The 72089-nt window shown below is 40.6% G+C and overlaps 5 protein-coding genes and 1 long non-coding RNA gene across 6 annotated transcripts in view; 2 read left to right on the top strand and 4 right to left on the bottom strand.

Moving 5' to 3' along the window:
* Window positions 1-9918, top strand: part of LOC145444800 (gap junction beta-6 protein-like) — a 14928-nt gene extending 5010 nt beyond the window's left edge. Inside the window, exons 3-6 of the mRNA XM_080322815.1 lie at window positions 5923-6060; window positions 7284-7439; window positions 7764-7900; window positions 9541-9918. Coding sequence (XP_080178941.1) covers window positions 5923-6060; window positions 7284-7439; window positions 7764-7900; window positions 9541-9871 — 762 coding nt within the window. The 3' untranslated portion in view covers window positions 9872-9918. The remainder of the gene's footprint in view (window positions 1-5922; window positions 6061-7283; window positions 7440-7763; window positions 7901-9540) is intronic.
* A 7631-nt stretch (window positions 9919-17549) lies between these two features.
* Window positions 17550-37715, bottom strand: LOC145444797 (dyslexia-associated protein KIAA0319-like protein). Its single transcript, XM_080322812.1, has 21 exons — window positions 37559-37715; window positions 37130-37284; window positions 36968-37067; window positions 36548-36721; window positions 36074-36232; window positions 35834-35958; window positions 34299-34452; window positions 33500-33606; window positions 30354-30462; window positions 29079-29242; window positions 27547-27669; window positions 26465-26610; window positions 26079-26230; window positions 24497-24642; window positions 23785-23943; window positions 22699-22844; window positions 21649-21785; window positions 21467-21589; window positions 21122-21212; window positions 20896-21008; window positions 17550-19113 (listed from the first exon to the last, which is right to left on the bottom strand). The coding sequence occupies exons 1-21, from the start codon at window positions 37713-37715 to the stop codon at window positions 18797-18799; spliced, it is 3057 nt and encodes a 1018-aa protein (XP_080178938.1). The 3' UTR covers window positions 17550-18796.
* A 75-nt stretch (window positions 37716-37790) lies between these two features.
* Window positions 37791-40594, bottom strand: LOC145444798 (succinyl-CoA:3-ketoacid coenzyme A transferase 1, mitochondrial-like). Its single transcript, XM_080322813.1, has one exon. The coding sequence runs from the start codon at window positions 40431-40433 to the stop codon at window positions 38898-38900; it is 1536 nt and encodes a 511-aa protein (XP_080178939.1). The 5' UTR covers window positions 40434-40594; the 3' UTR covers window positions 37791-38897.
* Window positions 40595-44573: 3979 nt separating this feature from the next.
* Window positions 44574-47031, top strand: LOC145444802 (ATP synthase peripheral stalk subunit d, mitochondrial-like). Its single transcript, XM_080322818.1, has 2 exons — window positions 44574-44909; window positions 46671-47031. The coding sequence occupies exons 1-2, from the start codon at window positions 44580-44582 to the stop codon at window positions 46941-46943; spliced, it is 603 nt and encodes a 200-aa protein (XP_080178944.1). The 5' UTR covers window positions 44574-44579; the 3' UTR covers window positions 46944-47031.
* Window positions 47032-49061: 2030 nt separating this feature from the next.
* Window positions 49062-52108, bottom strand: LOC145444803 (uncharacterized). The gene is made up of 2 exons (XR_013916794.1): window positions 50789-52108; window positions 49062-49945 (listed from the first exon to the last, which is right to left on the bottom strand). It is a non-coding gene; the product is annotated as an uncharacterized LOC145444803 (long non-coding RNA).
* Window positions 52109-52529: 421 nt separating this feature from the next.
* Window positions 52530-59115, bottom strand: LOC145444796 (uncharacterized). The gene has a single exon (XM_080322811.1). The coding sequence runs from the start codon at window positions 58362-58364 to the stop codon at window positions 54135-54137; it is 4230 nt and encodes a 1409-aa protein (XP_080178937.1). The 5' UTR covers window positions 58365-59115; the 3' UTR covers window positions 52530-54134.
* Between the last annotated feature and the right edge of the window lie 12974 nt (window positions 59116-72089).

Raw genomic sequence — 72089 nt, 5'->3', positions numbered from 1 at the left:
ACCATACTTGTGAAATTTCCATTCCATATCCAGGGATATATAGAACTCCGGGATGGCTGACTTCTTTTTGGCCTATACATAAGTAGGGCTATATATCAAGCTGCAATCTACCTCGAAATCTTCAATTTTTCGCAAGTTAGTGATGTAGGTGATTACATAATCAGGTTCCTTCACCTTTTGCCGCCTTCCTGGTGAGCAAGCAAGACATTCTAGAAAACATGGGTCTTCCCATACCTCAATCTTTATGCTATATAGACAAATAAGCAAACTCTGACAACGTTCAATATCAGCAATTTCATTCAGTAAATCATGAATACAGTTGTACACTTCAAATTAGCCTAACTTTACAGAGGGTAATACATAGAAAGGTGGATAATAAAGAAAATCAGGATTTTCTAAACGTTCAAGACATTGTTTTACAAACTTTTTCGGTGGAGGTGATATTTTTGAAAAGTATTTGGGGAAAAGTAATAAGTCAAGCAGGAAAGAGTAAATATATGATGATTGAGACTATGAATTGTAAACGCTATTTTGAATACTACACCATGCCCCATTTTTTGTCGATAGACATTGCTGAGCTCTATCGTCATTTTGCTGTGCAGTAGCAATACATCCCGGATCAAGCTTCTGAAGGGTTCGATACTAATTCGCAAGTATTGGAAATTATGTGTAATGGTGATGCGGTCCGGCTTCTGATCGGTAGGTCGTGGGTTCGATTCCTGGCCGGGTCAGAACAAAGACTCGAAAACTGGTATGCGCGGCTATCCTGCTAGGTGCTTAGCATCCACGGCTATCCTGCTAGGCGCTCAGCATCCACGGATATAGCATGGAGAGAAAAAACGTGGGTGCAGACTAGGTGACCTTACGGTCGTATCGCATCTCCACCGTCAAAGCATCTCGATGGTGCAGGCGAAAAAGAATATCATCTCTCTCTCTCGAAGATTTCTGGACATGCTGATAACTGATTCAATGGGCTGAGTACATATTAAAATTGTCGCTGCTGAGATACAAGACCCAAATTTCCAGTTCGAAGCCAATATATGAAGATGATAACGCAAGTATAGTATAGCAGCATATCCACTGATGATGTGCTGTAGAGGATGAAACGTCGCTTTTCGCTTCAGGAATCTGCAACAAAAATTATTAATTTAGAGATACAAATCAACCATGAACACAATATTTAAGAATAGCTTGATCTGGGGATTCAACCCAGTGGTTCTCAACCGCCAAATATGTTAGATTTTTATATCTCAATTCCAAATTCATGAAGCTGGACGCATGTCCATTAGAGAATGCAACATCGCAATGCTGCAAGTGTACGGAATGAATTATCCTACACCTCTTTTAGAAGCAATTATATGTGAAAGCTATAAGACTATTAAGAAATTTGGACAGTACAATTTAGGGATCTTCAGCAGTAGAATAGAGGAGGGTTAGAAAACTGATAAGCAAGCTGCTGGTATTTTTTTCAAAGGCAATCAAACAGTCAAACTGAAGTTGGTGGAGAAATGACAACCACTGATTTAACTAATGCCATAATATTCCAACTATTGAGTATAATGTCGACAAAATGCACAGTTAATAAAATGGCAGGATGACCTTTTCTATAGCATAGTGTCTCAAGCCATAAGCAGTTGATTCGCTCGACACACACACACACACACACACACACACACACACGACAATATATTCAATTTATTTAGATGGATTTCAATCCTTCATTTGATACAGCTCACCAGAATCAGACAAACTTACCCATGCATGCTGAGGAGAGGTCCTGGATGAGTTGCAAGTATTTGACAAAACCTTTTAAACTTGATGCAGTTTCAAGAGTTTAATCTTCCTTCGCCACATAGGCCTACAAGCTTTTCCCCATTGCCACATCCTGATGATAGAGTTATGATCATGAGGGAGTGGCCAACATCAAGTCGATTGATGTGATGAATAGTCCTGTCTTGTATCTTGAAAAATTTAAGTGGCCAGCAAATGCCATGGCTATATTTTGTGTCCGCCATTCCTTACAGTTCACTGCAACGGAGGTATCTTTCCAGGATAGTGGCATTTGATTGCCAGTCATTACCAAACATATTTATGTATCACTATCCCTATCGGTACCTGTAAAGACAGATTGAATTTATATGGTGCTTGGACTGTTATACAATTATGAAACCTTATAAATACCATGTATTGTATTGTACCACTATCATGCACCAAGGGTTTGTATTTTACATCCTGGCTGTCTGACTGCAATGCAACTTGCATACTGGTACTTAGAGGCTGCAGTTCTTGGTCATTTCACCCTATACAACTATATAATTCTGTCTTCTGGGAAACCATGGGTAGGTATAGAATCGTTAGGCTCGTTCGATACTCCTTCCTTTCCCTTGTTCTGCATCATGTTCTACAATTAGGAACTTAGCATGGATAAACTGTAATCATTAATTAACCTATTGCATAAAATCCTGACAGACGAAGTCACTGTAAACTGGCGGCAGTCACTGTACTGGACACCGTACAGCCTAGGACTTGAGCTTATTATGCAATTCTATAGCATCAGATCAGTCTTAAAAGCATAACGTAATCAATACTAAAATCATCCTGAAATGATAATTCTCAACAATCTGCTACATCCTGATATGCACTTACGCTTATCAATGTAGCAAAACATACTTGATAAGCGGAGATATTCCGAATACCAGCGATATATCGTGCCGGCATTCGGCATACCGGTAGTGCCGATGATAACCTGCAGCTGAAGTTACGCAACCAATACTGCTAAAATGATCAACTACCTGAACATCACATAAGTCCTCTAGCTTTATAAACGTTTATATATTGACATCATAATCATCCACCACCAATCATCAGACTAGAAAGGCAATTCCAAGTCTCCAAGTTATGCACAGACAAAGCGCTGTCAGCAATCCAATCTGAAGCGAAAGCGCGAAAATGACCCTACTTGTGTATGACCGCGATGACGCAATCGACAGAGTCAGCCATCCCGGAGTTCTATATATCCCTGTCCATATCATATACTTGCACTCTTCCATATTCCATACCGAAATTTCGTTACATACCCTACGCCAGAGGTCTCAAACTCAAATGTCCTCGCGGGCCAGTTTTCCAGTTTTGACGGCGCCGCGGGCCGCAGCATATATAGGGGTATTATATGTCTTGCTAAGTAGGCTTTATATGACGGGATGGAATTGTCCAATAGGGTCCATCAAACCACTAGGTGTCGCCAGACTTTAGGTGGTAACCGCCTTTGTTACGTATGCGGTTGCCGTATTCAGAAACCTGTAGATTACTTTCTCGATTGTGTAAGGGTATTTTATATGGAAATAATGGCTACAACATATTCTACGTGGACCGTGAGCTCGCTATAAAATGAACTAAAACTTCAGAAAGCTTCTACGGAAGGAAATAAGGCCGATTTGATAACTAGGTGAGAATGTGAAATTGTCAACTAAATGTCGGCTACCAGCTCAGCACCAGAAGTTTTCAAAGTTTTAGTTCATTTTATAGCGACCTCACGGTCCACGTAGAATATGTTGTAGCCATTATTTCCGTATAAAATACCCTTACACAACCGAGAAAGTAACCTACAGGTTTCTGATAACGGCAACCGCGTACGTAACAACGGCGGTTACCACCTAAAGTCTGGCGACACCTGATGGTTTGATGGACCCTATTGAAAGTGAGCCGATTCAGCAGGCTGACAATAAACACACATCGTCAAAATGTGATTTACTCTTGTATCAATCTAGACCTGGCAGGAAAAAAATCATCACATTTATAACTATTTGAATAGAATTTTTGTTGTCCTTGATATATATTAATTATAAAATATAGACACGATATGAGCGGACAAATGTATAATGTCATCATTAACGTTATCGCCTGTTGATATTTCGAATCAAATATGACAACATTTTTGGGTTGAGCAGTGTAATTCCAATCCAGGATTCGGGTATACTCCAGATAAGTAGGCTATTAATCTCATGGTCAAATATCTTCGAAAATAGGAACGGAAAAATATATGAATATAACATCAATATATTACTGAATGAGTCCTAGTAATAAGAATGTCGGAACGCAGAACGACCCATCGTTTGAGCCTACCACTACGGTACTCGGTACCTTGAAGTGGCCTTAATAACATGGTTCAGCGACTAAGCGACCTAAGATGTAACTAATAGATTGCCACTGTTTGCCATAACTACTTGCTTAGTTAGCGATATACCGAACTGCGACCTTCTGATTTATTTATTCCCATGACACGCGATTAGTTTGTTGCGTCCACGATTCTAACAAATTCACGGCATTCCGAGTCACTCCAAGTCCACTCGAGTCATTTTCATTTTTTCATCGATTCAGCCCGAGTTCGAGTAATTTTAAGAAAGGTCGCGTCCAAATCCAACTCACAAATTCTAGTCACGAGTCGTCGAAGGGTCAGGTTTTATCATCATGAAGTGAAAATGTGGCGAAATAGTGAATCTTCCACTGCATGGTATGCGTCTGCAATTGATGTGATGGTGAAGTTTGATGAATAGTTTCAGGCTTTCAGGGCAAATTTAGAGGGAATTTACACTTTATAATCTGAAAAGATATACGTGACACTTATATATTGTCAAATTATTAAAAATCAAAAATGTCGTCGCGGGCCGCACAAAATGCTCTGGCGGGCCGCATGCGGCCCGCGGGCCGCGTGTTTGAGACCTCTGCCCTACGCCTTACCATACCTCCATACCATATCATGCCCTGGTTACAGTGGGGTAGCGAACGGGGCGAGGTATGAAGTCGTATAAAATAGATATAACCGCCAATAAAACTCAATTGTATCAACTTATCGCTTCCAGTCTTGCGATGGTATGGTAAACATATTTCGAAATGGTTCATAAATAGGTAGATTCCAGCCCATTATAGTTATAGGGGAGATGTGGTACCGATGGATCACTGGGACCGAAAATACTTTGAAAATTCTCTATGATAATTCCATGATTACACTCCGTGAACTTGTCTACAATTGCTTGCTGGCAAAATCTTTCCTCACATACAAAAAAATTCGACGTGCGCGAACTATGGGGTCTCTCACAGATGTTTTTTGTTTTGGGGGGTGTAAAGTAAATTTATATCGACATATACATTTTCTTTGTAACCTTCAACACGAACGAAGCGGCAATCATTTTTATTGTGAAGTGCAGGGCTTGTATCAGGCTATATAATGGCACCTATTATTTTTTCAGTACTTTCCTTGAGTGGAATTTTTTTCGATTCATGTATAAAATTCGTAGGGTGGGGACCGATGATACAATAGCCAAATCAAGCAAAATAATCAAGCATACTAATCATAAAACAAATGAAACATGCCGACGTACAGAAAATCTTTATGTACTAATTGCATATGATGTTTTATCGCTATAACGAGGCATTTGGAAGTCACACTGTCGATTTTCGGGCAATATGTATGTACCCTCAAATTTATAAGTCCGAGCCTAAATCGGAACGTGATTTTATGACAACATTTGAGTTAATATTTATTCTATTTTTTGACGGTCGCGATCAAACATTCTTCTTTGGCTTACTGTAGCTTAGATTATAATACTGAGCAAGAAAAGTTGCCACATCTGAGGTATTTAGGGTATATGTGTCATAGGTCCCCGGGTCGTGTGCCATTGGACCCACCGGGTGGGGACCGATGACACGTTCGAGCAACAAATTTTGAACGTCCATAAATATTTTTTGAAAAGACGGATATTCATGTATATGTGCGCGATCGGTAGAGCTTGTATCAAAGTGCTGAGCCAGCAAAAGACCCGCTGTTTTCGGCTGAACATTTTGGGGCCAGCGATCATTTTCCAATTTTTGAACCATCGGTACCACATCTCCCCTATCCATTGTTACCAAACAAACGCGTTTCAGACTCGATATTGGATGCTTCAAATCCTGTTCACGGCACTTCCATCGATGATATTCATTGTATATACGGCTCACAAGCTACACAAACTCGAGATTGTGTTGGAAAACCGGAAAAATGTCGAAAAATCCGTCAAAGAACTGGTATGTTGGAATATTTTAAATTTACACACTTCGCATATATTCGTATTTGCTGATCTTAAGAATCTCGATCGGTGCTTCGTTTGGATGTCTATACACCAGTAGCTCCCAACGTGGGCGATTTTGAGAAACAAGGGGGCGAAAATGTTACTTAATACGGTAAAAAATGCACTTGAAGCCGGCTCATTCTGCAAATGACGCGAAAAAAGGTAAACTCAACGGGAAGTGACGCGGAAACCGGTTCTCCTAGTACCTAATACTCGGAAAAATGACCTTCATTCACCAGCGTTCAGACTTAGGTGAATAAATTTCCCGTTTAAATGTCCTCTTTATCGTATCAGTAAATATGGGGGAGAAAATTTGTGTCGAGCTTGCTAAGGGGGCGATGAGTCGAAAAAGGTTGGAAACCATTACTATCTTAGACCTTTGTTGTAAGGTCCATTGGTTATCTTCAGGGGTGGTCAAAATACACGGTTTGGTACTCAGGTACAAGTATAAGTAATGGCATGAATTCATACCCGATTACAAATACAACGTAAGGTCTCAGACGTAATCAAAAGACTAGTTTAGAGAAGTGGATTGTGCGTAGAGACTTTTGTTGCGAAATTACCGGTGACAGTTATCAAAATTGCAATATGTATATTCACGATCATCGCAGAAGGACCAATGGCGAATAAAATAGGTTCAACCTGTTACCGTCGGGCAGGGTCCGTATCGCCCTGCTGTCATCATCAGCAATTTGTCTGTCGTGGCAATTCTGCTCACGAAAGGGATGTAATTCCCAACCTATGCTATATCTGAAATCTTAACTGTACAATGCATAGAGTATAGACTATTATATGTGGTCTGGCTTGAGAAGCTATGGAATTGAAAGTTGTAGAAGTCTAAGTGGAAATAAGTCTACAAAGGTAGCCACTTCATGAAATATAGACGATGTTGGCAAAACAATCGACTACTTTTGTAGAAGTAGATTGGAACGCGGCGTCGCTAACATTTGCGTGTCAATCGCTGGTGATAACTTTGGAAATTGAACGACGGCTCACGCAGAATGAATGCGGTGCCACGAATATTTGCAATTCTCCAATTATATCAAGTTATACCGTATTGGAACGGATACATCGCCCTGTTCTCTATCCGTACCTCTACTTCCTATGCATGACTAATGACTATGCATCAAAACTGTGGAAAATAAGTATAGTTTCGCTTCAATTAAACAACTTATTCAGGATAAAAAGAAAAGTTCAGAAGCGGGACAAGCATCAGTGAGGACAGGCGGAAACGATGGTGACGATGACGATGATGATGATGATGATGACAAGCCAGTCGCGACCAAGCTGTCTCAAGACACGCCATCGATGCTATTTGTTGTTTACTATTTGGCTGTACGTGTAACTTTAATTTCGTCCTATTCTGCAGAGAGTCACTATATAATCACGATTATAGTATCGCCATGTTGTCATAATAACTGAGAGATTACAACCCAAGCATTTATAGATCCACCTTGCGTACATGAAGTCGCTCTCTTTGTAAATTGTAAATTTACATAGATTTTCCTTTCATTACAACTTTATCCGTCTTGCTCCCTACGAAGTATGTGGATTCAGAACGTCGCTAAATACAGATTTATATAATTATATCGTATATATATTTCCATTTTCTATATACCATAATAGGCATGCTTTCACTACAATGTTTTGTATTTACAGGTGCTGATTCGTACGATACTCGAAATAGCATTCATGGTCGGTCAATATTTTATATACACTTTCAAATTCATGATGCCTGAATTATTCGTGTGTCAGCATTGGCCTTGTCCGAATGCCGTGGACTGCTTCGTTTCCAGGTAATAATGCTCGCAGTTTATCTATCAATGTTCCAGTTCCAGTACTTTGTAAAGAGAGAGAGAGAGAGAGAGAGAGAGAGTATATATTTCTCCGACCATGAAAACGCTCTGTCATAATTATTCCGCACATTCAGTCATACTTGGAGGAAAAGAAACATAAGGATGCATTTGTCACCGAAAACCAGTTCGCCGAAGTGGATGGTATTGATAGACCGCACACCCATTCGAGAATCGGCATGTATGTCGTTTCATGTTAATCAGATAATTCAGGATGAGGGTCATTTACAGTAGGCTACTCTGCTTCATCCATGATCAAACCTTGGTAAATATTCGAGCTAATATCTGATAGCTAAAATTATGCAAACTGGCATTTGCGTAATTTACTGTAACATCGATAGGTTTCCACTTGCTACTTGGTATTGATTCGTAATTTTATTCGAGTATAATTCCGGATGGATGTGAATACCTCAGAGATCTTTTATACGCCGGTAAGTGATTCTAATGTATACGTTATTTGACCATGGTTCGTGGATGACTCATTGGTGAAAAGGACGTGCAGATTACACAACTCATGTGAACATATTGACAAAACTCGGCGAAGCTTAGAATGGTCGACCTCGGTGTTTAACTTATAGAGGTAGAGTCGCACCTTTATTATTCCTCTCATCCAGAAAAAGCTGAATACACACAATATGATCGCTATGATATAAATGCATTATTTTGAGGATCAGATTCACGAATGATTTCCGTGAACATTTTCAGGAAAATTCGTCTCAAGTTCGTGGAATTTCCTATTCTATATTGTATATTTGATAGAAGATATAGGGTCATGCAGACACTCTGAATTCATTTGTCCGCGAGAAAGTAGGCTACATAATATATAGTCTAACAACTGTAATAAAAAGTCATGTTGAATGCCAATATCAGGCGAATAGTGTTATAGTTGGGGTTGCATTTAAAACAAATGGTTGTTTAAAACACCTGTTTAAACATGTTTTAAATAGTGTTTCAAACAAAAGCCTTTTTTAATTTTGTTTTAAAGTTTTATGACTATGCAATAATTGTGTAAATACTTTCCAAAAACATGTTGTATGAGCCTATACGGACGATTACTACCCGATATAGCCGACGTAAATTATATTGAATGGTTGGAAACCTCAAAATAGCCGGTTTAGCAGCTGTAGTAGCCTACGTAGATATTTCATCAAAGAAGCTATATTTTCAATTGTCAATGTCAATCCACTATGACGTCACGTCACAATTTAATATTCTTTACGTTATGGCATAAAAAATAAAAATAAAAAAATGTTTTAAACAAGGGCCTTGTTTTAAACATGCTTGTTTTAAATTGATTTTTGTTTTAAATGCAACTCTAGTTATAGTGTTAAGATATCTCATTCAAATTTGATTCAGATTTTAGAAGATGTTAAAGCCTGTTGATTAGCTGTATGGCGGTGTTCGAATTCGGAGAGTTAAATTTTCGCTTTATTATTTTAACCACCCATCGAACGGAATTGCAAGGTTGAGGATCCTTGATCATAGAGTTTGGTAAACCTTGCTGTTAGCATACAACCAGGTCCACATCGGATATAAGCTTCAATTCAATTCACGGAGACTTATGAAAATGAACTTACTTACAGGCCAAAGGAGAAATCGGTGATGATTTGCGTGTTCTACGCCACAGGCATGATCATGGTAATGCTCAATCTAATGGAGCTGTGGCATATAACAGCCAAATTCCCGTCTGCGTGGCGCGATCGCGGTGACGACATCACGAAGCATGCCGACCAAGGTCCGATGTTTCATTTCGACGAAGACACGCAACCGTACGTGCCGTACGCGCCTGGGGTGGACTACTACGAAGAAGAGCTGGACGGTTACCCGAATGCTACGAGTCTGCCCGCTTTGCGCCCGGTTCATGACAGACGCCACCAAGGGGGAATCAGAACTCACAGACGATATCGTAGATAACGTGCTATATTCTAACATAAGTTTGATTACATTCACTGTAATTTTTACGATATTTGTCATGTTTGAATGTGGCAGATAAGTAGCTTATGCATAAGCAGTATAGGCATTGGGCAATTGGCAGTCATCCCCGACGATCACATAGATTATGTCTACAGATATTACGTGTAACTTAATTGATGACAGATAAATCAATGATACATCTGAGATGAAGGAAGATTTTTTATTGCGATATCGTGCCTATCAGTGGCATAGTTGGCTACAAATTCAAGTTTGCAATTTCAGTATGAGGAAGGAAGGCAGGTTATTTTCGACCTCTTCACAGACGTTTTATTTCAACGATGAATATGCGAGGAAACCGTTAGGTGATCAACTGATTTTTATTCTCCGCGCAATCCTAGAGTGCGCAGCGCCTAGCGCTGAAGCCGCCGAGACCAGTCTTACAATTCAATTCAAAGACCAGTCTTACAATTCTAAACGAGCGCTTCCCAATCGATGAAGCAATTTCATGTGTACCGCGAAAAATTCCTAAATGATACAGTTTCCTATTCAATTTGCCAAATATGCCAAACTCGTTATCTTATCACGATTAGAGTAAATTAGAGTAGCTAAGTAAACGTTCTCTCTTCCTCCAAGTCAGGGGTGTCAACATACGTCCCACGAAGCAATTCTGAGTAGGTTGATTGCATGTATTATCCAGCACATTTCTAACAAATGTTGAGATTTTTATAGGAAATACTTCCATTAAATAGTCCCTCAAGATAGCACATGTCGAGTAGGCCCTATGTTTATAGTTCACATTATAATCACCCGACTGCGGTGTTTTGGTTTCTAGTCACCGTTAGGAGCAGGTCTCTGACATTGACACCCAATTTCAAGAAAGAAAGAAAGTGTGAGTTCAATTCATTGACCATCAACCAGTTATTCACAGAAGCGAAAACGGCAATGCGAAGCCCTGATATGTAGGTTACATCGAAAATATAATAGAGGTCCTCAGCCTTGAGAGTAACCCGAATCGCGATTTAATAATATAAAGCAAATACCAACGTCCGCGCTTACAGTTAAATCATCTGCATTCCTCACTATGCATACCGGGTTGATGCCAATATAACCAATAAAACAAATGGATCATTAAAATATGCCAATTTATATCATCGTTAGATAGGGTTACCAATCTTACCATATTTTTGTGACACAAATTCCGGACGCTCGTCAGCGCTCACTAGTGGATTTTAAAATGATGAATGAGCACATTGTCCATCAATATGACGTCACACCTGCGAAGCTTTGTCTATCGACCAGAGGTGGTCACCATAGGCGCCGACTTTTATTTTTTATGAGGTGGTGAAGTCTTGTGACGTCATAATTGTTCCCTATCGATGACGTCATCGTCGCACTAAAACGCACTTTACTACATGTCGCGTGCACGTGTCGTACACTGTCGTACAGCGTTAAACAATTTGTGTGACGTTATGATACCGGACCTGCCCTCATTAATATCAAACCATGAAGTCGAGTTATTAAATGAAATCTTAAAACGGATGGTACGATCATCCGTCCGTCCGACGGAATGCATCGAACAAAAATCAGAATTTACGTCGCTGAGAATTTGGAGTTGCGTCAATGTTATTAACGCGCAATGCGCCGTGTGAGTAACGAAATACACTACGCATGGCAAGTAGAACACGACAACTCTCGAATAAGAGGCTTCAAGCAGACAAAAATGATGATTACAAACGCGAAATCGCGCAGCCAATCAGCAATTGTCTCTTGCGGTTTCTGGCTTCGGGTTGAGTAGCTCGCATCGCGGCAATTGTTTGCAGATTAAAACAGCGATTTTGGCGGCATTGGTGCATTTCCCGATTTACGTTCGCTAAGCATTTTTGGAGTACATTGGTGTATATGCCGCAAATAGATCTAGGAACAATATATAATGTCCTATTCGTATTTAATGTATCGACTATGGGCTAGCACAGAGATGGCCAACCTTTTTGCTAATCACGGCCGCATTTCGATTACTTGAGCAGCCTACGACCGCATTCCTGGCCATTAGGGCTTTTCAAAAGTGACTTTTTTCACAAATCTTCCTGACTACTTGATAAAATTGTTAGGTTACCTAATTTAAGCCTACACACAAATTTTGGTTCAATTCCAGCCAGTTACCGCTTTGCTACAGGAGAAGAAAGTTTCTATTTATTATATAAAAATAAGTAATAAAAAAATTGCAAATTTTCAGTTCACCCCATGAGAGTGTTAGGCTGTCTATAGAAACGATGCTCACCAAATTTGGTTCAATTCTAACCAGGGATATCTAGAACTAGTCTAGAAATAGAAATAGAACTAGTTTCTGGATACCCCTGATTCTAACCAGTGGAAACGGAGTAATTGCCATCGAAAAATTTGGATTTGAATAAAATAGTATTTACGGTGAGCACAACTATCATAAATAAACAAAGAATCGGTCACCGTAAATAATATTTTATTCAAATCCAAATTTTTCGACGGATGGTTCAGACGTTTTACGTATTTTAGAAATCAAGCCATGATACACATCTTCTGATCGTTACGTTCAAGTATTAGCGGAAATCAATTACGCACGTTACAGTCTATTTTCGGCGATTCGATGTTATTTAGTTTGACGATATGTCGCTCTTTAACCCTTTTAATGGGGGGTCAGATTTTGCAGAACTGACCATCACTTTTCAAATTCATACCGTTACCTCACCAAGACTTTAATCTGAGCTGTTCCAGTTTAGAAGTGGCCGGAGTAGCCTTCTACCGTTTCCGCCCCCGATCGACACCCCATGCCATGTCTAGGGATTTTTATAAGACTAAATAAACAAACTTTTTCTCTGAAAAATCTCTTTCTTTCTCTCACTTTTCCAGACTGGCCCCCAGCATAGCGTCAGAGCGTCAAAAATTATATCTCAGTGCGTAGCCACCGTTGGCTGGTTTCAAACAAGCCGTCAACCATGACCGTAAACCGCGCGACTCGCCAGATATCAAAAATCAAAAATACATGAAAAATTTAGATATGGGCGTGGTCAGTGAGTGGTCATAATGGTCAAGTTAAAGATCAATACCGAATCGGACCCCTACCGCCCATTTGATGGCATGAAACAACGTGGTATACTTTTTCTTGTCATATACCACCATTTGCAGACATAGTAAACAAGTTTATGACTCATATTACGTCACGAACTTGGACTTTAACTTGGCTATGTTCTTGAAAATCACCGAAGCGTGACCGCAATTAACAAACCCCCTCAGAAAACTCCCCATAACAAGGTTTGATGTTCGAAACGGTGATAAATTACACAGAATACCGTACAAGCCGATTTCATATGTTCTGGCAAAATTTCTGACTATATTTCCCACTCGGAAAATATCTGGAAATTTTAGGCATGGGTTACGGCCGTAAACCAAACTTTACGCTGATTGGTCGAGAGACAGTGGCCATGGATACGGCGCAGCAACGGAGGACGCTGCATTTACCTAAGCCTAGTTGGAACTACGATGCATTCCTATAGCCGTGTAGACTGCATAAAAACGACAAGATTACAGTTAAATGTTTATTTCTTCATCAATAATAAAATTAGGAAAGGATATTAAAGAGCTTCTTGGAGGTACAGAACTTCAATATACAATTAAATAGTATATTCATATTGAAATGAACCCGAATATTTTCGGCTGACACTCGTCAGGGGTAATCGTCAGCAACTAGTAGAGAATTGGAAAGAACATTGTATATCAACAATCGTATCACAAAATATGACGTCACCAGCATGAAATTTCGAATGAGAGAGCGTTCAATGTACTATTTTTAGGTGATACACGAACTCCTTTTGTTGACAGAGTTTTGGTTGGTGTATTTTGATAAAAGTTGATTCCAAGGCACACAAATGGAATTGTGAACGGCCTCGACCTACGATTCGAAATCGGTCGTCTCGATAATTATTCGCACAAATCGGATTATCCAACAGATGTTTGCCGATGGCAGAATTAATTGCCTTTGATCGATCAGCATCAATCTTAAGTGGATGAGTTAAGGGTGAGCTTTTCACATCGCGTGACGCACGTGTTCTGATAAATCTGGGGACATGTTGGTTTATGCGGTCCTGCAGACGTCTTGACGTTCTTCCCACGTAGCCACAATCACAGTGGCACCTATATTCGTACACTACATTACTTTGTTGAAGTGCAGGAAGCACGTCTTTGCGTGTTGAAGGGAGCAGTTGTGTTGTTGTAAAAATCACATTGGTTTTGACTGTATCGTAACATTTACCGACAGCAGAAATCAATTGTTTTTCAAAGCGGGTGGAAATGGGGCCAATCCAAGGTAGATGGATATAAACATCTTTTATTGTTCGTGCGGTGGGCTCTGTTCGTTTTTCTGCGTTGAATTGCGTTAATTTCCTCTCCATGCCGCGGCTGATGACGTGTTCAGGGTAACCGTTATCAAGTAAGATTTTTCGGATGTAGTCAAGTTCTAAACTCAGTTTGTTACCCGAACATATCATCAACGCTCTATGCACGAGTGTGCCTATGAGGTTAATTTTTCTGCGCCGCGGTTTACCTTAGTTATCTATAGGTAAATGCAGCGCCCTCCGTTGCTGCGCCATATCCATGGCCATTGTCTCTCGACCAATCAGCGTAAAGTTTGGTTTACGGCCGTATTTTCAACCGAACTCTTCATGTAAGCTCGTCAGTATTCGAAAATTGTCATGCCCTATACCTTCAAATTAGGTATCATATAAATAAGAATATAGCAGGCTTTCCTTAGAAACCAAAACCAGTCCGCTACGACATATATCTTTGTAGAAATTGAGAGATGAACTTGAACTGGGGTTACCAGTGACCCCCCCCCCCCATTAAAAGGGTTAATCAATATGACAATCAGTGTAAACTCGATCGCATTGTCTTCAAACCAGCGAGAGATAGGAGCCCGAGACGCGATAGTTAGGTCAGCAATGATATTTTTCGCACCAGGCCTATTAGAGATGCTATCGTGAAGGCCAGCGATGATATCGTGCACAACAGGCAGAAGCCACCAATGAATATGCGATTGCGCAGTCAAGCGATGATATCGTGTGAACTGGGCCGCAGATGCGATTGTTCAAGCCTGCGGAATCAAGCTTGTTCGAGTTGCGATAAATCAGGCTAGCGACGATTGCGACACGCGCACGGGAATGACTGACCTAATTTCGCGACCATCTCAGCGGCATATCATCACTAGGGCGGTTTTTTTTTGACATGTCAAAATTTGTCAAAATTGTAGCGTTAGGTCAAAATTTGTCAAAATTGTTCATAAAGTCAAACAATTTTTGACGTCTTTATTTCGTTTGTATCGTAGATTTTGCACTGTCGGTGAACGTATCATTTGATATTTTAAAGCTTGTAGCCTACTTTATAGGCCTACTGTTGTAAACGGCTAATTGTCTGCTCATACTGAATCATCAATGGTCAAATAAAACAAATAGGTGGACATGGTATTATGGTCAACGTACCGCAATATCCTAACTGGGGCATCATTCTTATACTGAGAAGCGCATGATGAAAAATTGTAATAGACAACACTGTAAGAATGAAGCAACATGGTGTGTCACCAGTAGTGTATGCACAACTTGAGTGTTGTCAGCCTACAACTGCTGCTGTTGAACGTCCTTGGCAAGTAAGGACATGCACTTTTTACCCAAGAATATAGGAAAGTATCTCTCGTTGTACTACAATTTTTTTTAAATTATTTCCACCATAATACGTATTGCAACCACTGGAATTCTTCATAGGGCCAGATTTCGTTAAAATATTGTTTTTTGTATGTACAAAGTTGCCTGTTTCTATGCCAAAAACGTTTTTTCAGGTCAAACTACTTCGTTGGGACAGCCAGTTACAACCGGAAATGTAGATAACTGGTACAATTTTGACATTATTTGGGAAAACACCTAATTTGCATACGTTAGGTCAAAATTTGGTCAAAATTTTGATTTTTTAGGTCAAAATTTTCTTTTTTTTAGGTAAAAAAAAACCGCCCTAATCATCACACGCGCGCTAATTGACAACCTGCTTTTCGCAAATCGGCCGCGCGAACACTGATAACAAAATTATTGAATTGCAACTGAATATTAGAGTTAGAATGGTCCTTTCAAAATGACGGGGTTTCGCGTTTCAAACAGGAGGATTCGAACTAGGGTTAGTTCGGATATCAATAATTTTCACTATCCGGATAACGGATATATCCGTATATTTGGAATTTAGCTAACCGGTTAACCGGATAGTGAATCCTAAGTGAGATAATCGATTTCACGAGGTCTGCATGAAAAATGGATCGCAAAATCATTACACAGTGAAATTGCAGCTCCCTCCTTATAAAGCGCACCGCATCAATAGTGGCATCCTGTAACCGGGACCGGGGTTTTGTAACAAAGAGTCCACACGTATTAAATGCTCTTTCTGCTTCCACAAAATGGGCTGAATTATAGTAAGCAAGACTGAATATAGTAAGCAGCGCCTCCTTTTTGGACGTGAATTGTTTGTGGACATTGCCTTTACTATATTTCATGGTTGACGAATAAAAGAATTCTCTCTCTCTTCTCGCCCATACTTCTGTTTAGGTGTCCAGTACTGGAAGGACGAGTAGCTGATACCGGAATTGAGGCCGACATGATAGCTCGCTCCAGCTCCTCCATGAGAAATTCACATGATCAGGCCCGTAGCCAGCCGAAAAACTAGTGGGGGGGGGTGTTTTAAATAAAACGAGGTGGTTTCGATTTTTATTCGAATCTAGTATCAGCGGAAATCAATTACGCTTGCACGCACGAGCATGTTTCCGGAATGCGAACATTCGATGTCATTCAGTTTCGCAATGTCACTCATTGATTAATCACAATCGCTGATCGTAATAATCTCAGCGGCATATTGTCTCCAAGCCACCAAGAGATAAGGAGCCAACGCATGCCAGGCCCGAGACTATGGTTACGCCAGCGATGATATCGTTCGTACCGTGCCTATTGCAGATGCGATTATGTAGGCCAGTGATGGTATAATGTCCACAGAGCCTATTGCAGATGTGACTCTGCCAGCGGAATTATAGGCTTGTTGAAGACTCGAAAAATCAGGCCAGCAACGATAGCCGAGTTCGCGGCAATCAACGACCTAATTTGGCGATCTTCTCAGCGGGAGATTGCGTCACGTTACAGTGCATTGACGTATCCCGCAAATTGGCGACACGCTTCTCGCTAATTGGCCGCGCGAAACACTGATAATACGACTTATTGAAGCTTCTTAACAGATTAAAACACATTATTAACGACACTATTTTACCCGGTTAACCGGTATATCCGGATATCGGATAATAAAAAAAACCTGCGGTTAACCGGATAATCCAACCCTAATTCGAACCCCGAAACCCCCAAGGCTACGCGACTGGCACACGCACGTATCGAAAACGTCTCTAACGAGGTCGCGTCGATTCGCCTGATTACTAATTACTGGTCACAAATCACTTGGGCATTTGAGCATGTCGTACGAGGTGGCCGCCACCTCGTAAATATGGTGACGAGGCTGCGCCACCTCGTAACCGCGTAAGTCGGCGCTTATGACTGTGACCATTCCCTGGCAACGAATCTAGTTAATACGGAGGGTTGACGCTGCACCCTGACGCAAACCCTCAAAACGCCAAACAGTGAATCGAGTAATTTACTCATATAAGTTAATAGTCACAAAATCGCAATAACAAACTAACATGTAACAAGCAAGCATTTCTAGTACACTAGATGATTAGAATGCCGGACGCGAACGGTAAGAAGAAGTAAGAATGCAAAAAAGTACCCACAATGCTACCGAGACGAAATTCAACGCTAGACTATAATTTGGCTTTCGAGCAATAACAAGATAGAAACGCTGAGAGCACAATCTCCTGTGCCCCGAGAAAATACGAGTGTCGTAGCCACAACTACGGACACGCAAGGGTAACTGTACAGTGTACAGTGATTACGCTAGTTCAGGACATACAATAATATTCATACAACTCTCTTCGTAAATAGCAATCTTCATTCAATATATTATATCATAATCATGAAATGCTATCAAAATCATACGTGGCTGACATAAGCCACAATCAGCTAGGATCAAAAGTCAGAAAAAGGACGTTACATCGTGGTGATAGCGTCATTGTCACGAAACTGACATCCATTGCGGAACAACTTCAGACGAATGATGCTTTTTGCACTGGCTGCTGTTTCGCGATATACCCTTTGAATATCAAAGTGTCGCCTAGAACAATCGAAGCATGAAATACCACAGAGACGGGCAAAATCAATCAAAATCCGTCGACTCGAAGATACGATGTGTCCAGGGCTTCAACGTAGGCGCACAGTCGCAATTGTATAGGTAACGTTTATTGTAGTTGTCAAGTTATGATGTTTAGCGCTGCAATGACGCGATAACATGAGAATTTTGGCAAGAAAAACGGTAGTGAACACGGACTAGTACACACTCAAGGGTTACGTTCCTTGCAATATACGTATTTGATTCAAGATATTCCGATTATGGTGACGATACGTTACGCGTCCCATTTCTTAACGAAGTTACGAGGTCATCAAACTGGCCATTGCAATTAAGATATGGCTTCCAACTCTATCGATTTGAAGTGACGGTGCGCTATGAGATTGCGATGTCACTATTCATACTGATTGTTCCGATTCCGTGATTGCTCCTCCAAATTAGAACTCTCTCCAAATCATGTCTTATTCGGCGTAGAGCCGAGGTAGGGCCCGGAATGTTGAACAGACACCTCCTGAATGACCGAGAATTTCCTCGGAGAAAAATCCAACGACACAGTTCAGAAAACATTCAAAAATTGCACTTTTTCGAAACTAAATCAAAACAAAAGACTCTGACAACACGGAAACACTGTTCCCCGGTAAAACATCACAACACCTCCTCGCCGGTGCTATCGCCGACAGTCAGTACCGTGCTCTGATGTCCGAAAGCCGCGTTCACCTCCTTGGCGGAGGAGTTGTTCCCGTTGCGCGCGAACGAAGAGTTTTTTCGCAGCGTGGATTTCGTCGGGTTGGCGTCGAGGTCGAAGGCGCCGTTGAACTTTCCGCCGCCGTTCACCAAAAGTCTTTTACGCTCGAAGAGCGTGTTTTCCTTGGTCGCGTCGCTGTCGGATAGCGTCGACGTGGACGATGAGACGCTGCGCATTAGGCTGCTAGACTTGAAGGCGGCTTGCGCGCGGATGCCGTCTGTGAAGAAGATGCTTATTAATGGTATGTCAACCAGACTTGAACACAGCTAGATAAATTCTCGTTGTCTAATTAGACTCATTAGAGCGAAATAGCGGTAATCTCATTCGACAAATGTTTCTATGCTGGATTTCCAGCTAATGTTAAAGGATAACTGTAAAGTGCGGATACAGCCAATCTTGCTGTACATACATTTGCCAATCTCAATGGGTAAGAAACTGTTGATTTGATATGAAGTCAACTTGAATAAATTTCCAAGTTTTCACGAATTCAGTAATTCTAATTCTAATGTGTTTGGAATAAAACTGTTTAGCTGTAATTCTAATTCTAATTCTAGTCTAATTTGAAAAAAAAAACTGTGTAACTATAATTCTAATCTAATTTTTTGGAAAAGCTGAGGTGGTAAAAGTAGTCAATGTTGCTACCCGACTGGAAGCTGAAGTAACTGCCCAAATTTGCACTCGGTTACAAGCAGAGCTGGTATAATTAGTCATCGTTGCTTGCTAGTAATGTAGAAGTAACTTCGTAAATTTCGAATCGAGCACAAGTAGTAATAACAATTTACGAGTAAGTTAATAAGCAAGTTTTGTTTTTTGAGGTATTCATGGTGTTTGTCGACCACTATGGTCATTTACACCAGGCCGATATTCTTCATTTTGATTCCGTAACTGCCGACTTATAGCACGGCCCACTTCTAGGCTTTTTGTAAGACACCCCTTACGCGGACGAGGTGACAAGGAGGAGCCAAAATAAACCTCCAACAGTTAGGTATAGGAATTCTGAAGTCGACCTCGGTCGGACCAAGTAAAAAAGTAAATATTCAACGACCAGTTTTGCCTTGAGTAGGCAAACCTACATGAGCCCTCCCGACAAAGTAGGAGTACTAGAGTAAGTAGTTTCAATAAGTAGATTTGATCAGGTGTCGCATGCTTTTAGCACTTTAGCAGGGTTGTAATGACTTGAGTCGCGACGTTTTGGTGACTCAACTTGACTCGAGTTATTTTTTAAAATGACTCGACTCGAGTCAATTTTTGTATTGACTCGATTTGTACTCGAGTCACTGTGCACGACTCGAGCCGAGTCATACGACTCGAGACTAGGACGGTCAGGACAGACATTTCATTGTAACTTCGAAGAATAGTAAAGTTACCCCGTCATCGGTATTTCGTCTATCACTCCTGATGCTCGGAAAATAGGGCCAGAAACTGTTCAAAGTGCGGAAAATTACGATATTACGAATGCGAGCCATTCTATATCACTCGAGCAGAGCTAAAAAAAAAGGTCTTGAACCGGATTGATCTGAAAATGGAACTCGAGTCAAAACACTATGACTCGGTGGTGAATTGAAAATGACTAGACGTGACTCGAGTCAAAACTACAAAAGTGAGATTGAATTGTGACTTGATTACGACCCTGCTTTTTAGCAGCTAATCGGTGTGGTAGTTTCATTTGAAATTGCAGTGTGCATCTTCGCGACGAAAGCAAACGAAGTAATGACACGAATATGGGAAATGTTCGAAATATATTTATTCCGTTACTGTGATACGGGCGACGATTTCATGTGGCTTTTGTGACAGTTTGACGCATGAAAGTGATACAAATGCCGTTCAAAACTACTTCCCGCTTTTTAGAAGTGTGAAAGTAAGTCAGATTCCCTAAAATATTGTTTAGTAAATGTGTAACTACTCCAAAAGTGGAAATACTCCACTTGCGTAAATCAACTCTGCTACTCCCAAAGAGAAAGCATTTGGTTACTGACCGACTCCGCATAATTCAACATACTTTTTCTGGCATAACCGTTCCTGTGCGGTTTCAGCGGTATCTTCTCGTAACGCGCCTTGTCGTGCGTCTTGGTTTTGCGTCTTCTCGGGACCGGCTTCTTTAATCCCTTCTTTCTATAATTAGAATTATTACCATGACAAGGCGAATATTCTTTGCCACAAAAATCAATCGTCGTGTATAAGATAGGACACAGCGGTATTAATATCGGCACGCAGGATTTACAAACCTTAAACAGTAGCAAGTGAGGAACCAGATGATGCAGCTTATCGCCGTAATCAGGATGAAAATCACAATCCCAGTGTACATGACGCTCCAATCTGAAATGGGAATGCGTCAAAAGTCGAAAGGTCGAGATCTAACACTGGTACATTGGGTATAAATACTAGGTATACCAGTAGATGTTAGATTGACAACCATACGTGGTCTTTCCGACATTTTGATATGAGTTTGTTGTACCGCATTGTGTCTCACATACCACATTGAATAGATGAAGATAGCGGAAACTCTGATTCCATATACGTACTCTCCAAACATTTCGTATCGATACGCGTCAACGCAAAATTCAACTCACCACAGTTTCTCTTTCCATCGCCCATATATACCCTGAAGAAATTCTCCATCCAAAACACGTCGCATTCACACTCATGCGACCCGGACCGGCACCGTCCGTGTCCCGAACAATCGTTCTCGCAGACTAAACAAAAATTCGGTCGTCAATGACGAGACTCAGTCAGTCAATAGGGCGCGACGTACCGTAAGTCTCCGCCCTGATGAATTTGAACTCCAAAAATTCCACGTCGTGCTTCAGCTTCGAGTTGAGCAAGTAGACTATTTCAGAGGCGAGCATGGCGTCGCCGCTTTCCAGGGTGACGTAGAACTGCACCACCAGGCTGAAAATACGTGTCCGAGTGTAAAAGGTCAGGTCAGTGACAGGGAGCTTCTACATTTTTAAAGTCCGTTTATAGACTATTTCGACAGGTTTTAAGAGCAAATTACAGCATCGATTTTGATTTGAAAGAAACAGATTTGGTGATTTTGGTCAGATTTACGATTCTTTCACGGCGGGATTGGGATATTTACTGGAAATTTCTGATCATTTTCAATTTCCATTGGACTTTTGAACAAATTTCCGCCGTTACAAGATTTATTTGAATGATTCTTGGAGGTACAGGACTATCAACATACAATTGAAGAGTATATTCGTATTGAAATGAACCCGAATATTTTCGGCTGACACTCGTCACGGGTAATTGTCAGAATCTAGTAGAGAATTGGAAAAAACATTGTGATCTAATTGTTGATATAGAAGGTTGATTTGAAATCTCTACTAGCTGCTGACGATCACAACTGATGAGTGGCAGCCAAATATATTCGGGTTCATTTCAATATGAATATACTTTTCAATTACAGGGTTAGGACTTGGATATGATACGACTTCAATTTCAGATTTGGAGTTGAATTCGTGTCTCGTATTCGAAAAGTTTTACGCAATGTCGAGTGTACAGTATTCGGATTGATTTGCAATGCGAACATCACACGGCAGTAACTGATTATAATACCTATAAATTGCGCCTATATCCATCGCCTACAGTAGTTCTCAGGGAGACTAGGAAGAAATGAAATTTTGAAAACCAGCACTGACATAGTTTTCTATTTTCCGCTTCTCGAAGTAGTTTTAGCACATGCCTCGAAAATCACCATTTCTACTTGTATTCAAGCCAAAATGTAAGGAATTATTTCTAATCGTACTCCTGCACCGCAATGCCTACTTTCGACGGCCTCCAAGTAATACGTGACACTCACTGGCCGGTTCCGTGCTCTGCAAAAACGTTTCGAACCACGACTTTGTCTTCGTCTTGCAGTGACAGTAAAACCCCGAGTTGCCTCACGACGGTCTGCTTGCGTTCCTCGTTAAATTTCGCGATGTCCGCTTGCAAGTGTAGTTCAGCCTGGCAAGAAGACAAATGTGTTGGGAGGCTTTAAATCACTTACCAGCAGAACATGTAAATAACTAGGATGTTCCATTATAACAGAAATCTAAACAGTTTTGTTTTTGAAGCCGGATGGTCTTTGTTAGCTTGCTCTGAAGGTGTGTCAAACTGACTAGGCCTCATGTTATTTACACGACGCATCACTCTAAGACTAATTTGGATACTGTACACTGTCCAAGGTGCCAGAGATGAGCGTGGATTTTGATTCGAAAACGCTGGATTTTATAATTTCAGGTGTAATTGTATTTCTAATAATTTGGATTTCAAATAAATGTCAATTTTCATGAGATTTTGAAACAAATTACAGCGATTTGGACTTGGATTCGAGGGTGACACAAAATCTTTCCCGATTCATATTAGGACTCGAATTTGAAGATATTAAATATGTTCATCTCTCCCAGGCGTACATTCAGGGACGTATTTTTCAGGGAAACGCGAGAATGATATTTTCTTAGCCAGAATTTCGGGAAGAACACTATCATGATTCGCATTCCGTCGTTCCAGGTTGAGGCAAGAGATCGCCAACCACAAGACAGAATAGTGCCATTGCCATAATTATCAAACAAATTCGTGCAGCAGTCCAGTAATCTACGTTAATTGTGACCAATTCCAGTGCCAATCTGCACTTAAAAACCACAATTGGTCCAGAGACCAACCTACAACCATGGCAAAATATAGAGTGGTCTCATTACAATTTACAGACAGGAATCATGCCTCGTGTGATGGAAATTGTGTTGAAACAAAGCCCGATAGCACAATCTTCAGAAAGTAAACTAAACTTCCTTCCTGTGACAGTCACAAAGTGAATTTGGGAACACTGTAAACATAGCATTTTCCCTCTATATCTTCGAAGCAGTGAATATGATGAAGCGATGAACAAAATTATACAATAACCCACCAAGTTTGAAGTGAGTGGATCTGGTAGCACCGTCACAAGGACTTTGTCATCAGAAGTCTTGCCTCGAACGTTCGTCACTTTCAGTACAAAAGTATACGTGCCTTGCGCCAATTCGGCGACGTGAAGAATGGCTTTGTGTTCGGAACCGTCTAGTGCAAACTGAAAAACAATGCAAAATGTTCAAACACTGAAGGTCAGCCCTTAAACCTGTACCATTCGTTGCCACAAAAACACGAATAATGCAGTTCCGATGCAGGCTATGCAGTGTAGCAGATGGTAAGCGCACCCACACCTGACCCATACAGAACACCCAAAGTTCCAGTAGCTTTAAAAAGCCCGAGATGGCCAGTGTACAGTGAGATTGTTTTGGCAATAGCGTGCAACTTTCGAAAATACAGCATAGACCGCGACTCAAGATGCAGTACTATTGTACGGAGTTGTGACGTAGGCTACGACACAAATTCAATCCATTTCTGAACCGCTTTCAATATGGAATCTTTGTTACGTGAGTACCTCGGAGTAGAAGTAGTTAGCGAAAACACTCGCGTATTTAGATCCTTCGAGTACATTATTATCGGGATGGAGTAAAATCATACCAAAATAATATCACATTTCTAGATTACCTCACAAGCTTCACCTCTAAATCGAGAGAACTGGAGATTGGAGAAGTATCATCGTTATTAGCCAAACACCAAATCACCGCAAATCATACCCCGGCAGCTGGACTTTTGTCTGTCCTGCTCCAAAAATATTCTTTAATGCCGTAATCGTCATGCGACCCGCTGCCGTTCAGCATCGCCACGTTGTCCGGCAGAGACATTTTGATGTCGGCTCCAGCGTTGGCAACGGGCGGTTGTTCTGCAACGAAAGAGATTTGCGATTTCAAAATTTAGATATTTGCGGATGAAGTTGACAGAACCGTGGCAGGTGTCACATGCCGCATCATCATACAGCAAACGTGAATTAAATTAGAATTCGAGTTAACCATAACACTGCAGGGTAAAGCAGGGATCTGTTGAATCAGAAGTTACACAGCAAATCCAGTATTTAGCCTTGATAACTCTGCACTCCGTGGGCATCGTGCATTTTTGGGCTTTATTAATATCACCGACTTGTTTGTAACTGTGACCTGAGTGAAGATGTGACATTGTCAGATGGCTACCACTTAACATGAAGTCGTCAAGATCATATCACCAGTGAAGGTCAATATTGATTACGCATTGCGTTGTTCCATTCTGGAAATGCGCGTGACTCTATTCCTTCATCGGCTCTCTTTCTCATCTGCTGTCTCGAGGGATATTTACCCTAATGAAAATCTTAACTTTTGACGGAAATGCGCAGGATAATACTAACATATTACCGTGTTTACTACGCATGGCGTCGAGTATCGGATGAAATTGTACGTCTGGATGTTCGCATCACTGCTGCAGACTTGGACAATTATATAATTTTAGTTGCGTATGCTGATTAGACTAATTAGAACGAAATGCCGTTGATCTATTTCTAACCTAATTTGTGAAATCTTCCCTTTCTCTAATTCTAGTTATAATCTAATTTGTGAAATGTTTCTGAGCTCACATTTTAATTTCATGTAAATGCTATCGAACTGTATCGTTCGAAACGAGCCAAGCTTGCTGTACAGACATTTGCTATTCTCCACCCCAATAAGAATGTGCCATGATTTGATAAGTATTCGCTAATTCGGTAATTCCAATTCTAATCTAATTTGAGAAAATTAACTGTGCAGCTACAATTCCAATTTAGAAATAACTGTGTAGCTATCGTTCTAATTCTACTGTAATTAGGAAAAAAAGCTTTTTAGTTGTAATTCTAATTCTAATTTTAGTCTAATTTGGAAATAACTGTGCATCCATAATTTTAATTCTTCTCTAATTCGGAAAGAATATTTGTAGCTGTAATTCTAATTCTAACCTAATTTGGAAAACTAAACTGTGCAGCTATAATTCTAATTTTAGTCTAATTTGGAAATAACTGTGTATCTATAATTTTGATTCTTCTCTAGTTACGGAATAATATTTGTAGCTGTAATTCTAATTCCAGCCTAATTTGGAGATATTAACTGTGTAGCTATATTTCTAATTTTAGTCCAATTTGGAAATAATTGTGCATCTATAATTTTTATTCTTCTCCAATTAGGAGAGAATATTTGTAGCTGTAATTCTGATACTAATCCAATTTGAACAAGCTGAAATATTTTCTAGTTGTCCAAGTCTGCATATACGATCTTTGTACATTGCTTAAGTCGGTAACAAACAGGCCATAGCAACACGCACCTTCCTTCACTGTTATGACGACTTTATCGGAGTCCGAATCGCCGTCTGCGTCGGTAACAGTTAATGTGATCGTGTACTGTCCTGCCTTTGTGATTCCGGTCACGGAAGTTTGCAACGAGCTCGGTTTCACGATCGTCACGCCCTTGACTTCACTAAACGACAAACAAATCGCATGCGTCACACAGAACACCACAAAACATCAATGTATTCAGGATTTCAAGCAAATTACGACAACACGAGTGCCGAAATCCCAGCATTTGGAATAGGGCAATTCAGCATAGCAATTATAGATGCGGCCAGTTTACGCGTTATCGTAAATCGATGGAAATATCTCAACTATATAGCAGCTTATTATGACACAAATTTCTTAAATGAAACGTCGGTACCTTGCCATCTTCCATAACACCGAAGTAATTTGCTTATCATCCGTGCTTTTCGACCCGTCCAAATTAGCGCTGACCGCCCCTCCGTCCAGCGGCAGGAGCAATTGCCGATCCTCCCCTGCGTCCGCCTTGGGCGGATTGTTGGACTCCTGCAATTGCGAAAGATAACAATTGGTTTTTGACAAATCTCAGGCACCACGACCCGCGTGTCACAATTGTCGCAGTTAGTCAAATCTCAAACAGCCGTGGATTTACTATCTATAAATCAAAATACTTTTCCGGGTTTTAGATCGAAATCAACTACCTATCGAGAAATTCATATTGCTTAACTTTACAACTAAATGCTTTTCGACTGGCTCTCATCAAGACTTGACCAAATGCAAAATACGGAAAGAGTCGCGACGAATTTTTCAATACAGTAGTGCTATACTGTCACTTGGGTGTTTCTACAGCCAAATTCTTTATGCAGTAGCTGCCCGTTGTTGCATGCCGTTTGCGATTCTGTATAGTCATCATTCTAACGCAACAAGGACAAAATTAAACTTCGAATTTGGTTACCATATTTACTGACGTTTCAATTCCAATTACAATTCCGGAAATGGCTGAAATTTGTTCAAAATTCGCATGCAAATTGAAAATTATTGAAAATTTCATGTCCACGTTCAAATCAAGACCCAGCTTGTAGATATTCGTAAACCTATGTACGACCCAAATCATAAAATCTGTCTTTTATTAAATCTAAATCCATGCCTGTTGCTCATCACAGGTGAGGACCATGACCGTACAGCGGAACAATTTCCCAGTCATCACATCAATCACGCATCAGCTACACCGTTAAAACCAGTAAAACTCTATAGTACACAATGTACCGCTATTTAGAAAGAACACGCCGGCGTATGCGTTGAGGAAAAGGAAACATCGACCCTCGCATCCTCATTAGAGACGGTTGCAGCAAATGTTTAATTGCCACAACGCAACATAGACAGGATGTCGTCGAGTTACGATTGAACGGGCTCGCGATTTCAACGACTACGTCCTCGAACGCATCGCCGTCGCGTTGGGCAGTCGCGCCTAGACCATCGTACCGGTTGCACTATTATCGTGACTTTCGCAGAGTCCTCTTGTCCAGCAGAGTCCTTTACGGTAAGCAGAAATTCGTAATTGCCGGCCTCCAAGTTTGAGACTTTAACACACTTTTCCCTCGCACCCTGAATGAAATAAAAAGAAAACCAAACTGACGAACGGAAGTGGAAGCATCTAGAAGTGATGGCTTCCGACAACGACTGATTATTTTACTTTCTACTCAATCAAAGTAGAAGTGAAGGCTTCCAAGACATGTCAAAATTATCGAAGCAGAGATAGAACGTACGAAAAGTACTTCGATGCAATGATACCTTGCCTGCACTTGCTCAGTGAACACAGAGTTCAAGTCAAACAGAAGAAGAGACAAGACGCAAGACAAAATTGTAGCGTTAGGTCGAAAAATCGTCAAAAATGTTTACAAAGTCAACTTGTGATGAAGACAACATTGTCAGAATGCAGCAACACGATGTGTCACCAGCAGTTTACGCACAACTTCAGTGTTGCAAGCCCGCAACTGCTGCTGTTCAACGTTATTCCTCCATTCTTGGCAAGCTGCTTAGTAAAGACAGACTACCAGAGAATGTAGGATAGTATCTTTCGTTGCACTACAAAATTTTAAAGTTATTTCTACCATAATGCATGATGCAACAACTACTGGAATTCTACATAAGTGCAGATTTCGTTAAGAAGTTTTTTCATGTAAAAATTTGTCAGTTTTTGAGTCGAAAAAGTTTTTTCAAGCCAAACTACTTCGCAAGGACAGACAGTTCCAACCAGAACTGAAGATAAGTACTACAATTCTACCATTATCTGGGAAAACACCTAATTTACATACATGAGGTAAAAATTCAGTTTTTAAGGTAAAAAATTGTCAAAATTTTGATTTCTTAGGTCAAAATCTTCCCTTTCTTAGGTGAAAAAAAATCACCCTACTAATCACAATTGCTACTAAAGTAGAAGAAGCAATTTTCAAGAATAGGCTAGTCAAAACTACCATATTTCAAGTGTGAGTAGAAAATACAGGTACGAGAAGCACTCAAGTAGTTTCAAAGGGTAGCTTCGGTGCATGGGTCGCATACTAGTATCAGTTTGGCTGTGCTGGCTCCTTTCGACAGTTGCAGGGCGGGTCTAACACAAAATAATGAATGAGACTACAAGCAGGTGCAATTTTCGTAAATATATCAGTTACCATGACAGAGGCTATCACACTCGCTTGATACACGGCCATTTCACTCAATAAAGTGATGTAAACACTACCATTTTTTTCTTACCCCGCTATCCCGGCATGCAGTGGATACCAATTTTATGGCCAAGTCCTTGGTCTGACCTGGTGGAGGAGCGAACCCGTTTAGCAATTATACAGTGACGCGACAATTTCTCATACTTCACAATTGTAACAGACTACACAAGGCAGTGAATATCCCAAGCGTGCTTTGGGAAGGATATCTGACTCATAACATTCTGCCGTACAATCGTGAGGGCGCTCATGATTCACGAAAACAAAAGAACAAGTCAAAATCCAGGCCATACATACATGCAGATCAATGCCGCCCTTCTCGCGGGACGGACTCAGGGACCATTTATATTCTTGAATACCCCAGTCGTCCGTGCTATCGTTGCCGCAGAGCGTGATAGAGTTTTGCGGCATGTGTATCACTTGATTAGGCCCGGCGTTCGCGATCGGAGGATTGTCGATCCCTGCAAAATTGATGGAAAAAGTTAATGAAACAGCGCGACGACAATCCAAAATGAGATTACATCCTATTCACGCCTGCAATCACGAGGAAAATAGAATACCATATTGGACGAGTCCGCCGGAATGGAACCTGATACCGAAAATTTATAACAATCGAGCATGATAAAATGACAATATGGAGGAGGTAATTGATGGCTTTATTGCAGCTATCGTAATGAAAACAAAGAAGAAATACGAATACAAACAAGAAAAATACCCGCACCTCGTTTTAACCAAGGAATTATTTCGGCAACAAATTACTTTGTGAGCTCATTTTATACCATCATGTTAACAAGCCATCTGTGACTAATGCCCTAGAAAACACTCTGTCACTATTCGCATAAAGTTTTTATTTCGATATTCAAATCCTTGCCAAACCATGGAGCAATAGCAATCAGCAAATATCAGTCATAAGCCTGCAGCAGTACATCCTGTATTGTGCCCTTGCAAAATTGTTGAAGAGGAGATGATTAGTAATTCGACTTGTACAGTTGCTGATTTGTCAAAATTTACATGACTTAGTAATTACACACACTATACCCTTGTCTAATTTGATTCACGAGTAAAAGAATGAACACAATGTCAGCAGCTAGAATGCTGTCTATAAGGACTTAGCGCTAGAGAAGTTTGAGATATTGAACATCAATGACCACCAGTGTCATATAGGCCTGACACTGTGATGTTTTTCATTCAAGGAGAAGCTGGACCAGAAAACCCAAGAGTTGCATTGTATTGAGAGACGTTAACTATTTGTGTAGCGGCCAGATTGAAAAAGTAGGTATATACACAAAGCTACAAGGTTTGGTCTGATCTCATGTGACATTTGTAATGGAGCTATGCCTAAGCCTATCTCCATGCACAGCAGTGTAGTGGATACAAAATTTACAAAAGAACAGAAGCTAATAACATGTGGCGAGTCAAGTGCAGCTTGCCAGTTTTCAAATATGCCCACTTGCCCAGTAATCCTTTCAGCAAAGGAATTAACAACCCACCAAGTGCCGTCATAGATTGTGCATCAGCGGATAAAGAGTCATTAACCCCATCACTCTGCATGCCAATACAAAGTAAACTTACTCTTTTTCACTACTATGGTTGTTGTGGTGTAGTTGCTGGCTCCGTCCGTGTCTGTCACAGTTAATTTGAATGTGTAATTTCCAACCACTAGACCAGTGATCTTCAGCACCTGTATGCATGATGAAAATGATGGGTTAATATTTCAAAAACACAGAAACTTTGTAGCTGAGGCAACGTGAAATACTGTTGAAAATTAGCCTAAAATACAACATTTAACACATGCATAATCATGGCCATGGGCCATATTGATGGTGACATACCAACTAAGTGTATAATACGCATTTACATGCAGAATATATTTCTAATGCATATACAGCACTGGTGTTAGCTCTGTTTTTGACATGTTGACTAGTGCTTCAGTCTTATGCATGGGTTGTAGGCATGTAATAATCTTTTTTAAAAGCAACATCAAAAATGTAGCCATGAACGTAGTGGCAGACCTCTGCACAGTGCAATTTCCAACTATCATCAGTTCAGTTCTTTTCAAAGCATAATTTGGGCGGCCTTTATGAAATGCAGTGATTTAAGATTCTGCAAAAAATAACACTCTGCAGGAAACTTGCGATACTAGACCCGTTGCATCCATAAATAACGCATATGCAATGTGCATCGTGTACACATTATCTTCGGACGGATAAAATGCAACTACAGTTACAGGTGGGAACGTAGCAGAAGAAGGATTAATTCTCGAGTCAAATCAGAAGCAGCACCAATACAACAATCTGATGCTAAGCCTATTCAATCATCGGCCAACACCATCCTGCAATCATTGATTATGTCAAGGAAGTAGAAAGCAATTTGCACACCGCTGTGTACAGGATCAATCCATTCCAACAGAAAATCTAGCACTTACAGAAAATCAATCTCAGAATGTGATCATAAGAGCGTGAGAGTAAGAGTATGAGCACCAATCCAAAGATATCGTTGTCTGACTCACCATCAAGAGTTTGTTCACAAACATAGAGCAATGATAATTCCATGGTATGAATTGGACAGAATAATAAGGACCGGAACCAATACCATGAGAAAACTCACATTGAGCGCACAACAATATCTTGCTGCGTATTATATCTTCTCACAGATTGGTGACAAGAACAATATTGGGTTAAGATCAGGCTATGAATACATATTTAAGAGCACACAGGTTCAAAGTCCGTTTTGTCATATTCTGCATTGTAGTGTAGAGCCACAACGTTGTAGGCTACCCAGCAGTAGAGAATAAAATATCAAACACGCATAAAGCATAAATCATATCAAGCTGTCGTTTGACCATATTTTTTTGATAAGGGTTGAATCGGGACATGGTGCAGTTATTTACCATGTGAATAGGCCATTCGTCGCAAAACTTGGCTTCATTTAGCAGCCTGAGATTTCGGCAGTGATTTAACAATTTACCGCCCAAGGCCCAAGTTATAATAAAACAGTGCACAAAGAGACAAATGATATTGATGCATATACTTGAACTCAGGAGCTGCATGTAATCTAAAACCTGGGCAAGGGATAGTATTAGGAACACTGTATGCGCGTGATTTCACACACTGGTTTCTCACATGACTACCATAACAATACACCCTCCGTTCCTAATTGTGCTAGCAGGGGTACTATACATACCTTAGGATACCCATTATCATTCAACAATAGAATCAGAGATAAACTGTCAAACAAACAAGCAGCAAACGGCAACGGAATGGCAGTTACTTGGAACGATTACTACTGGGGACTGTATCTGAATCCCTCTGGGCTTTTGAGATCGCCAATAAATCTTAGATACAATGTTTTGCTGCACTTATTGTTGACACATGATGCCGCACTGAATGGGCCTATTATAAATATACATAATTTGATACATATTGGTAGCACCAAATTATGATAGATGGTCTCGCTATTTCGAGAGCATACCCTGGCGCGTAAAATATGGGTGAAGTTATCGATCACCCGCTAAACCGCCCTTGACAATACCAAAATTGCCCACTTGACAGATTTAAGAGGCAATCATCCCTTTTGGTGTATCACAAAGATCAAGTCCAAGCAACATAAACAAACAAGGCTGCCTCTATTATGATGGCAGTTATTTGGCGTTGCTGTCTGAGCCAATTACAAGCAATTCGTTTAGTGAAGGGGCACAGAATTCAATGGGATTGCGCTGGTCATGGGCAGCTGATTTCAAGAGCAAAAACGTGATAAAACGATTGCCTCGCCAAATAAAATATTCATAAATTCTACGATCTTCTATCAGTTCAAGCATCCTGATCTGTGGTAGATATTTCGAGGGATCGTACTCAAAGCGACCAACACAAGAGAGTCTTAAATACTATGGTAAAACAGCAAATTATGCACCATGCACAGATTGGATGGTATTAGCTAATTCAATAATTATGCCCCTCAAAAATCAATGAAAACAATGGTAGTAGTATCTTATAACTATACAGCAGCACAAAGCCATCTCATGGCTATTTTAAGATGTTCATAAGTTCATATCATATCATAGTCGAGACAAAGATTGAGCATTTTTTACCAGTGCCAGAATGAATGATAATTGTTAAGTAAATAAGAGAGTTGAGAAAATATCATCAAATGCCAGAGAGACATGACATAGCTTTTTCTTCGCTTCGCTAGACCATGTTTATCCTACGAGGAATTGAAGGCAAGTTTACGAATTGTTACAGAAGAAAGAAAAAGTTTGTTCTACAACATCTACGATGGATATGCCAAATTTAAACCGAATCAAGTAGAAATTATAACACCAGAAAGGTAGTCATACTGAGAACTGAGCCTCAAAATGGTAAACACCAAAATTATCAATTGATTATGACAACTTAGTACAATGCCACAAATTTTTGACAGATGCTCAAATTATAGCGGTGTCACTTTCAGTTTGACAATGTCCCTATCAATCCTCCAAAACCCCATCAAAATAACATGGACCTAACAACTTAACAATCGAGCACGATCCCAACTCGTGGGTAATCTTGAAGGCGAACCCTTGCGAAAATCTGGCTCAGAGAACGCATAGGATTTGTTTGAAGCCTGGTTAACAGCCACTGCCTCACACATGTGTAGGACTGTCCACAAAATGAAATATCAAGTCATATCTAGAAATAAACCTAGACGGCCCTTGAAATGATCCAGAGCTCACTCAAACAAACCTTTTCGTGTGGAAAATTGCCGTTTTCATCTTTGTTAATATTGTCTTGCAAGGGACCTTCTACTTCCTCCCATTCGTAGAGCGCGATTCCATCGTCGTCGTGGCTTTCTGGACGGAAAATGATAAAAATTATTATTGTCATCATAGAATACCATCAAAAGGAACGGCAAACATATTCCTAAATCTGCGTTGCCAATATGAAGGATCTGTGCCAGTGTCTTGTTGATTTACAGAAGCTCAAGTCACAAGAGCTGAGTTGACTAGGAGGATGTGTTTCAGTCTTGTAATTTTCCTTCAATACAGCAACTTACGTCACTTCATTATCGAATGAATAATATCCACCTATGAAACTATGCATCAGCGAGGAAGGCCTACATTACTTCAGAAATAGGCCAAGACCAGTAGTAGGCCTATAAATGACTCATGATTTCCTTCTAAGCAATTTGAGGTTGCTAAATTTTACTTTAATACAATGCTATGAATTTAACGTAGCGACAAATTCAACCAGATATTCTTCAACACGCTCAATTCTTGCATAGCGTGGCATTCAAATCGTAGGACACTTATGCCCTTCAAAAAAGTCACATTTAATTGGCCGAGTAGTATTGCTCAATGATATTTCGCTGATATGGACAATGGACATCCTATCAGTTAATCTGCAATGGATAATAATGCCACAGACAGAAGGAAAGCGCTCAGAAAATGACGTTTGATATAATCATAATTATAAGATTAAATACAATATTCAAGGCCAGCATCGGTAGCGTCTATATAAACAAAACAAGCTCTATTCGGCTTACTTGATCCATCAAGCAAAGTCGAGTCGGTGGGCAAGGTCAGAACCTGAGGCAGCGGCACAATGACAGCGACCGGTGGCGTGTTCACCCTGACCTTTGGCAGAACGGTGACGTTCACAAAGGCTTCGCCGTACGAGTTATCGCCGCTCACTCCAACCTTGATCGAAAATCAAAGCACGCTTACCAAACTTCACACACAAACTCCCTTTCAATGCCCGTAATTGATAGCATGCCAACTGAAGCGTATCTCAGATTGTGAAGTAATATTACGGCAAGCAGGCGTCTTATTATTGTTCAGATAGCATGAATGCCATGAATAGCCCATAAGGACTCGGCCACTGGGAATCTTGCAAAAAATAATGACACTTTATGTCCTCCCCCGTTATTGCATTACTGGTGCCTGGATGGAAATCTCAACCCATCAATAGATAGCTCTCAAGACTATACTTCCAGCAATGTACTGTACAACCTACGAAATTACAAATGGGTAGGTACAGTGCTATTGCAAATAACAATTACTAAGCGGACAATGGAATGGTGCCATACAAATAGCTCGAGACATATTTAATCCAAACATCCTTCAAGTCCAACAGGACTGGATTTGGTCGGAAACATAAAATTTTGAGTCAATAATTATTTATTCGAATTCAGACATTGCCATTGTGTCTGACTACCAAATTTATAATAATCACTAATTCAAACAATGACAGTTGGAAATTTCCAAGGAATTTGATGGCATGTTCATTCAGCTGCTTTGAATATGTCAATAAAAGCGCTGTCACCATTGAGAGAGATAGAGAGAGCGAGTGAGTGTGTGTTTAGTCCAACAAATAATTACTAGTCCGGGACACCAGCTTAACTACTACCCATAAACACGCTGGGTACAAAAAAACACTCAATGTTGGACCATGTCTTCAAAGTAGCACAAGCACAGTTAGCCTACATTTATAGTTTCCTAAGATTTTCCACTAGCGCAATAGCACTGATAGGATCAGTCTAACAACATTGAAACTGATGTGAATCTTGATAAGTACAGCTATTTATTTCAGATGTACAAAAATCCAGAACAAAATTTAGGGCACTACAACAAAAATTGCTATAATAAATTCAGGTTGACCTAAATCACCATTTGCATAAAATTGGCTTGGATGACAATGGACATATAGGCCTAATGCGGTTTAGCCATATATTTTCATCTTATTCTGTCCACTCCCGTCGGAGTATTACATATGTACGCCTTAATGATTGGCATTCCGTGACTCAAATTAGAGACAGAGGGATCAAATCAATTGGAATGGTCGTCATCACTCGTCACAATTTTAACTTTCCCCGAGGGTATTGAATACATTCCACATTGTGCTACCAAAGAGTATGTTTGAAAATAGAATGTCACAAGAATAGGATACAGGGCCAACCGATTGTGTAATGAAATACCAGGATATCTATTTTGCAAAGTTTAAAACACCCACTGTCAAGTTCAATGAAATCATAAGACTTGGCTACACGAAAATGAAAGAATTACAAGACCGTAGTCCAACCTTGAACTGATAATTCCCTTCTGTCAACTTTCCAAGTTTCATACTGGGCGTTTCGAAACCTGATTGCGTACCCTCAAAATCTTTTGGATGCTCAATCAGTTTCCACCGGTAATCCAAATTGTCATCTGTGAAAAATTTCATCAAAATCTCAATACTATTCTAAAAAACAAATGCTGTATTAGTGCGAGATGCAGTTCCCGATCCCAACACAATAAGGAAAGCCTCAAGGCAGCTACTGACCTTGCTGGGGTGTGACAGAGGCATGAATCGCAACCGAATCAATTGGCAGACGGATCTGTTGATTGCCACCTGTTGTGACAGTCAGCACAGTCTGTCCTGGTGGTGTTGCATTCAAAGTAACTGTCGATGAAACACCAGCACTCTCTGATGCGGCAGCTTCTAAATGAGAAGAATCTACAATTGGTTCCGGCACTGAGATGCCCAAGGATCAATGTACCTAGCAAATAATACCTCTGTGGACATAGCAACAGCACGCAATAATCACTGTCATAGAAATATATCTTTGTATCCAATTTACGTTATACACCACAGAGCAATAGATAACCACTTCATTCAACTACGATTTATTATCACATATTGCTTTGTAATTAGATTATTTATAAAAGTATGCCAGCTAAAAAGAGTTGAAATTCAAATAAACAAGGTATACCAGCAGAAATTATCAGAATATTACAGAATCTTGGAAAACAATACCTTTCTGCCCAGTTGCACCAGTAGTTGAAGAGATTGATTGTAAAATTTTAGTAATTGGTGCTTCCGTTGTGATGACATTATCCCCACCTGAACTTCCGATCGGGTCATTGCTAGATTGCACAGTGCTTGATTCCAATTGTTTTGGTACGTCACTACTGTCCGAATGCGGCTGGTCTGAAAAAGTCACAAGTGCATGCTTTGAGCATTTGATTTGACGGTTCTAGTTGTACAGAAATGATATCCTAAAACATTATTAAATTTTGAAATTGTCGATTGCGATCCAGTCCATGAAAACACAGAGCCGTCTACATTTACGACACAAATGTTACGAAACCATCACATGTGCTGATTCGGGCATGTAAACAAACAATTAACGACCAACCACCACGTGAAGTATTACAGTTAAGTGTATTGACATACCGGCGGCCGTCCTTGAAACCATAATCAATGATATTGACATGTTGACCTTGTGAGATATGCATCCTTCTGGGATCAGTTCACAGTTCACTAGGATGCAAGCCTGCCGTGTAAAGGATTCAATTAAAGATGTTATTGACAATGCGAATTGAGAGAGTAACTTACGGTATCCTTATATAAAGCAGCGGAGCAATCGGGTTTATCGCAACATTGTTTGCCACACTCTTCCAATGAAGAGACTTCATTCATACGTGTAATGAGTCCTTGGGTTATATTACTTGAAATAACGGAATTCGGGGTCACTTGGTAGGAGCAAGAATCTGAAATCAAAAATATCGGAAAATAGCTCAATGCCGACAAAAAGTCTCTAGAACGCTAACTTATCCTAATATACACTGCCTAAGAAAAAACGACCACGACCTTTGGATCAACACTGATGAAACAGGCCCTCAGCTCATTCTTCATATGAAAGTTACATCTATAATTGAATAACTGTAAATAAGCTATTGCCAGCAATTATACTATGCCATCTTAAATCGTAGGCTATACAGTTAAACGAAATGAAGAAAATAAACTTTAGACATATATATTTACCTTCAGTCGCTGCTATAACTTGAAATATAATCCACAAAAGGAGAAATCTTATTATATATTTGATTTGATAAATATTTGAAGCGTCCATTCTATGAAACGATCTTCTTACGAGGAGATCAGACGTCTGCGACTCCCGCATTGAGAATATTTGCCTCATATCCAGTTTGACAAGTAGTTCACATTATATTAACGTAGATTTAGGAGTAAGGAATAAATTTCTGCATTCCCTAGATCTAAAATTCATAATTCAGGCAATAGTTTAGAGCAAATTCACACGAGAGTGTAGTTTCACAGGCATCGTGTCATAATATGACTCACCAATACGACACACTGTGATCGATCTCAATAAGCAAAAGTGTGCAAGACCAACAATTTGATTGTTGTGACAGAAACTAAGGGGTAATCGACCATTAGTGACTCAGTTGAGAAACTTGCATGCCAAGATCCTAATTGATATAAAAATAGTGTCATGGTAGCTTAATTCTATTCCAAGTGTCTCAAAGATGAGCATGAGAAATAGTGTATTTTAAAAATCCTTAACTAAATAGGCCATCTGTTGAACACACACGCACTTGGCAAGCTGAATTTTACTCCCAAAAAAATCACAAAATTGATACCCGTATGGGCTGCTTATCCTAATTTGATGCAATAGAAAGTTGTAGTGTCCTATTGCAACGAAAACCTCATTCGGCACTCGTAAACCAGATAGATCCAAGATACATTCAAATATATCCACCATTCTTTGGTATATCGGCTCAATCAATATTAACAAGAGATGATCCCAATGAACTCAGGATTTGGTCGGCAATTCCCACTGAATCGAAGTATTAGGCCTACTCCATACGACCATAGTCACCAAGCTCAATTCTTATCATTACACATCTTTTATCAATACACTAAAATCCAAACTCAATCTGAATATGTAACAAATAGTTGACAAAAACGCACCAGGATCATTTCCAAACAAACCAAATCAACCTTGATTCAAGAATTCAAAAATCTTAATCCCACAACAAAATGCATACAGGAACAAACTTAGTAATCAATCACTGTACAACTATATTCACAAATGCCAACTCCCATTTAAGTACGGATATGACAAATCTTTAGTACCTACAGAAGCATTCCGACACGGCTCCTAAGATGTGCCAGCAGTGCCACCTTTTTTGCGCTAAGTTGAATGTCCTGAAAAGGATTGAATTCGCCCACATGGTGCAGATATTGGACGGTCTTCCAATAATTTTTGGAAACACGGAACGATTGGTTCATCAACATGTAACATGATATTTTGGCAATATTGTCATTAAAAAAGTAGGTGCAAAACCAACATATCGAACATTTAAACTTGACCCATGGGTTTTAAATCATCGCTGACCACAAAAGAACAGGCAGTACATTCTTCAATGTCTTTGACTGATAAGGAATCTGCGATTTCTACCAGTTTAAGACCGACTTCTTTATCAACATCGAAAACACATTTCTCTGTGATGATGGTATCAACACAACGTACCCCTGTTAGCGGAAGAGAGCATTCGTCCAGTATTTTGGCGGAACCATTTTTAGCATTGTGTTCCATCGTGACCACAACTTTAGTTTTCGGGCTGCCCACCAAGTCCATAGCGCCGCCCATGCCTTTAACCATTTTACCAGGGATCATCCAATTGGCTAAATCCCCAAATTTCGAAACCTGCATAGCTCCGAGGATGGTGACATCAATGTGACCTCCGCGAATCATCGCAAAACTTTCGTCGCTAGAAAAATATGAAGAGCCCGGGAGTACAGTTACCGTTTCCTTTCCGGCATTGATAAGGTCTGGGTCTTGTTCCCCCATCAATGGAAATGGACCAAGTCCCAATACGCCATTCTCACTTTGTAACTTTATTGTTATGCCTTCGGGAATGTAGTTACTCGCTAACATCGGCATACCAATGCCAAGGTTTGCATACATGCCGTCCTTGAATTCAAGTGCGGCACGGCGTATTATTCTCTGCCGCAGTTTCGCCGATTCACTCAACGGCTTGTCGCTTGATTTTGAGTCGACGATGCGGGTGGTTAGTCTTTCGATTCGTTTCTCGTATTTTTCTGCCTTGATCACGCGGTGTACGAAAACTCCGGGCACTTGTACGTCTTCCGGAGGGATTGTTCCCGCCTCTACTATCTCTTCCACTTCTGCGATGGTGATATTGGCGGCTTTACACATCGGCGGGTTGAAATTACGTGCCGTTTTTCTGAAAATCAAATTACCGGCAGTATCAGCTTTCCATGCTTTTATCAGCGCGTAGTCTCCCGTGATTCCTGCTTCCATCACATAATTATGACCGTTGAATTCTCGGCTTTCTTTAGCCGCGCTAGCTTCTACGATAGATCCGTCGCTTCCGTATTTGATCGGCGCACCGCCTTTGTGGATCAGTGTGCCGTAACCAGTAGGAGTGAAAAACGCAGGTATCCCAGCTCCTCCAGCACGGATCCGCTCGGCAAGAGTACCTTGAGGAGTTAGTTCTACTTCTAACTCGCCAGAAAGAAACTGTCTTTCGAATTCTGCGTTCTCGCCAACATACGATGATATCATTCTTTTGATTTGTTTCGTTTGCAGAAGCAATCCAAGTCCGAAGTTATCCACTCCAGCATTGTTGCTCACCACTGTCAAATCCTTCACTTTAGTATTCAGCAAACCTCCTATCAAATTCTCGGGTATCCCACATAATCCGAATCCACCAACCAATAGCTTCGACCCATCTTTGATATCACGAACGGCTTCCGTCGCGTCATCAACAAATCTGGCTTGGTGTGATGCAGTAACCGAAAATCCTCGACGATACGGGGAAATAACACGACGCGAAGAACTCAACAGGCCTTGATATAACCAACGCATCATTACACTATCTCTGCACCTAGTTGTTAATTAGCACAGGGATAACACCATCATAAATACATGATACTTTCTTTAGTGATTTTATTTCAACGTGCATGATAAAGCATAATAAAAAAGCAAGAAAAGACTTTGGCACATTGGCACTTTGGCACATAACCCTAGCAGCTAATACAGCTTTATGCGCATGCGAATAACAACGTCCCAAAACAAACCCTCACCGAACAATAATATAGCTGAAGTGACAATGACCACAACGATGTCGAGACAAATCGTACACCTTTGACGACATCTACCGGTTTCACATCAGCATAACAGGTAGTTCAGTCACACTTCAGCTAAGCTCAGTTCATCGATTCAAAACACCGCAAGACTGCGATACAATGAAAAGATAGGACGGCGACGAAACGACTTGAAGTAGTTTAGGGCACCCACTCGGGCCAGACGGTGTAAAGAGGAGTCATGCACAATTGTACATTGCGCACTGAATGAAAAGTAAAAGAAGATAATACAAAAAGACAATTAAGCGATAAAATGAGGCATGCGACGGAAGGCGAGACCGATATGTCAAGTCGTGGTCCGGTAAACTTGAGGGCGGACTAGTATTTATTCATTAGAAATTGTTTTATTTCTAATTGTGAAAATTAGAATTGTCGAAAATTGATTGAAATGTCGGAACGCCGAACGGCCCATTGTTGTTATATCGTTGGAGAGTAGCCTACCACTATACCATAGCAATTTACAACGTAAAAAACGTTGTAAATTGCTATGACTATACGGTACTCGGTACCTTGAAGTTGCCTTAATAACATGGTTTAGCGACCAAAGATGCAACTAACAGATTGCCAATGGTTTCCATAACTAGGCTACTTGCTTAGTTATAGCGAAATACCAAGCTACGACCTTTCGATCTATTACTATTCCCCTGATACACGATTAGTTTGTTGCGTCCATGGTTCTAACAAATCCACGGCATTCCGAGTCACTCCGAGTCCACTCGAGTCATTTTCATTTTGCCATCGAGTTAGCCCGAGTCTGAGTAATTCTAAGAAAGGTTGCGTCCAAGTCCAACTCACACATTTCCGCCACAAATCGTCTAAGGGTCAGGTTTTGTCATCATGAATTGGAAATGTGGCGAAATAGTGAATCTTCCCCTGCATGGTAGCGTTTGCAATAGATGTGATAGTGAAGTTTGATGAATAGTTTCAGGCTTTCGGAACAATTTGAGAGAGAATTTTGACTTTATAACCTGAAAAGATATATGTGACACTTAATATTGTCAAATTATTAAAAATCTGAAATGTCGTCGCGGGCCGCTCAAAATGCTCTAGCGGGCCGCATGCGACCCGCGGGCCGCGTGTTTGAGACCTCTGCTTTAAAGAATGGTCATTTTGATGCTGTTTATCACTAGCCTACAGTTGATATTAGCCCAGGATAGATAACGGTTGCACGATGATATAGCTAAAATCAATGATATATGTCATTGGCTAAAATTGAACCATAGCAATTTACAACGTAGCTACGTTGTAAATTGCTATGATTGAACTAAATCTTCGGCGGTCCGTGACGGTACAAAAAGGGTCCGCGAAGACAAAAATGGTTGAGAACAGTGGTTCTCAACCTTTTTAGCCTCGCGGACCGGTAAAATCTCAAAAAATGTCTGGCGGACCGTTAAACTTTCAAAATTGAAATTAAGCCAAAATGTAAAGTATGCAACCGTTTTTTTGCAATTGTATGGTGCTAGAGAGTGGCATTTGGAGGTTTTTGTTAGGGATGGTGTGAACCTCTGAAAGGTTCAGGTTCGTGTGAACGCGAACATGAACCTCATGACGTCACGTGACGTGTTATTGTTACTTCTAACCATACATTTCAGTGAAATGATAGCCTATGTTAATGTATACGATAGCTAGCGACGACTCGAGTAACGTAATGCCACAATGCTGAAGTACATATTGACGTTTTAAACGTCGCCAAATGTATCAACCGGGGCAATTAAATGATAATCCCATAAAATCCATATCTTCTGTCGTTTTGCCAACAAATTCGATGAGGATTTGCAAGGGAATATAAACTTACACCTTAAGGGTCTAGGCCAGACCGGACAATGTATTCGGCGTCTCAGTACTGCTACGTTGATATTGAGCAGAGTGTAAAACGAGTTTCTATACTTGCTAACGATAGTAGCCAACACCCCAAGCGCACGGATTTGGTTTTTATGATACAATAAATATATGAAGTTAAGATTGAACCCCTAGGCCTGCTATAGATATTTTACATCAGTCAACGATATCAATTTCGTTGATTGGTTGAATAAGCATCATTCGCTGACTACATGTACTGTATTTCGCTCTTGATCTTGTGTGATAGCGGGTCAAGAACACAGCAGAGAGTCGCTAAATATTCACAAACGGAAAACTGGATATTTCGAGCAAACTTTTGTAAAAAAGCAACTAAATATTTTGAGATTGTAAAGGTGCATGCTCGTTTAGTTTTGATTTTTTTGTGCTGTCAGCGCCATGCATAGAGTGGCCCGCAGTTGAAATGCAATAAATTCTAACTAAAGATGTCATAATGAAGTGAAAATTGTAATATATGAAAAAGGTTCACAGTGCAGAACCTACCAAGGTTCGTCTGTGAACGTGAACCTCTAAATTTCTGAGGATCACACACAGAACGCGAACGTGTGAACCTCACACCATCCCTAGTTCTAATCGTATTTAATTATAATTCATGATGGCATCCATGGGATTTTATGGTTGTGAGTCTGCCGAGTCGAGGTCAAATTGCCTTGTCCAGATAGATGTGCAACCGCCAAGAGTCGTTTACAGTCTTTCGCGCTGAAGGCCGTGAGTTAACTGGCCACGCTGACTCCAATAATATTCTTCTCTTTGACAATATCGAGAGAAGAAGCATATCGGAGTCTCACCAAGCACCTTGTCGTGCTACCTTGCTCATTGCCCACTGCCACCAGACGCAGGCTACTCTGGCAACTACGAATACAATGCGTGCCGCAAGAAAACGCATTACAGCAGCTATACCGGGCCGAAAAAGCACTTCGTCAGCCCACCCCCAAAAACGGTGTTCTTTCTTGGGGACCTCACAGGGCGATAAGCCAAACTTCCGAGGGCTTCGCACTTAGACCTTACACTTGGGTGAATGTTTTCACCTGAACTTGTGATCACCTCCATTCTACTCAGCGTAAGCAGAGAGCTTACGTAGCTTATCGCGACAATAGCGAAAAGTTTCGATCATTCACGACAGAAGCGGTTTTCTCGCGGTCGAATTTTTGGCCCATCTTTCGGAGTCCCATGTCAACCTAAACTTCACTATGTCTTGGTACGTCGTGGCGCGGTAATTGCTGACGCCGAAATCCCTATAAATCATACGTATTTTTCGGAGAAGGGCACCTAATAAGCAAGACATGTAGGGACACTAAATCGTGCAAAGGCCGAAAAGAAATTGAAAGATGTTGGAATTGTTTCAAATAAATACACCATGATTAATGTTCATTTGCGACATAATTTTGGGCCGTTTTCAAGTTCGGCCCCTCTCCGATTGGGCCGTTTGGGGTGCCCCAGTTACGGTCCTGCACAAAATGAATGAATTGAAAACCAATGATCAAACTGCGCTGTTAAGTGATGAGTGAACTCGTATCTGTTATGTACATGTCGCTTGCATGTCGTCAAATGAAACGTCTTGAACTTTAAGTCAAACCAAACATGTCTCCAGCCCTAAAGTTACCTCACGAAGTTTTGAATCAGTTTGAAATTTGATGTTTTATTTATTTTATCAATGGACAAGCCTTCAACATTGCATTTTGAAATTGAAATATAAAATTGTAATATTCCTGGCGGACCGGCAGGAATGTCGTCGCGGACCGGCGGTTGAGGACTACTGGAGAACACTGAGCTATATAAACACTGACGTAGTTCATAGGTCATATCCTTCATGCATGATATGTTTTTGAAATGTCATGTCATATTTTTACTCGATTCTAATAGAAATATCGTTACGGGACACAATTGCATATTAAAGTGTAGGTCTATAAGAAAAATATGACTACGAAGTTGTTATAAATAATGAATACTAATGTACTTTTTCCAGAATTAACCATCACATAAAATTTTGCTAGACTTTTAACGCAGGAATTTTATGGCAAGAACTCTCTGCACCACTAGAACTTTGCGTCGACTGACTGAGTTTGCCGGAACATCTTCATTCGTTTCGATACCGGTACTTCGTATAAACGAAATGGCAGCTAAACAGGTCGCCAAGGTCGTTGACTGGAGTCAACTCCTTCAAAGGACTACCAACCAGAATCGAGCCAAGATTCTAGCATTCAAAAATAAGAGCGACAACATCTTGGCGGCGAATCTGAAGGCCAAGCAACAAGAAGTGGCCGTTAACTGGCAACACTACGAGACTTCTGTTGCAGATACAGCTTTGGTTACAGATTTCAAGAAGAAATTCGAATCCTACAAGGTAAACATTTATTGCTCATATGCCTATATCCGACCAATCTGAGTATCAGATTCCTTACAGACTTCTACAAAAATGCATTAGCTATGAAACCAAAATCTCACTGATGTTGATGTTGCTAGTGACTTAGTGTAATTCTGTTTTTTAATGACGTCACCTTCAATCACGAGCTCCCAACCTAGGACCCATGAGCCTTTTTCAAGTGGGTATCGAAAAAACTTGTCGGTAAATTTAGGCCTACTCAACTGTAACAAAAAAGTTTATTAAAAAACCAATAGTACAGCAATAAGCTACTTGCTTATCTTGAATTTACTATCTTCCCTCCACAGCTCCTCCGCCAATTGAGATATTGCCAGAGTAAAAAGAAGCTCAGCCATCAAAATATTAATATTAAAATATATAGTTAATAACTAATTAATGCACTATCATGTACTTTTGTTGTGTGTTGTATGTTCTACAATCTACGGTATAGTATAAGATAAGCCAGTTTTCAAATAAAATATTGTTTCTTTGTAATTTTCAAAGGAACCACTATGTAAAGAAGGTTGGAAACCCGCTTTGAATAATAATTATTTTGATCTTCTCAAGACTCGAGGGTTACCAGTATTCAATGTGTTAAAATGAACTGATATGAGGATTTTGAAACAAGCTTATTCCATTGATCCAAGCATCTAATATTTACATAGGCATATACTGGTATAATGTAGCAATAATGTCCGATGTAATAGTGTTCGTCCTGTCTATGCTGTTCCTTTTATTTGTCCTTCGAGGAGGAGCCCACTTGAAAACGTGCAACATTCCAGTCTTGAACTGCAGTCTCGTGCCGATAGCGGTGCATATAAATTAACATCGCCAAACTCCTTGCCTACAAATAATGTTTACTGACAAGACAGCATAATGGTTAAGCGACCGGCTTCTTGATCGGTAGGTCGTGGGTTCGATCCCCGGGCGGGTCAAACCAAAGACCTGATTACGTGATTAGTAACACTGGTATCCATGGCTTCCCTGCTTGGCGCTCATGCAATACTGGGATAGCATGGAGGGGTGGTGCAAGACTTAGAAAGCCGTACAAGGCTATATCTGCACCTTTCTTGTCCAGCGGCATATGCACATCATGTACTCATGATATGCATATGCCGCAAAAACATCAAGGACAAAAATAAACTACGTCCTTCGCCTTCCCTTTCATCATGTCGATTGTACCGTTGGTCAAGTCTATCGATCTGCCGACTGTTCGAGGGTCCAGATTTATTGGAACACACCTATTGCTGAAATGTGCACTTGCCTTTGAAACAAGAATGAAGGCCCTCAATAAGACCTGTGTTTGCTTTACTTTGAAATATTCAACCAACAAACTGTTAATTTTTGATTGCTATGATCACTGTTGAATACGGTCGGTTGCATTTTAATTAATGCTTGGTGTGCTATGGTGACCCGAGCGCTATATTGAATTTAACCTGTCCCAATTGAAAGCTACTATCGCATCCCGTCAGGTGCTTTCAAAGCCATTCGAGGGTGTTCAATTTTATCCAATCTGGTATTCAATTAGTTGCATATTAGACATTGTATTCAAATTTATAAGTAGACCAAGTGTATCATTTGTTCCCCACACAATGAAGAATGACTGTTCCGCGTAGCCCATAACTTAACTCACATCCTTCATAAATACATGCTAACGTGTCACATGTTCATGGTGCGTGGATGAATAAGGTTCAATAAAAATTTCAAATGTAGTGTATTTAGCATTTTTCTTGTTTGTTGCAGGTACCTGAGCCGGTAGATACCAAGTCAGCCCAACTCGCCGAGAAGGCCAAAGCTGACAGCGAAACAGTAGCGAAATTTGTCGCCGATTGCGATGCTAGAATAGCGCAAATGAGCATCGACCTAAACAGACTGTTGAATCTGCCAGCGGTGGAACAGCTGACGGTGGATGACGTGATGGAGCACTTCCCACAGCGAAGACCCGATTACCAGAAATATCCTTATTGGCCGCACAAGAGCATGGAGGACATGAAGAAATTTTACCAAGAGGCTTGAAATGAATTTAATTGCTCAGTACCGTGTGGCATAACGCTCTTCTCTTGGGCATCATCTTATCAGAAATACAACCTGGTTTATCACTTTACTTGTCGAGTGATGACGATGTGATGAATTCAGCAGAAGTGATATTTGTTCAGAAGCTCTGGCAGTAGTACGATTCATGCTAGTAGTCCGCTTTTCCCAATAGAGGGATGTGTGCAAATAATTAGGACAGGCCAGAAAGTTTACAATATGTATATTGGGTACATCACATGGCTCAAATAAACAAGCAGGGTTAGTTGCATTGAATCCTATGGGACATCCTACGGGACGGCAGTAGCAGAGCTGCCAACCCGGTGTTTCTCGTACCACTCAAGACTGCTTACATTGAACTCAATTCAAACCTACACTGTTGCCACTGGGGTAGTAGGGAAGCTGTCAAGATATGGTTACTGGCCAATAACCCGGTGTTGCAACTGTAGGCTTACCATATTTTGGAAATCTAAAAGGCGGACACTTTTTCAGAAATTTGAGACTTGCAAAACCGGTGAATTTTTCCCACTTTGTGATCGGTTGACTAAAAAAAAAGGTCATCTTTTCCGCTCAGAGCTCAAAATACCGTTTTTCTTCCCGCTTTGCTAGGTGGATGACTAAAAAAAAAAGATCATCTTTCCGCCCAGAGCTAAATTCACCGTTTTTCACTCCGAAATGCCCGCCGGAGCGTCAGTTCTGTGCTAATTTACGGCATATCACTCGCAATTTGCTCTAAATTGACCTAAATTCTCAAAAAAGAGGACAAAAGGGCGTCCTCCGAGGACATTTTCAAAAAAGTCAAAAAAGAGGACAAATCCTCTCAAAAGAGGACGTCTGGTAATCCTATGCAACTGTGGTTTCCTACTTGAAATAGTTTTAGCATGTTTGCAATTGAAGCAATCACTCGAGTAATATTCTTCTTTCACTACCTTATTAGGTCACGCTTTAGGAATTCGAAAAACCCACGTTCGTTGTTGACCTATCATTCTTCATCTCATGACTGCAAACCGAAGGTAACAAGACGAATACTAATATAGGGGTTACCTTAAATAAATTGCTGCCTGTCGTCCAGCCTATTATAGGATATTGCATCACCTTGGCTAAATCAGAGTGATGACAAATGTTTACAAGATATACATAGGGTTACCATACGTCCTCTTATTTGACTTTTTCTAAAGTGTCCTAATTTTTGAGAATTTAGGCCAAATATAGGGTAAAATTCAACTGAGATACCGTACAGTGAATCGGCACTGAAGTAATGCTCCGGAAGCTATTTCGGGAAAAGGTGACCTTTTATTTAGTCAACCAACCACCAAGTCAGGATAAATTTACCATTTTCTCCGGTATTGCAAGTCTGAAAATTTTGAAAAAGCGTAATATGGTAACCGTAAATGTACAAGCTTGCTAGGGTGGAAGAAGTGAATGATATATCTGCTGGTAGCGACAGAGTGAGAATACCGGCTTCGATCAAATACATACAGACATGAGGCATGGCTATGTAATACTAGTAGTGATTTTATGAAAGTCAATTCAAATGGTTAACTATAATGCATTCAATGTAGGCCTAGGTATTAGATATGATAATTTGGATTTGACAAACCCAAATTTGATGATTTATTTGAAGCTGGATTTGTAATATATCGTAATTACCGATTCTCATGCGACTTAAATATGCCGAAACGATGTTTTACTGCAAGGACAAGCAATCGAGCGCTTGTATCAGGTCAGAAATACAGCAAGTGATTAAATACGACTCAATTTGTAAATAGTTTGGGAAATTGAGTTTAAATCACTAATTTAATACATGGGAAAATTTATGCAACATATATTTGCTATTTTTAATCTTTTACGGAACAATGCCACAGGACAGGACACATGAAAAACTCAATTTGGCCCACGGGCGACTGCCTGCCACCCCTGGTGCAGGTAATGATGGATTTCCAGCAATTATTAGTTTCATATCGCATGTGCTTCAGGTACTAAATTGTACTTCTGCAAAGTTACCATGATTTAGATCACTAATTTATTGGCTTCCACTTCCAACTGTCCTGAGCAAGGGGCCATTAACGCAGCCGAATTGAAAATCCAATTCACAAAATGGAATGTGGTCAGAAAAATAGATTGATTTATTGATTGTATGCGTCTGTTCCTAAGCGAATTCATCTAAATAATTGGAGAATGGACTGAACAGAGGGTGAGATTTTGAGAAATGCGTCATCCCAATCAGTAAACGATAACCGCCACGGATTCCACCGACAGCATCAGAGTCACATTCGACTGCGTGTGGCTATATTGTACCACAAAGAAAACAGTCGGGATATGTTCACAGTATTGAAGTACGGAATTCTCAGATCACGTTTTATAGATACTATATTACATTAGTTCAAATACATCAAGCAGCGTTACACAAATTCAGCAAAATCGGATTCAGACAAGCAGGCGCCGGTGTGCCCATGGGCACATGATCCACTGGCCAACAAATTCGAAACATTTGGACTTGATTTGTGTTGATTGCATAAGAGTTATAAGTGACATTGTCTCAACGACGCTGAGACAAGCAGATGTCATGTCATTGAGTTGAAACCTTGCAAACTCATTGAGTCACCAGATTTTTGGCCAAATCCGTCATCAGAAATACATAGCTTCTCGCACGTCGCTTTCAGTAGGTAGACATTCATTTTTCTCAGTCGACATACAGCAATCTTCAGACTGATGACCTTCTCCAAGCCAATTGCTGGCCTTTGTGCTTGACGACTTTTTTGTAGTGTCACTTTGGCTCTTTTTTGTTGTGATATATAACGACTGCATCATTTCAGAAGAAATTGTAACGTATCACCAGGGTGCTGCTAGTGTATCTTCTCGGATATTTGGACAGCAGCAATTGATATCGACCAATTGCGCAGTTACAGAGATCCTTGATTCCCGGGTATAGGAAGCATCTCAGAAACACCTTACTGCCATGACCAGATCTTTCCATTCCGATAAAACTGTCAAAAACAAACGTACAGAAATGTATAAAATATAGAGTTCGAAATGCTATATCGGTGGTTCCTAAATCTAGGGGCCATTCCAAAGGATAAGGGTTGCAAAATACTCCCAAGTAATGAGCACAGAATGAAGTTTAGATGCGTATTTAAAGCGTTATAAAATGCGAATAATGATAGCTGTTATTATTTGTCAATGTTGTGTTGTACAATCCATATATACTGGTAACGGCATCATTCGAGTAGGTACCATAAGTAGGCCTACAGAAAAAGCACATGAAATCAATATCTTCGATTTTAAAGTTTTTGCATCCACCAATACAGGGGTGGCCCCGACTGGCATGTGGGGTAATTTTCCAAATTAGTTACATTAGCAAAAGTGAATTACCCAGGTAATTTATTGTGAACTTGCTTTTAATATGGGTAGCCGACCTGTCCTGAAAATTAAAAATACGTCTAATGTATAGTATCGAGTCGAACTACTGGCAACATGAGAGAATGTGTTGTCAAACATGAGACTTGCAAGCTGATAGATGCATGCAGGCCGAAACCTTCAATATTGATATCTCCAGATTCCGTATGCTCATGACCTTGCAAACTAGACAGCCACAGAGGTGGCCCCCAATATATGCAAGTAACAATATTATTGACAGAATTTATATGTTAACTTCGAAGAATTTTCACGCTTCGTGCGGTCAGGACGTGAATGCACCTTGAGTTTTCATGACCAGCGTTGGCCAACCCTGCGCTAATAAGAGCATACCTAGCTTGGGTTCTCAAACTAGTTGAGTATACTTGTGAATTAGCAATATTGCATAGTGCAAGAAAATTAGACTTGGCACATACCTGGAGCATTAAGAATTTAACATGTTCTTCTATGTAGATACGACTGGACTTTCAAGGCAATATACAATATTACCGATGATGAAGATTTTTGGAGACGGCTTGACAATAGGATGTTCTGTAACAAAGAGAAGGCATGCAAAATATGATTTTTTTGTACTACAAATGCACATAATCAAACGATAGCAACTGTGAATGAGTCCATAGCAGCAGTTTAACATGAGATCTATCATAAATTTTCCAATATTTTTTAACCCAACATGAGTAACCTGATGTGTTTGTGCAGGGTTACAATGAGTATAAGCCACCACGACCTAGCAGGCCTCATTTATCGTAGTCCATGATAAAAGTTGGTTCATAAACTGCTCAAACACAGCAAATTAAATTGTCATCATCAACCATTGTTGGTTCAAAGGTTGTATAAGTCGGATTTATATCGCCTGTTACGATGACTGTCGTGCATTAAATATATATATTTGTTCGACCGTCATACATTATTTGTCTCCTTCAAAATTCGGGGTCAAAAATTAATGGGCACGGACATATAGCCATTTGATTATTTTGTTACTTTACGTGTGCTATGCAATTAGTTACCATACTATATCAGGTCATCTTCAGCAAATCGTGAATTAATTTTGGAGCTTTGTCATTCACAATGATCAACTTCCTATTTCAAGGGTGGGTGTTTTGAGGTAAAATCACAAGTGTCAATTAAAATAGCATGACGGGACCCGGAATGGGGATTCTGGGAATTGATATTAAAAACTACCAAAGAAACTACATCAACGATTGAGAAATAGTAAAAACAAAAGTGTCAAAGTGAGGAAGACAAATGATAAATGTTTTTAGGTTTTCAATAAAAATGAAACCCGATTATGGTGTAATATTATGTTGTAATTTTTTCCACGCTACGAGTTTCATGTTGTATTATCCACTTGATGCATTTACCTGTTAGTTAATACAAAGCACAACGTAGACTTACCCCCCAACTTAGAGTGATTTCAACAGTTTTACAAAGGAAAATACTGACATGATAACTGATAGAAGTAATATTGCAGGAGTTGTAGCAACAGATTTTGCAGAGATATAAACATTGAACAAACGAGGAATGAAGTTCACAATTTCGATAAACAAATTGCAATTCATCATATGCACAGTAGACAGATTTTCATCCGTGGGACCAAAATAATACATACCCACCAGCAAAATCCCTGATGCGGAAAAGCTACCAAAACACGATGAATGAGTGCGTGCCTTGCATTCTTGTCATGATACATCATGATTCCGACCACATACCTAGGCCTTACATCACTTTACCTCACGGCATTCCGCATCCACACATTTCCGTACCTGTAAATTTGAGAATGCCTGGAGATTAGGGGAAATATGTAGCGCATTGAAGAGAATCGTGTCAAGCAAGCAGGAGAACGGTATTCATAAATGGTTTGGGGGAGTCAAAAGCATTAAAGTTGCAGTCATAAGAACTATGTATCAACGGACTTACACATCAGTAAACAACAAACATTATTAGCCATATAATACAGGTTTAATGTAGGCTATACTGTATGGAACAGAGCCAAGAATTAACGTACGGGCAAGCCAATAGCAGTGAGCAGTCCAATTTTCTCCGTGTGCTCGCATACTCTTGTATCGAGGTGTCCATTTCATCAGCTTTTCCTTCTCCAAAACTTGTAGGCCAAGAATGTATCGCATTACGAACGAAGACTAAATCTCGGTAATGGCATCTGTGATTTTATTTATACGAAAATTGTTAGTAAAATGGAATTTGTGATATATAAAAATATGCCATTAGCAGTGTTGTTACAGATGCTTTGCTAACTGTCAGGTGAGGCGCAAGGAATAATTAGCAAATACAATCATCAAGAAAAAAGAAGCACCGAAATTAAAAAATACATTCATGATATTTTATAAAGTACCATTCTCTCAAGCGATAAGAAATGATATTATTGGCAGTGTCAAGAATTTGAATCCCTGACAAATTCTCAGAGTGTCACATCGGTCGGCGTACGCCGTTCCACAGCTGTCAACCGCTTCAGACCATAAGTGACAGCGGCTGATGATAATTGAAACACTGTACAGATTCAGGCATGATAAGCACGAGACAAGATTCCAATTGGAATCATTCATCTTAATTTTGTAATGCCCACACAAACAGGTCAATGCTTCAATGTGATCATTAGCAGGGACTATCAAAGTCCCCCGACCAGGCTAAAAACCATGTGAAAATAAAGATACCCAGCATGCTTCAGATAACTCTCGTGATTAAAAAGTAAAACTTCAGAATACCACAAATGGTGCAAAGATAATACAACCCAGACACATAAGACAGGACCCAAACTCGTGTGTGCAAATGAGTAATATAATACTTGATAAAAGACGGTCAAATGATATGAAAGCCTTCATAAAAGCCACCAAGCTATTTCATGGTTTCTTTCACAAAAATTAAAGCGAGGGGATCACGAATCATAAAACCTTGGATGTTATGCTTCGTTGAGTCTGATTGATGTTAAATATGATATAAACAAAAGAAGTGCTTTCCATATCACAATTAAATATGATTTCAATTCACCGGGCCGCCAGAGCCTCAGGATTTATTAGAGACCTATTCAAGTACACATGACACACCTACCAGTTATTAAGTCTTCACTATGACAGATACAGGTAATCGCTTTCCTTTTATGTACACAAGCGCATTTCACAAACAGCACTCGAAACCACGGCCCAACCTATTCTAGAACACATTCAAACACGACTTAGTGTAAATAATTGCCAAGTTAGTCTACCGAGAGGATAAATATACTGCATAAAGGTAAGATACGACATACATGTAGAAATGGATCTGGAACTAAATTGCTTTTATATCACCCGCAAATCACAATGATTATTACAATGGTCGAGTATGCAACAAACGATTACACCACGTCAAAATCAAGCACCGTTTATAAGATTGCAATAGAATACGAGATAATACAAGCACCGCAAGCAGATACTACATCACCGATACAAGCGTTCGTAATTGCAGACAAGCTCTCGCGACAATTCATCAACACGTCTGCGTATGATTAGTGGTTACGGCGGGCAATTACCGTTTGGGCAGTAACACTACTGTAGACTGGATTTAAAACGAAAAAACTTCAACACTGAAAGATTCAAATACCAGACAAGAAAAAGTCAATTGGCGAATTAAAATCGCTGGGTCTATGTCTGGACAAAGGTCTTGATCGTTTTTCTTAGCTATCAGATTATCAAATCTAGAGGTGTGTTGCGGAAAATTTTATATTCTTAAAATGGATCGCGACCATAAATAAAAATGTTTGAAACCAGTGTATTACACCGACGTCAGCAAGCCGTCTGGCGAGTCAGAGCCGCCAGGCGAATGACCGATGCCTAGTGCGGCCAGAGTCTGCTGCAACTTATAATTAGCTTCAGTCTGCCTCCGCAGTTCATTCTCCAAGTCCACCCTGCCGTCTTCAGCCCGCGCTACTGCCGCCTCAGCCTCATCGGCGCGCCTTTCAGACGCTTCGGCGCGTACCGCCAGCAGCTCCCTCTCGTGAACCGCCCTGTCATTTTCATCCTGCGCCTGCTTCAGAACATCACGAAGTTTCCTCTCCGTTTTCACGTGATGGGCCTTGATGTTGTTCAGTTCGACCGCCTCCTGGTCCAGACGTTCTTCCAGGTCGCGTACCCTGTCACGGAGGTACTCTGCATCGTCCTCGCTCTTTCGCTTCTCGTCGAGAAGCAGCTGCGCGCGGCTACGTTCGATTTCGATCTCGTTCAGGGCGTTTCCTAACTTGTCTTGCGCCGTTTTCATTCCGGAGAGAAGGATCCGCTTCTCCTCTTCCTCATCGCGCAATTTCTGACTGAGATTCACAAGCTCCTCCTCTTTCTCATGATCGTCCTCGTACTGCGGATTCCGTCTCTCTAACTCATCCAGTTCCTCCTCTAGATCTCTCTTTTCCGCCTCCAATCTGGCGATAACACCATTTTTCTTTTCCAGCTCCGTCCGCAACTCGCCAAACTGACTTTCGGTACCCGTCATGAATTTCTCCATCTCTTCCAGAGCGGCTTTCTTTGCGTTTTCGTGTATCGCGTTCATGTCCTCGATAACCTCTTTTTGTCGATATATCGTTTCCTCGGCCGCGAAAATTTGCTGCGATTTCTCATCGGCCATCGACTGCAACCTTTGCACTTCTTTTTTCAGCTCGCTTACGCGTTCAATGCCATCAAGGCCAGATTTGACATCGTCTGCAAGTTTGGCACGTAGTTCCTTCACCGTTTTGTTAGCGTCATCAATTTGCTTGCTTTGCGATTCAACCCGCTTTTGGAGAGCTTCCATTTCTTTTCGTGTCTCGTCCCGGTCGGCTTCGATAAGATGTTTCTCTTTTTCCGATTGCGAATGCGACTCTTCGTAGTCCTTCATTTGATTTTCGATTTTACCGATCGCGGCCCTAGCCGCGTTTAAAGCCGTCTCTTTTTGTTCCAACGCGGATTTTGTTTTCTCATAGTCATCTCGGAGTTCATACGTGTCCCGGTCAAGCTCGGACGCCTTTTGACGATGCTGTTCCGCTTTGTCAGAGATTTTCTTCAATTCGTTCTGCGCGTCATCAAGTGCATCCTTTGTCGCCATCAATTCGATTTCCGTTTCTCTCAGCTGTTTCTTCAAATCGACTACGACGCCCGACAATTTCATATTTTCCGCAGATAACAAATCTTGCTCACCTGCAGACGATTTCAAATCTTCAACATCCTTCTGCAGGGCCTTGTTTTTCCTTCCCAACGATTCGATTTTGGAGTCTTTCTCGTCCATCAAATCCTGCAAGCCTGTCATTTCCGAGTTTGCCGCCATGCCTTTGGACTTGACGTTGTCCAATTCCTTTTTCAGCATTTCGATCTCGCGATTGGCCACTTGCTCCTGGGCCTTCATTTCCTTCAGTTTTTGCGTCGACTGACGAGACTCGAGCAAAGTTGCCTCTCTCTCTTTCAATTCCGCTTCCATCTCAACATCCATACGACGCAATTCTTCCTGCAAGTTATTATTCTTGCGTTCCGCCTCGCGCAACGATCTCGATTTTTCGTCAATTTCTTTATACGCCGCCTCCAGATCTTGAAGAGCTTTCAATTTCGACTGCTCCAACTGCCGGACAGTCTCGTTAATATGCTCGTCTTCGTCGGCGTTCGCCATTTGCTGATGCTTCAACTCGTACAATTGCTTTTCGAGCGCTGAATTTTCGACCTGCAACTCGCGGGATTTATCCTCCACCTTCTCGAGTTGACTCTCGAGGTCACGAACTTGAGCTTCAGACTGACGTTTGGCGCGCGAAAGCTCTTTCCGAGCGTTTTCCGTGTCCCTCTCGTGTTCGTTGATCTTAGACTGGTACTTCTCGATGCTATGTCTCAACGAACGCATTTGAGATTCGTTATCTTCGCGTTCGCGTCTCGCGTCTTGCAGCTGCGATTTCAGCGTCGATTTCTGAGACTCCAACAGCGTGATCGTCTCTTCCAGAGAGGACTTGTCACGTTTCGCAGTGCTCAGGCTTCTTTGAAGACTCAAGACCGACTGTTTTTCATCTTCGTCCGATGACAGAGCCTCTTCCAAATTCTTCTTCAACCGGCTGACCTCGTGTTTCAGCAACCCGTTTTCGGCTTGCTTTATGTCGATGTCGCAATTCGCAGAACGCAGCTTGCTTTCTAGCGCCGATATCTTCTCGTTGAGTTTCTCTATTTTATCGTTAGCATTTTTCAGATCTTTTTCCAAACTATCGGCACGCGTCTTCTGCTCGTTCAAAACCGAAGAGTCCACTTCGTCATTTGGTGCTCTTTTAGTCACGTCCTCGCTTGCTATTTTTTCAAACTTGATACTCGGGGTACGTCGATGACCGAGCTGCTTGATCAGTTCATCGTTTGGCTCTGATGTTGTGGACAGCGGTGCTGATTGCGATATCGATAATACTTCGTTATCTGCGGCGTCTGTATCGGCTTTATCGTGATACGCATCTTCCCCGAGCTTCAAAGACTCGGCGTCGGAAAATTCAGATCCACTGTATTCGCTATCGCTAGTCGCGGTCGACAGCTTTCGAGCGGTACGCCCGCTTTTTCTACGTCTTGTCTTGTTCAGCAGCATTTGGCTCGGCCCGATAAACTTTGCTTTGCTGACGTGTGTCGAATTCGGAGATTCTTCTGTTGTTTTTTTCACCGGAGTTTCCTTTGAGTCAGTTTTTTTGGGTGGGGAACTATACTTTCTGGCCGGGGATGCTTCTTTTACTGGTGTCTTTGGCACATTCGAGTGTTGATCTTCTTGCTTCTTTCTAGGAAACGAATCGCCGGCTTGAAGGTTTCGTTGGTAAGACGGCAAGTATGAAGGCTTCTTTCTATCTTCCCAGAATTTTGGGCTATTCAAATCTGCTCCTTCCGTTGAGCTACTGCTCGACGGTTTAGCTTCTTGAGGCTTGTGGTACGGTTGTGGACCAGGAGACTTGGTAAAGGGTCTCGGGTCACGAGACTTTGGTTCGTAAGGCTCTGTGCTCGATGATCTCGGTAGTCTGTTCAAATTGGCCTTTTTTGGGGTGTAATCTACCGGTTTTTCGATTTTTGTTAATCTCGGCATGGTGAATGTACCACCGTTCGATTTAGTCACGCCTGGAGAGGTCAACGCGAAATAGCGACCTTCAGGTTTATTTGATGCGTTTGGCGGATCATCGACTGTCGTCACGGTAAGACCGGATCTCCGCATATTTTGAGATACATCCACCGACGAATTGATACTCGAAATAGACACTGTGCTGGTCGGCGACACCACGCGATTTGCGACATCGCGAATTTTCGAACTTGGGGTCGGACGTGTCACGGTGTTTTTGTTCGTTGGAAATGGCTTGGTTTCCTGTGTAGGTGACGTGGCTTCGAAAAATCCGATCAAGCCACGTACGGGTTTGATATTTTCGCTATCGACGGGTTTGATTGATCGCTCGCGAGCTGGTGGCGAGACGCTTCTAGCTCTTTGCTGTCTTCTTCCTTGCCCAGCTTGGCCTGGTGGTACGCTCTTTGATCTTACTTTGGCGTGAGACGGTGGAATGTTTTGTCTTTCCGCAGATCTTCTAATGCTCTCTCGCGAACGTAACCGAGGTACTGGAGACTGATCGGGCTGTCTTTTGTACTCGCGTCGTGTCGGCGAGTTATAATATAGGTCTGACGGGCTCGTATTATCGTCAACATCGGGAGAGAATCCGTTACGTCCTTCCGACGACAGAACGGACGAATTACCCTCATTTTCGGGGGCCTGTACCATATGCTTTTGTTTGTCTTTGTCTTCCAAGACCACAAACGGATGACCCTTTATATCTTTGACACTGATCATAATTCCATATTCCGAGCCGGCTGCACCCCCCTTTCGACCTCTTGTCGGTAATGTAGCGGACCCAGTGGAGTGGTAACCGCGACTGTGAGGTTTGGGTTTTGATTTCGGTCTTAGGGTGGAGGATGGCCCCCAATACTTGGGAAGGGGGGACGCTACACCATCGGCACGTTCAAACACTAAGTCCGGAGTAAGTTCGATTGTCGTCATGTTGAATGGGATCGTTTATATCCAACAACTTACATATAGGAAGCAATTACTACACCATATACCACCCAGACAGACAATTATAGACCTGCATAAATTGACAAACTTTTCATTATCATCATTTCACAATGAGTAAGCCGAGTTGGTTACGGTAAATTCAATAATATAAACTATATAACAATAGTTTTACATGACATAAAATAATGCTGACATCATATGGTCGGAATATACATCATCAGATATTTTGAATCATAATAAGTCTTATCCAACCATTATTTTGCGTAGGCTACTCTTTGGTAAATAAAATGCTCATAAATATACATACTTAAGCTATACGAATTTTTGGGGATATGGTTTTTTATTATGGAAAAACTGTCCTAACTGTGCACGTATAGAGACTGACCTTATTCTGCATGTGATTGTCCTTATTGTTCGCTCAATCGTACCAAACCATATCAATTCTACTGAATGTATACTATAGCCTTAGCTTGAAATTAACAAACCAATAACTGACATGTCAATTTCACCCTCCGACCCATGCCTCTTTAATCTCAATGCTTATCCATTTGATGTTATATTTCGTTACGTTTCTTACAAGGTACCGGCACTCGTTCGTTTTCCATGCTGTTGTTGGTAACATCCCTGCAACTCCAGGCCAACCTCTCATTCCTCCACTACTTGAGAAAATGTGCAAGAAGCCCGGAAGATACGAGCTACAGAGGAAGAAGCTTTCACTTTCAGTTACGCCATCAGCGTATCTAGCCCAACGAAAGCGGAAAAACAAACTCCTGACCGCAAGAAACCCCGTGCAAGAATGCTACTATTGATGACGTCATGTTTTAATATTATGTACCCCGCCTACATTTCTCTCGGGCAATGAAGCGGAGCGACATACTTACGGAGAAGTATATCATCATCATCATTGGTTTATTAGCAATTTTTATCAGTTCAACACACCACAAAAATGCGATCCAATGAAAAGATAGGAAGGTGTCGAAGCGACTTGGAGTAGTCTATGGAATCAGACACCCACCTTGGTCTCCAGTCGATGTAAAGCGGAGGCATGCACATTGCACACTGAATGAAAAGTAAAAAAAGATAGAATAGAAAAAAAGAAATCAATCAATCAATCAGATTTATTAATATTTTCATCGTTTCAAAACATCACAAGACTGCGATACAATGAAAAGATAGGAAGGTGTCGAAACAACTTGGAGTAGCCATTAAGATCAGACACCCACCTTAGCCTAGGCCCTAGGCGAAGTAAATAAGAGGCATGCACACTAAATGAAAAGTAATGCAGAGAATATAAGACGCAAGCGACAAAATGAGGTGGCATGTGGCGGAGGGCGAGGTCGATGTTAGGTCGTGGTCCGGTAATCCTGAAGACTGGCTAGTATTGATTTAGAAGAAATTGCTTGTATTTCGACTTGAATGCGGACATGCTCGACGACTGTCGGATAGCCCGCGAGATGCTGAGATGCTGTTCCACAATTGGGGTCCGGCATACTTGATAGAGCAATGCGTTTTCTTGTATTCAGTCCTGATCATATGGTAGAAGTTGTTCTTCGATGACGCGCGTATGCTGTACTTGTGCGCTTTTGTCTCCGAGGTGAAGCAGTCGTTGAAATTTGAGGGACATTGACCGCAATGGAACTGATACATAAACTTGGCAATTTCTAGCTTTCTCATATCTTCTAAGTTTAGAACACCAAATCTTTTGAGAAGCGATTTATCAGTTGCACATCCAGGCCCCCGTGGGGCTTTGGCAATGATACGGATGATTCAAGCGACAAAAATGGGGTGGCGTGTCATGGAAGGCGAGATCGATAGGTCAGGTCGTGGTCCGGTAATCTTGAGGATGGACTAGTATTTATTTAGTTGCAATTGCTTGTATTTCGACTTGAATGTGGACGGACATGCTCGTCGACTGTTGGATGGCCGGTGGGATACTGCTCCACACGCCAGGTCCGGCATATTTGCCGGAACGATAATCTTTTCAGTATATATGAATGAATTTGGTGTGATGCGATTTTTGATGTTGATATACAAGCGTTACCATACGTCCGACTTTCGGAGAATTTGTACTCCTCTTTTAGGAAATTGAAGATGTCCTCTGAGAACGCCTAAATGACCTCCTTTCTGGCAATTCGCGTCCTTTACAAATGTTACAGCCAGGACAATGGACAGCTGAAAATCGGCATAAATGATGCGGAATACGTAATGCGGACGTTCGACCGGGTAATTCGGGAATCGAATCATAGCGATTTCCTTTGATTCAGTCATCACCACAAAAGTATCGTGAGAAGCGAGTAATTCGGGAGTCGAGTCAAAGCGAATATGGTAACCCTAATGATATACACTGTTTTCATATTCTATACTAGTTGCTGACGATTAGCCTTGACGAGTGTCAGCCGAAAATATATGGATATACTTTTCAATTGTTTATTGAAGTTCTGCACCTATGCTTCACGAAGCACTGGGCTGAATGTATAGTTTAGGTTACAACAGCCGGTGGTGACTGGCGTAGTCTGCAGGCGATAGGGGCCGCATGCCTCCCAAAAAAATAAAAGTTTGAATTCCGAACCTGGGATTATAATTATATATTGAAATTATAATTAAATATATGAATCAAGTTGATGTATATCGTTTTGCTCGACGGGTACAATTCCTAAGCGATTGCAGCGCGGTTGGGATAATGTTTAATTCGTCAGTTTAATTGGTTTCGATATTGATTCCGGTGTTAATACAGATATTTATTTCTGTTATTGATTCAGTTGTGCGAAAGAGCTAGGGATATATAGAACATTCAAGTCGAAATACAAGCAATTCTTCTAAATGAATACTAGTCCGTCCTCAAGATTATCTAACCACGACCTGACCTTTCGATCTCGCCTTGCGTGACATGCCACCTCATTTTTGTCGCTTGCTTTTTTATATTATCTTCTTTTACTTTTCATTCAGTGTGCAATGCCTCCTCTTTCCATCGCCTAGGCCAAGTTGGGTGTCTGATTTCAATCACTATACTCCAAATCGTTTCGGCACCTTCCTATATCTTTTCAATACATCGCAATTTTGTGTTGTATTGAACTGATAAAAATTGCTGATAAACCGAACCGAACACTAAAGTATAAACAATACTAGCCAGTCTTCAGGATTACCGGACCACGACCTAACATCGACCTCGCCCTCCGCCACATGCCACCTCATTTTGTCGCTTGCGTCTTATATTCTCTGCATTACTTTTCATTCAGTGTGCATGCCTCTTATTTACTTCGCCTAGGGCCTAGGCTAAGGTGGGTGTCTGATCTTAATGGCTACTCCAAGTTGTTTCGACACCTTCCTATCTTTTCATTGTATCGCAGTCTTGTGATGTTTTGAAACGATGAAAATATTAATAAACATGATTGATTGCAAACACATTGATTATATCCTAACCAGACGTGGTCATTAACGTAGTACTTTTACTTTTCGATGTATTCAAGCACTTTTCCTGTACTTGTGGTACTAGTCAAGTAAATCTACGATTCCCCTATAATTCTACTTCTACTCTGTAATATTTAGTGACTTACTTAGCCTATAATACTTACTTTTCGCGACATATATATAGATTGTCCAATATTTTTTTTTTTTCATGAAAGTATCGGCCAATATAATTTATGTAGAGGTTGTATGGCTCATGTGCGCAATGTCAGGCGCATATAACAGCCTCACGCCAGTAAACAGGGTTCAACAACATGTTTGTAATTATACGATCGACCATTTTTTAAATACCTTCCTAATCGCGCAAAGCGCTAATGTAGTATCCGATTCAGTTTATCCGTAATACTCATCGTTTTATTAACTACAGGTCTTCTAAGATGGTGCCATACTATATGACTTTATCTGAATGGGTATTCTCCTTATGCTCTTGAAAGTATGGATTTACCTGATTGCAGCAACTCAACCTTCTGCACCGACCGCATATGTCAGTTTCCAGGTCTTGGTGTTCCACGAGGGAATATTTATGAGTATTGATTTTCAAAACTACTCATACTTACCTGACCAAGTTTTAAGACCAGGAAATTCTACTTCTACTCTACTTGAAGCACTACATCTATTCGTACTAAATTAGAATTCTATGCTTCTATACTTATAGTTCTAGGCGAGTAACTTTCATGACTACTTTTACCACCTCTGCCTACCACAACAATTATGTTGCCTTCCGTCGATCATTTCAGCGAGTGGCGCAGTTGGTTAAGCTGCCATCGTCAACAATGGAAGTGGATTCGAACCCCAGTTATGCCTACCTTCTATGAGTCGGAGGTTTATCCGAGCTTCTCATCGCTTACCTCATTGCGATTGCATAGTATGTAAACAGTAAACCCCGAGTGAAGGTGAGAGCCGAGCCAAAAATCGACAGTAGATGCGATAATACGGGGGCATAAAAAACGAGGGAGACCATGGCTTACTAGGCCATGGGGAGACCGATGGCGAAAGAGTGCGAGTGTGAAAAGTCGCCCGGAAGAAAACGAAAAAGCAAAGAGAACGAATATTACAAATGTTATTGTCGTGGTTTACATGACCTTAATAGGCGAAAGGCGTCAATAAAACAAACCAAATAATAATAGTACAGCCTTACCCTCTCCCACCATCGAATCAAATGGTGAAACGTTCATGGAAATAACCACATATCAAGTTCAAGTTGACATAATTACTTCAGAAATGGGTGGGGCTTGATCTTCGAGTTTTTAATTTCCTGTGTGCACTGCTTCAATCAATATTGAATACCATCCTGTGAGTAGATAGCCTAATTATTATCGTAGTATTTCGGACCGGGTCATTGTTATTTCAAGAATCAGGCCTAGGAGTCGGACTAGAGCTTGAAAAAACAGGATCGGGGTAGAAACAGAGAATTTGTCGATCCGCTCCGCACCAGTATCCGGCTGTAGTGTTCACTAATAATAATAATTGAGAAAGCTTGTACGACGGTACGTCAGGTTTCACGCACAACTGAGATCATCATTATACCTATCGTCCGTCGGTAGACGTCGCACAAGAGTTGAAAGGAACATATTTCAGAAGAATGAATATCAAGTGATGTTCTGAGTAACGGATACAAACACCTTCCTCAATCCGAAATTCGACTAGGAAATGCGAGACATTAACATGACATGAATATACCATTTCTACCCATACTGCATATGTGCAGTGCATGCATTGCATAAGTATATAATTTCATCAAATGTGCGCAAGAATTCTTGTGCGATGCCCGCAAAAAAATTATTTAGTACTTCTTTCCCTACAACCTTCATTCAGTGTGGTAGAAAGAGTGAACGCAACGTTGTCGAAATTATGAAATATATATAAATTCCCGGATTTGGTTAAGCTCATGGAGATATATTTCAAGAGAGAGACCGAATTATGTCAGCCTCAAGTAAGCAGACAAGACGCATTTTATATTGCATTAAACATTCGGGCTGATGAAAAATATCGGGGATTCCCAGCCATGCTACGTTTCTGAGACATTTCACAAGCTGTCATATCAATCATTCCTATAAATTGACGTGTAGTATGGGAAATATTTATACATATCAATCAGCGCATAACTAGGTAAATTCAAATCCGTGAAACGTGAACGAAGGTCATACTAAAATACTATTCTGGTTCAACGTGCTGTAAGAACAGCAAATCGCACCTTAACAACTTTGAATAGGATTAATGAGGCGAACTTTCGCCCCACTATTTCGAAAGTCGTGCACCGAGAAAATACCAGATGATCGCAGTTTTATTGATGGCTGCTGTGTCGTGAAAAGTGACGTAAACTCTATCCTAAACCCGCCGAAGAACGATTTTGTGCTAGTCCTAATTATATCACTCGTATTCGTCAGATTTCCCGGTCGCTGCCAAAAGTTTAACGAAAGGACGTGGCTTTTGTGATATAGTGCTTATTTGAGTCACGGCAATTTGAATACACGCAGGGCTAAAGGCAAGGAATAGTAAATATCAAAAGTGATATAAAACAATCAAATGCGTAACGAATTACCTTTGATTTATTGCTACGGGAATATCTCATAGATTCATAGTCAACTGCTTTCTAGATAAATTGCGAGATGCATCAGAAGCAAGTGAATATGGATGGCAGGCTTGGTTCTGGCTGTTATGTTCAGCGTCCTGTGGTTAATAAACGATTGGATAAACACCAATAGCGTACGAATTGGGAAAACCGGGAAACCGGTCTCTACAATAAAGTAGATCGTTTCGATTTATTAGCGAGAACGATTTATAGCATCGTCGCGCCATCGACTAGAAAACGCTTTGATGGAGCCTGTCACTGTGTGCTGATTGATGACCCAATGTGACCAGCATTCTGTAGGAAATCAATAATATGTAACCCACCGTTCAACTCCCGTTGGCATGTATTATTAACGCGAACATAAACTGACCGCCGGATAAAGGATTCGTTTCGTAGCGCAATTTATCAGGGAGCGTTGTACTTTATCTGGAATGCATATCCCCGCGTTATGACACTCGGCTGATTGATAAAGGCGATACTGGAATCGTGAGTTGAATATTAGATGACTCCCACGGATATTTGTCGTAACAAAAACAACACATCACTGCCTGTTCACATATCTCCGCGTCCTTAAGCGCCAGGTGTGAGATTATCTGTATGACTATACGGGACTCGGGAAAAACGCAACGGCGTGTCGAGTGTATCTCGATAATTCATAGCCGAAATTTGATGGATCGGCGCTGCGATGAAAAAATCCGGCGACGGCAAGTATGATGAATGACTGACGTGAATGGTTCGCCATCAATCAAGTCAAGCCCGCTTTACCTTAAATTATACATACACGTACGTATAACTACATTACGAAATGGTGTGTATTGTTGTGTTGGGCGAAGCTCAGGAGCGCCATTCGCGTATATGCGGAAATATTATGCTGGCTATCAATATATATGCTTATCATCACTACATAGCTGAAAGTTGACTTATCACATAGGCACTGCGAATATTCACACAAAATTCCCCGAACCAACAACACAGTGGACTGTAAACACGACTCCCCAGCAAGACTTGAAAATTCTAGTGATGGCCGGATTTCATTTTTTCAAATCATCTCCGTAACTAAATTCGAGTTTCAAATCCAAGTACAGATACATTTTAGTATCGTCATCAGGTTTTGATTAAAGTCTATAGAAAAGTTGAACCAATTATTTACAAATTCAATGTCAAAGTCCAAATCCAACTCCGACTTCTCGTAAATCGTAGATTCATATAATTCCCATATCATTCCATATCATAATCGTAAATTAATATCCATTCCACTACCCCGACTTCGAATATTCTGTGGTTTAAAATTACTGAAATGGATCCTTGATCATCCTACAGGGACCTTTCCTACTTTCTTTTCTATACTCTCTTCCTTTCTTCTATTCCTTTTGCGAGTCTTTTAATGGATTATTAATCCTTTTAATGGATTATTTGCTTAAACTGATAATATGGTTCTTTGCACCTAATTCATATATTCCGCTGCGACTTGTTCTGAGATAACATTATCTTATGTAAGGTTGCATTTAAAACATAAATCAATATAAAACAAACATATTTAATAAATGTTTTGTATTGTGTTTTGTTGGTTTTGCTTTTAGCCATGGCGTCACGAATCCTTAATTTTGACGCCACAGTGGATCGACATAAACAATCGAAAATATAGGGTCAGCCTCATAAACAAACCAAAAATATCTTTTACCTGGATTATATACAATTATACATCGTTATGCAGCATTTTGACGGTCGGCGGTCAACATCATCAGAACACCCATTCCGTACCAACGATCTATATCTAGATCTTATAACTGTTGAACCAACGACAATTTCGAAGGTTCCGGTCATTCCACATCGTATACGTCGACTTGAGTGAAAATCGTCCGTAGGCTCATAGGCCTACCACCAAGGGCGTAGCCAGAAAAAATATTTGGGAGGGGCGAAAAATTTGACGACGTAAATGAATACCCCCCCCCCCCTTTATAGATAAGTAAAAAATAGGTAACAACGATAATATGGTCTTGGGGCCTTATTTGATGATTAACACGGCATCTGGGGCGATCGTTAAACATATATTCCACTCACAGACATAAAGTGATGTGATAATATAATGATAGTGGAAATCTGGGCATCGACACTTTCGCGCCGAGCGCGAAAATTTTCAGGGATATGAATGAAATTGGTTCCTTGTATTGTTACTTGCATATTGCAAATACGTTTTAATTATCAGATTTACAGGTAGGGCTGATATATGTGGTGTCATCGAACACTATGGGCACTTAATTATACATATTGAACTATATGTTCATACCACACGGCAAGCTATTTATGAATTTCTAGATGGTGGACACCGAGCGTGACAGTTAATTGTCATTTATTCCTGTTACTTCAGGACTTGCGGAGAATGCTGTCCCCATTCAGAAGATCGCTCACGCGCAAGATCTTACTCACGTAACCAGAAAAAAAAATTGTGGGGGGGGGGGGGGATTTTTAATGAGTTTAGGGGAGCTCCCCCGTGGGAACACCTCGCAGAACCGTACACCGTTTCATTGCCCATTTCCATCAACACCCTTGTATACATACGACTCTTAGACACACACACACATACCCTATGGAAGCTTCCAGTTGCCAACTATAGCTTGTATTAAGCGATTGTTTCACGGACGAACCCAGATTGCTGACACTAAGTGATGAACGGTCAGTGTGAGTTTCGGGCCTATAGTCGCGCCGACCGTAAATATTTTTGAATAAATGAAAGAATTTGATCAATAATATTGGTACGTGTATATAAGCAAATACGTTTTAATTATCAGATTTACAGGTAGGGCTGATATGTGTGGTGTCTGATATATCTGGTGTCCATTCTTGGTAATTACTTTGTTGAAGCACGGTTATTTCGTAACATCTGGTAAAGATCGACGCTACTTTAAAGATTGGAATCGCTGACAAGGTGGGTGTTTGATTCCATAGACTAATCCAAGTCGCTTCGACATCTTCCTGTCTATTCATTGTATGGCATTTTTGTGGTGTATTGAACTGATAAAATTGCTAATAAACCAATGATGATGATACATACCAAATCGAATTAAGAAAAAAACTCCTTTGATCAGACTCGTGCGATTTCAAATTAGCCCTCTTTAACGGGAGGTGGCGATATTTTCCTGTGTCAAACGCAGTTATGTCGAAGAGAGAGAGAGAGAGAGAGATTTATTGATTTGTCCAACCGTAAAGAAAACATCATTGGCACATGAAACAACAATAAATGAACTTAACGGTATAGGACAGGGTGTGACCGATATGACTCTGGGTAGGGTCAACTAGTCTGATCAGTGATCACACCCTGCATTAACAAATACAGATATTGTGTCATAAATTTGGATGCATTGGTTGGGATCAATCAATTCAGCTCAGCATAAAAATAAAATACTAAAGAAACTACAAATTGGGTGTGAGACAAGCGGATCATTGGTAATGGGAGATGAGATGACTGAATAATTCCTTTTTGAAGGAGTGGTATGGGAGGTCCCGTATTGATAAGGGTATAGCATTCCATATGACAGGACCGGCATAGTCGATCGATTTCTTTGTAAGGTTACTGGTGGGTCGATGAAAATAGATGTTGCCCAGGGAAGAAAATCTGGTATTGTGTGAGTGAACAGTTTGAGCAAGGGCGAAGAAATCATTAAACACAAGAGGCAATTCATTTGAAAAATATTGATGCATGAATTTAGCTACTGCAAATGTAAAGGGGTCTGATTGCAGGGATAGGATCATCAGTCGCCAGCCATTTAAGCAACCGAAAATCTATATCGAAGGCTTCGGAATACATCCGTCGGTTTTTTGGCCGTCAATCAATTGGGAACGCACTTTGCGGAATCGCGTGTAGCCTACTCTATATGTCCTCGTGTGTCCCGGAACGGAAATTGCCGGAACAAACATTCCCTAACCCCCATACTAAACTGAAATCCCTCTAAACTCAATCAACTCAACGACCTCGAGCTACTCTATACTCTATAGATAGTGTATCTATGGATAGTGTACTGGTACTGTTGTATTCTTATAATTTCGAATGCAGCTAAATTCAATTATGGGTATATGCGGAAGAATTTATTTTTCGGGATACTGATCATAAAATCGTGCGAAGCGCAAAGAAATTTTTAGGTTACATTCATCTGCCCCCAAAATACTTTAATATTTAATGACTTTTCGAAAATTTTCCAAAGAATTTGGGAGGGGCGATCGCCCCTTTCGCCCCTCCCTGGCTACGCCAGTGCCTACCACATGTTTTTTTTTATTTGCACAATTATGGCATAATTATACCACAATTTGGTTTTTAAAGGCCTATTTCAATCTAATGGAACGTCAAATTCGGCGACTGTCCAGGAACATTGTGTTGGTAACTATAAAGAATCGACGAAGCTGAATACACTCTTTTCTTCTCCATCTCTAACGCAAAAGAGAAAATAGCTGTATACTGCTCTACCATTTTTCTACTGGTCTGACACGATGGGTAAAGGTGTATGCTATGCCCGTGTATTTATTCTGATGATTCAAAGCAATTATGCAATCGTCGCATCAGATTCCGTGCTCAAAGCATGCTACAATTTCAAGCACAAGGGTACGGGCTGGGCTCAGGCGGCACAGGCTAGTTTCACCTATGTTTGGTGTAAGTCGCCAGGAACTATAATAGGAGCGGCTCTGGAGATGAACCCTGTCATTCCACCACCAGTATTAGCCTTTTTCAACGTAGTAATGTGTGTGCGAGTCGAGATGCAATTTCTTTTATTTCGGTCCTTGTTCAATTCCCCACCCCGTGTCCGTAATATTGGTTAGTCGTTTTCAATTCTACTGAAGGGTTCTATTTGGTAGCATAACATTTAATCGATGTACATCCGCAATTAAATAAGGTGAGCGACATCTACTTGGAATTTTGTTCAAAAACGCCAGAAATTATATTCCGAAGCGCAAACGAACGAGTTTGAGTAATGCCGCTGGAAATTGAATTTATGTTTGAAGCATTTTCTTGTTTTTGTCGCATGTCGCCATCATAATATCGCGGGATGCGACTATCTCTCTGAATAATTGACGAAATAAAATCTTCAGAAAAGAGGTTTGAAAACAGGAATAATTCACTCGTTCGAAAATAAGACATAAATAAAACAGCGCAAACTTTAAATGCACGAAACGACATCACAATGGAAAAATATAGGTGCATGCCTTCATATACTGCTGCTAATATACGCAAATGTACGAAACGCCACAATCACGATGAACTGGGACATTGTACGTATAACATATACTGATTAGAGAGTCGCACTGGATCTGATTTAATGTCATAAATAAGCCATCCGCGGTAGCCTGGAAATAATTCCTCGCCTATTGTTGCCCTCGTTTGCGATTAGTGATACCGAAACACATAGGATCAAATAAAACTAAAGAAAAATCTTGGCCAGAAGGTCAGGGTTTACTTTCTATTATACTCTTCAATCCCGAAAGCGCCAAAATACAGTCCGACATTATTCATAGTGACGTCAAATTGTTCACATTTGAAAATTCGGCGAAACAAAGTAAATTGACTTCGAACTTATATGAGGAGCATTTGACGAATAGTAGCGATAGAGCTTATTTACTCGTTATATCCCAGTATCATTTAATCAACAAAATTACCAACAAGATTAATCCGGTACACCTATAGAACCTATAGAAGGGTTATCGGTTCTGCTGCCCAAGATGATTGAAATATATTGTTTTAAAATATATTATGTATACAAATAAGCGTAAGTAGTTTTCACTGTCGTCGTGTCAGTTTTATTATATTCGTTCAATTTCCTGGATATTAGACAGTATATACCAATCCATTCGAAGCACAAGCGAAATTAAGGTTGCTCCGTTTTTTGCGAGGTCACTGTAATCCGAATATGCGACGAAACATCTAATATAATGGTCATGGCTCTTTCGTATTCGAAAAAGGCATTTGCCTTGACCTGTTTGTTGACTGTAGAGTTTTTCACGGAATGAAAAAGACATCTACATTCTGCATACATTTCACTATGCGCTCTGTATATCCATTCTATCTCGTTGAAACTTTGGATATTGTACATAGGATGGAAATCAGTTCGAAATTTCTGACTTCAATTCGTGACCTGGACTTGGGATTGGACATGGACAAATGGACATGCGTGGTTATTGAAACCGGGTTAGACTTGCCGAGATGAAGGTCTAATTGTTTTCGCGCTATTTTTGTTCATGAGTCATAGCGGATTGCCGCTATAAATATAAGATATTCAGAATTAATTTTTATCATTCGAGTCGAGTGGTGAGAAATGATATTTTTGTTAGTAGGCTACTGAAATTACACACCCCTGTCCACCAGCAGTTATTTATCAACGGGAATGCAAATTTATATACTTTTTCTTACCATGGCAGCCGTGAAGCATCGGTTGGTGGCATCACAGCATATCACGTATCATTAATGCAAATGAAATTTCTGTGAATTTGTGATCAAACCACAGCATTGTTACATAACTAATTGAAATAGTCATGATCGAATATATTAATAACTTACTGGCGACCCCAGCGCTAAAATTAAAAAAGTTGATCTTATTTAAAAGCTACTGTCGTGCTGCTTCTGAAATTATACATAAAAATCTGATCGGGGCAATGGAACCCCTTCGAAATACACCCCAAAGTCTGATAATTCGCATTGTTCTGAGCAATGGGAACCACGCAAAGGTCATTGTTGCTTCTTCGTTGCGATTGTTTAGAACAATGCCGATTTTGATATTTCGAAGGCTATTTCGGGGATGTTCCATTACCCTGATGATATTTTAATGAATATTTTCGGAATCAGCGCGACAGTAGCTTTGAAATAAGATCAACTTTAGTTAATTTGAGCTCTCGGATCGCCGGCTATCGGACTAGCAATTATGTTTCTTTTAGATTGATGAGCAATAAAAATCTTCAGGGCAAGCAAGCGTGACGACGGGCGCTGCGTATTACCTATCCGTAGGTTAGTTATCTATCTATTCATTATCTGTAATGTAGTTTACGACTGGCAATATTTTCTTACAAGTTGTAGCATAAAAGGTATATATTTGACCCTCCCCCTTGTTTCATATTCATACAACGTCATAATGAGTGAGACTCGAATACTTGCTCTACTGTACTCACACACGGGCCCAATTTCGATAAAAATCACTTTAGAGCAAAAATTAACGGGGAAGTTACATATGTATGACAGATGATTCAGTTTCGATACTATCTGGTCTCTTCATGATTGAAATCCGAATTTCCGACCATCATACGTCGAACCAAACACGTTTTATGCTCTCACTAATGCAAATGCCACAAAGGCCGGTGCGTTAGTTTTCCAATCGAGTTCCAATTGGAAGATAGAAAACGGAAACCAGGTAATTCGTGTAAGCGTTACTCAGTTAACAGACGTAAAATCCATATCTTCCGGTAACTTTGGATATTACACGACATCTAACAAGACCATACAAGATAACCGCGGATGGGATCGCTCGATCAATGACACGTGGTACTCACTAATGGTCTAAACTCTAAATTCTCCTCTTGGGAAAATATATGTCGATTGCGGTATATTTTTCTGGATTCAAGCTGCTTGAAATGGTGATTTGCATATGTTTGAGATCATAAAATCTGCAATCATGTTTGGATTGCATTGGACGGTGTCA

The sequence above is a fragment of the Botryllus schlosseri genome, chromosome 8 (genome assembly GCF_051294905.1).
Source record: "Botryllus schlosseri isolate E-star chromosome 8, Bs_hap1, whole genome shotgun sequence".
NCBI classification, from domain to species: domain Eukaryota; kingdom Metazoa; phylum Chordata; class Ascidiacea; order Stolidobranchia; family Styelidae; genus Botryllus; species Botryllus schlosseri.
This window is presented reverse-complemented; position numbering and strand designations above follow the sequence as displayed.

Coding starts and splice junctions, on each gene's coding strand:
- LOC145444797 (XM_080322812.1), bottom strand. CDS start 37,715: ATGAGGCAAATATTCTCAATGCGGGAGTCGCAGACGTCTGATCTCCTC. Junction 34,453..35,833: donor AAGGGAATTATCAGTTCAAG/GTTGGACTACGG, acceptor TTTTCGATCAAG/GTTGGAGTGAGCGGCGATAA. Junction 21,590..21,648: donor CATCAGGGCGGAGACTTACG/GTACGTCGCGCC, acceptor ATTTTTGTTTAG/TCTGCGAGAACGATTGTTCG.
- LOC145444798 (XM_080322813.1), bottom strand. CDS start 40,433: ATGATGCGTTGGTTATATCAAGGCCTGTTGAGTTCTTCGCGTCGTGTT.
- LOC145444802 (XM_080322818.1), top strand. CDS start 44,580: ATGGCAAGAACTCTCTGCACCACTAGAACTTTGCGTCGACTGACTGAG. Junction 44,910..46,670: donor AGAAATTCGAATCCTACAAG/GTAAACATTTAT, acceptor TGTTTGTTGCAG/GTACCTGAGCCGGTAGATAC.
- LOC145444796 (XM_080322811.1), bottom strand. CDS start 58,364: ATGACGACAATCGAACTTACTCCGGACTTAGTGTTTGAACGTGCCGAT.